Source organism: Solanum stenotomum, chromosome 9 (genome assembly GCF_019186545.1).
Source record: "Solanum stenotomum isolate F172 chromosome 9, ASM1918654v1, whole genome shotgun sequence".
NCBI lineage: Eukaryota > Viridiplantae > Streptophyta > Magnoliopsida > Solanales > Solanaceae > Solanum > Solanum stenotomum.
The window spans coordinates 18734555-18806643 of NC_064290.1; the positions used below are offsets into that span (position 1 = coordinate 18734555).

Below are 72089 nucleotides of genomic sequence, written 5' to 3' on the forward strand. Positions count from 1 at the left end.
TTGTAGGTATTTTCCAAAGGTCACCTAGCTAGGTCAACCATATGTCTTTTGAGCTTGTAGTAGTGGTAGAGGTCGCCCACAAGATGGGCGTGGTGCTTATCAATCGTGTAGAAGTGATAACTATGCTAGTTGTAGAGGTGGTTATACATGTCGAGGAGGTACCTAACTCGGTAGGGGCAACACTTAGACATGCAACTAGGCATAATATGATGCTTTTTAGGCAGGCTTGAGATCAGAAGTGATCATTCCAAATACCATTCTTGTGTGTAACTAAATGACCACCGTTTTATTTGATCATGGATCTAATTTTTCATATGTGTCTACTAGATTTTCTATGGGGATAAACATGTTTTCTGATTCCCTTAATACCTCTGTTAATGTACTTGCCATCATTGGTGATTCTATTATTGTATATAAAGTGTACCGTTCTTGCTTTGTGAAGTTTATGTGGTACATGACTTAGTCAGAATTAGTGATCCCTGATATGGTGTATTTTGACATCATCTAGGGGATGAGTTGTTATCTTTACCATGAGATTTTGGATTGTCATGCAAAGACAGTGACTGTAGCGATGCCCGAAATAGCTAGGCTTTAGTGGAAGGGTGATTATTTTTGCATTCTTATGAAGCTCATCTCCTTCATTCATTCTAAGAGGTTAATTGGGAGGGGTATTTGACTTTTTGATCCCATTTTCGGAACACTGGCATAGAGGCTCACCTATAAAGTTAGTTTTTATGGTATGTGAATTCCTAGATGTCTTTGATATATGCTTGACATGATGCCAGAACATGATATATATATATATATATATATATATATATATATATATATATATATTTAAAGTCATCCACCCATTTTATTTTTATTCGTTCTTATATAATGACACCAAGCGAGCTAAGAGATCTAAAATCTTAGTTGTAGGAATATCTAAGCAAGGAATTCATTCTCCGTAGTTCTTCTCCATGGGGTACTCCTATATTGTTTGTTAAAAATAAGGATGGTAGTTTGTGCATGTGCTTAGACCACTAATAATTGAATAAGGTTATGATTCGTAACAAGTACCTTTTGCCAGGATATATAGTTCTTTTGACCAGTAACAAGGTGATTCAGTATTCTCTAAGATTGACTTGAGGTTTGGGTACCATTATTTAAAAATCAAGGCTAAAGATATTTCTAAGATTGTTTTATGGACTCGATATAAGTTTTATGGACTTGATATAAGCACTCTGAGTCCACCGGAAACAGCCTCTCTACCTCCATGAGGTAGTGGTAAGGTCTGCGTACATTTTACCCTCCCCAGACCCCACTTTGTGGGATTTCATTGGGTATGTTGTTGTTGTTGTTGTTGATATAAGCACTATGAGTTCTTGATGATGTACTTCAGGATGACCAACACCTCGTGTGCCTTCATTGGTTAAATCAATTGGGTGTTTAATCCCTATATGTACTCTTTTATGATCATCTTTATTTATAATATCCTAGTTTATTCTAAGAGTAAAGAGGACATGGGGGCTATTTGAGGATTGTTTTGGGTTCACTAATGGAGAAACAATTGTATGCTAAATATTCTAAGTGTGACTTCTGTCCATCTTCATTGTCTTTTTCTTAGGTCATGTAGTTTTAAAAAAAAGAGTTATGGTAGATTCACAAAAGATAGAGGAAGTTAATAATTGGACTTGACCTACTTCTATGATAGAGATTTGTAGCTTTATGGGGTTAGCTAGTTACTACTACAAGTTCATGAAGGGATTTGCCTCCATTTCTTCACATATGACTCATTTATTTTGGTCTAAAAAATGTGAGGATAGCTTCCAATGAATCAAGAATTTATTGACCATCGCTCCTATTCTTTCCTTGCTAGTGGAGGATAAAAACTTTATTGTTTATTACATGCCTCACATTCTATGTTAGGTTCTATTTTGATGTATGCAAAAAATGTTATTGCTTATGCTTCTAGAAAGTTGAAAGTGCACAATAAGAACTATCTTACTCATGATTTAGAGTTGGCTGATGCCATATTTGCACTTAATATATGTTACTTGTAAGGAATTTGTTGCAAATTATTTACCGACCACCATAGTATGCAGCATATCTTTATGAAGAAAGAGTTTAATTTGAGGAATCGTAGATGGATGAAGCTATAGAAACATTATGGTGTGACTATTCTCTACTATCCGAATAAGGTTAATGTAGTGATGCATTAAGCAAAAAGATGAGAACACGGGTAGTTTGGCTTATCTAAAGGTTACGAGACGTCCATTGACTAAGGAGGTGTAAAATTTGGCTAACAATTTGATGCAACTTAAGATATCTAAAGATGGTGGATTATAGAAAACATAGAAGCAAATCTTTGTGGATCAAATTAAGCTAGAAATTTGAAGATGGCCAGTTAGGAAATATTTGTAATAAGGTGGTGAAAGGTGAGGCCAAGGAATCCATTCTTGATGGTGAGGGTGTTCTGTGTATTAAAATCTGAGTCTATGTGACCCACATTTGTGATTCCATTCATACTCTCCTTGCAAAGACTCATAGATCAAAGTACTTTGTACATCATGGTGCAACCAAGTTTCTCGTTACCTGATTTAACTCTACTGGTGGGGTTGAATGAAGTGGAGCATAGTAGATTTTATGGCTAAATGTCAAAACTACTAGGAAGTGAAGTATGCACATCAAAAGTCGGGAAGTACTCTTCAACGGGCACCCATTCCTGAATGGAAGTGAGAAAGAATAGGTATGGATTAAGTCCCCAAGACCTTTGGGGAAGTTTGATTCAATTTGGGTTATTAGGGATAGTCTGGTTAATCCCGTTTATTAAAAGGTGACCGACGTCAAGCCTTTGTCAAACTTTTCCAATATCTCGCCTAATGGCTCAAACTCACACCAAAAGTTTTAGGACCCAAACCTTCAATGCTTCTAATCGTAAATGGACCTTTTGGATCCGGTGGACCTTAAATAAATCTTACATGATGATTGTTTCTCCATATGTTGACCAAAGTCAACTCTTTCAACATAAAAGCTCTAGAAATGGGGAAACTCACGAAAAACTCTTTTGACCACCTCAGGAAGTATGCCACCCATTCCAACACATTAAATACACAAAAGTCAAGCTATGGAAAGGTGCAAAACAAGAAATAAACACAAAAGAAAGTAAATGACTGCTACAGTCATTATATATTTATAGGTTATTGATAATGTCCACCAATTGTACTATTTATAGACCCTTGATTATTCTCATTTGTTCTATTATATTTATAGGCCCTTGACAATTCCTATTTGTTGTATTATTTATGGGTATTTTATGATCCTTGTATAAATATGTTCTTACTTCCGAATCCTTGACAATTCACATTTATTACATTATTCCTCCGAGATTCTAACGATGCTTGCAGAACAAAGAGGCTTTCATCAAACTAGTAGTAATTATGTGTCTGAGGTTTAGTGGGACTCTTCAATTTTAAGTTTTATACACCCGATGTGATATTCAGGTTTCAAGTTACCTTTTATACTTGTCTTTTGTTGAGTGTATATTTACTCATGCATTATATACTAGTATATTTTATTTTTACTAATACCCCATTGTTGCAGACGATATATTTCATACTACAAGTTATGGTTAAGGCTCAAATAGGCCTCTACAGTAAATAATTGTCTAGTTATACATTTTATTAAGAGGTTTATCTCCTTATGGAGATCTTGAGTCTATGGATTAAAGCCGTGGTTGAATATGTATAATAGCATGTCGTTTGGGGCCCTATCCTGGCCATACGATTAATATGATACTCTTAGAGGCTTGTAGACCTATGATATGTGTTAGTATGTTTTGAGTGGCCTTGTTGACATGATTGTTAGCTGACATTCTAGTGTTTGTCCTGGCCAACCTCATGTACATATTTGCATTGGGCTTGTTTTCATGTAGGATGCCACATATACAGACCTTGTTGGTTTGTTTAGTTTTTGCTACTAGTTGAGAATATGTGTTTACATGGAGATCTTGTCATCTTAAGAGATTTGAAGAATTGACTATAAGAGTTATGTTTGATTAACTGTAATGACCCGGTCAGTCATTTTTGGAAAAAAAAAATGAATTTACTATTTTACCCTCCCGAGATTGATCACGATTCTTCTATGATTAAGTTTTGAAATGTTGATTTTGAACTTTGAGTTAAAATTTGAGAATTTGGTAAGTTTTGAGTTTGAAAGGCTAAGTTGTTAAGAAAGTGGTTTTCGATGTCTTTTGGAGTTTCAAGTGTCGGAATGAAATTTCGTCGATTCCATCAGTCCTGGCATATGGAATCTAAATTGTGAGAGTTGTCAGTTTTGAATTCGAGTCTTTTTGAGGATTTGAGGTTTGAAGTTATGAAATTATGAAATTTTAGCCGTTGGATTGATTTTGTCAACATTCAGGGTTCAGATACTTGGATCAGAATTTTGAGAGTTTTCTTAGATTCAGAGGATGCTTTTAGGCCTAAGTAAGGTCTTTGTTCATTTTTGAGAGGTTCCGAGCTTATTTTAGTCTTTTTAGGCATTGAGTTAATTTATTTTGGTTTTCACAAATGTCAAGTCAAGGAGACCTCAAATTCGTGTTTTGAGGGTTGCATTGAGTTTGGAACATCTAGTATAATTGAATTGCATATGTGGTTTATATTTACGGGGTTACGAATGAATCCCAAGAGTCTTTTCGATGTTTTGAGAGTTGGTTGTCTTTTTTGGTGCTGTAGGCCACGCTTTTGCAAATGTCTCATCACTTAATCGAACTCCGCTTAAGCAAAGGACTTGTCGCTTAAGGGATCTTCACTTAAGCGAAGGCCGTTCACTTTTGCGATGCCCGAGATTTTTGCGGTGTTTGTTTAGGCAAACCTCTGGTCTCTTTTGCGACATCTGAAAGGGGTTTTTACCTGCCATTTTTGGGGTTTAAACCCCATTTTCCATCTTTGAGCTTAGGGAACCCTTGGTGGCAATTTTGGAAAGGTTTTATTGTGCTAAATCATTTGGGTAAGCTTCTATCATCATAAACCTTCATTTCCCTTTGATTATTCATGGGTTTAAACACTAAAATATGCGATTTTGATTGGTGAATGATGAGGTTTTTAAAAAAACTCAAGTTCTTAGCTAAAATGGAGATTTTTAATTGATTTTAAGTCATTTTTTGAAATGATTTTCCCTGATGAGTTCCTAAAGCCTTAGTAATATTTTCAAGTATTAAATTTTGGATTCAAACCTTACTTTCAGAATTGGGTTTTGTGTTGATTAACCTACTTTTTAAGAGATTTGATTTGGGTATTATTGTTTCCAGAAATTTATTGTGAATACTTGCTTGTGTATAGATTGTGTGGCTTTAGAAGTGATTTGAAAGGGGAAGACTGAACACTTGGAGTGAATATTGATTGATTTAAGACAAGTGATCTCCTAAACCTTGTATTCTAGTAGGATTTGTGTACTTCCTTCATTTCTTATGTGTTGGGAGTAATTGGGATGAGATGAACAGTTTAATTGTCCACTTGATACACTAAATGAATAAAAAAGGGTTGAAATGAAAAAGTCTATGTGATGAATATGATGATGTGAATTGCCTTATTGTGACTCTTGTTGATTGATTGATGAAATGCTTGAAAGCATTAATTTGGACTTTAATGGTGTGAATTGTTATCTCTTCCATGTGGTGTGATATGTTGTGTGTGCATTTATTGTGAACAGTGTAATGAAACATGTGATGATTTATGATACCAACGTCTTTGCCGTTGAGTGCTATGATGTTGTGGTCATTTTCAACAAGTGTTTATAAAGCCGATGGGAAATGGTTGCGGCTAGTGATTTGATATAAAGCTAATGAGAAATGGTTCCGTCTAGTGAGATGATATAAAGACGATGGGAAATAATTTCAGCTAGTGAGATTGTGTTGATGGGAAATAATTTCGGCAAGAGATTGATTATTGTGACTTGATGCATTCGATGCTTATGCTAACTTGCTTGTTACTTGAGATTGATAATGACTTACTTGATTCATTTGATTGTTGATTGTGACTATTAAACTATGGACATTGGGTCTTGTGAGTCGTGTATTGTATAATTTCTAGGTTGGGTTGATTTTTGTGCAGGTTGATGAGGTTTGGTTGGAGTGTAAAGGGTATTCAATTTCTAGCTAGATGCTTATTTATTATGGTGTTTGTTGTGTACCGCATTGTTGGTAGTCACTACTTGCTTCTACAAATGTGAAGGTACCGAGCCCAATTTAGCGTGATCACTCTTCTTCTCTTTTATTAGGCTCGTGAAGGACTTGAGAGTAGCTCCTTGTCATAGTGGAGGTCCTTTTTTCCTTTTTTTCATGCTTTGTTCTACTTGAGAAGCAAAGACATTTAAGATTTTATTTATCTTTCCAATTCTTGCTTTATTATTTTCTGCATTTCTTTCATTTTTGTTGGGTTGAGGTTGCCTTGTCTTGGAGGTAATAGACAAGTGCCATCAATTCCCATTTTAGGTTTTCACAAATGGTATCAGAACCTCAGGTTCATAAGTCTCACGTGTGTACAAGCTAAGTCTAAATAGAGTCCTTAGAATCAGTACTAAAATGTCAGTATTTATCTTCAAGAGGCTATAAAGATTTTTAGGAAACTTCCTTTTATTCATCATTTCTTGTCCTGCGTGGTTACATTCACTAATGTTGAGTTACCACATGTTATTTTGGAAGATGCCGAGGACTAGAGCTTATGTTTCTAGTGGTAGAGGGAAGGCAGTCCTTGAGGCTGTTGTTGAGACCCTAGTTAGGGATAGAGGTAGGGCCTGAGCTAAAGGTCATGCTCATGGAGTAGCATAGGATAGAGGTCGTGCCCGTGTAGCAGTACGAGCTAGAGGTCGAGCTAGACAGGCTTCTCCTGAGCCATATGTTGAGATTGTTGAGGACCAGATTCCTCTAGAGTTTGAAACTCGTTTGTTTCAGGATACTTTTTTTAGGATGCTAGGTGTGTTAGAGAACCTCTCTCAAGGTAGTGCGATAGGTACACCACAGAGTGCTCAGAAGAGGGTAGTAGCGCATACCCCAGGTATTCATGTATAGGTGGGTCAGCCACCAGTGGTTCCTGCACCAATTGTTGGAACATAGATTGCTCACAAGGTTATTTTGACAGCGGCTGATTAGAAGTGTTATAAGAACTTTCAGAAGATGAAACCACCCCAGTGTCAGGGTGGAAAGAGCGAGGATGCTCATGGGTTCTTAACTATTTTCCATGAGATGCTTGAGGCAGTTGGTATGGTGGATGCTCGTGGTGTTTGATTTGTTGCACTCCAACTTCGTGGTCGGGCCAGAGAGTAGTGGAGGACTTTTGTCAGTCTAGGCCAGTTGGATCTCCACCGATAAAGTGGGATGTGTTCTCTAGTTCTTTCCAGGACCACTTCATTCATTGGAGCATGAGAGAGGAGATTCATATGAGGTTCGAGAGCTTCACTCAGGGCAGTTTGTCAATGACCGAGTATGAGGCCCATTTTTGTGAGCTTTCAGGTATGCTATGACTATTGTTCCCGATGAGGCAGAGAGAGTTTACAGGTTTGTGAGAGGGTTAACTTTTTTTGTCAGATCTTACGTGATCAGAGAGGGGGCTTTCTTCAAGTCCATTGTGAGAACCACCAAGAAGGTGGATTTGATGGTTTTAGAGTTGTTTGGGGAGCCTAAGAGAGCCCATTTTTTTAGTCAATTTTCTGGTGCCTTGTGTGGAGGCAGAGGTTCACACAGAGGTAGTATGTCCTTTCAACGATGTGGACTGATTCATGCTTTTATGTCAATGACTGAGAGTGGGTAGTTAACTTGATGATATTATGGTTCTGGCTAAGGTGGCCATGGTAGTTTGTTGGATTTCAAACAATAGTTATCTATGCCAAGATCTTACTTTACTTATGGGGATCCAAGTCATATGATGTGACAATGTCCTTTTCAGACTCATTCAGGGTCCTAACATTCTTATTCAGCTTCTCCAGCTAAAGATTCAGCGCCTCCGACCAGGGGTCGAGGCAAATTTTAGTCTGGTAGAGGTGGCAGGACTTTAAGTAGGGTTACTCCAGCTCTGCAGGGTGGAGGTAGAGGTTCTACTCAGACTGGAGGAGGCCGTGAGGGTCGGTGTATGCTTTTCTAAGGAGGTTTGAGGCTAATATTTTTGATGTTGTGATCACAGGTATCGTCGTTATTTACCATCAACATGCATCTGTATTGTTTGATCTGGGTCTACTTTCTTGTTTGTGTCTACCTATTTTGTTGTTGGATTTGATATGTTGTCTGATTTCATGCCTATGCCTATTCATATTTCTACACCAGTGGGTGGATCCTTAGAGGTAGATCAAGTGTATCAATCCTGCCTTTTTCCTTTAGCTAAGTATGACACTTAGGTGGACTTGATCATTTTGGGGATGGTAGACTTTGATATTATCTTGGGTAAGGTTTGTCTCTCTCCACACCATGATATTCTTGATTTTTATGTTATGACTGAGACCTTTGCATTACAGGGTTTACTGAGAGTTGAGTGGACGGGTGCACATGGTTCTTACTCTTGCAAAGTTATATCCTTCATTAGAGCTCAGAGCTTGGTTGATAGACGATGTTTGTCCTACTTGGTTTTCATTCAGGATACTAGCGTTGAGCCATCTCTCATGGATTATGTGCCCATCATTCAAGAGTTTGTACATGTATTTCCTACGGATCTTCTAGGTGTTCCTCCGGACAGGGATATTGATTTTGACATTGACTTAGAGCCGGGCACCAAGATCATCTTTATTCCTCCTTATCGTATGGCTCCAACTGAGTTGAAGGAATTGAAGGACCAGTTACAAGATTTCTTCAGTGAGAGGTTTATTTGCCCTAATGTTTCTCTATGGGGTGCTCATGTGTTGTTTGTGGAAAGAAGGATAGATCTATGAGAATGTGCATTGATTACCGACAGTTGAACAAAGTGACAATGAAGAACAAGTATCATATTCCTTGTATTGATGATTTGTTTGATCAGCTTTAGGGTGCATCTCTGTTCTCTAAGATTGATTTGAGGTCCGGTTATCACTAGCTGAAGATTAGGGAATTAGATATCCCTAAGATAACATTTAAGACCCGCTATGGGCACTATGAGTTTCTTGTGATGTCTTTCGGTTTGACTAACGCCCTTGCATCATTCATGGAGTTGATGAACGTGATGCTCCAACCATATCTTAATTCCTTTATGATAGTGTTCATTGATGATATCTTGGTGTACTCCAAGACCTAGGCGGATCACGATCGACATTTGACGATTGTACTTCAGAGATTGATGGAACAGAAGCTTTTTGCCAAGTTATCAAAGTGTGAGTTTTGGCTTGATTTTGTGGCATTTTTGAGTCACGTTATGTCCGAGGAGGGTATTCAGATAGATCCAGCCAAGATTGAGGCAGTGAGAGGTTAGACCAGGCCTATATCAGTTACTGAGATCTGGAGTTTTGTGGGTCTTGCGGACTTTTACCAATGATTTGTTTAGAGAGACCTTATTGGCGTCGACTCTTATTTTGAATTTACCTAAGGAGAGTGTGTACTTCACTATTTATTGTGATGCTTTTGGCCGGATTAGGTGGCATTCTTATGCAGAAAGGCAAGGTGATTCCTATTCCTCTAGACGGTTGAATACCAACAAGAGGAATTACCCAACCCATGATTTGGAGTTAGCAGTCGTAGTATTTGTCTTAAGCTATGGCGACATTATCTATATAGGGTTCATTGTGAGGTTTTCACGAACCATCGAAGTGTTCAGTATAGCTTCATTCAGAGAGATCTGAACTTGAGGTAGCGCTGATGGCTTGAGCTACTGAAAGAGTATGACATCACCATCTTGTATCATCTAGGGAAGGCTAATATGGTGGTTGATGCTTTTAGTAGGAAGACTTCTAGTATGAGAAGTCTTCCCGACATTAGTGTGGAGGAGAAACCATTGGTTAGAGATGTTCAGAGGTTGACCAAGAGTCTCATCCATTTATGGATTTCTGAAGAGACGGGTGGTTTGATTGCTTTTATTGAGGCTCGTTCTTCCCTAGTTGAATGGATTTGTGAGCACCAATTTGATGACGCTAAGTTGTGTCTCATTCAAGACAAGGTGATGAGAGGGGAAGCTAAGAAGGCTTCCCTTGATTCTAATGGTGTCTTGCGTATTGGAGGTAGGAATTTTGTGCCCAAGGTGGATGAGTTGATTAGACTGATTCTTAAGGAGGCCAATTATTCCTGATATTCCATCCATTTGGATGTGGCAAAGATATGTCATGACCTGATCCAACATTATTGGTGGTGTTGTATGAAAAATTATATTGCAGACTTTCTTTCGAGGTGTTAAACTTGTCATCATGTTAAGTGTGAGCACCAACGGCTTGGAGGTATATCTTAGAGAATGTCTATTCCTACTTGGAAGTGGGAGCGGATCAATATGGACTTTTTTGTGGGAGTACCTACCACTATGGGTGGTTATGACTCCATTTGGATAGTTGTTTATAGTTGACCAAGGTCGCCCATTTAATCCCGGTTCAGGTGTAGTATATGGCGGAAAAGTTAGCTAACCTTTATATCAGTTAGATTGTGCGATTGCATGGAGTCCTGATCTCTATTGTTTATGATCGAGGTTCGTTGTTCGCATCCCATTTCTTGAAGGCTTTGCAGCATGGTTTAGGTAATCGATTAGATATGAGTACAACCTTCCATCATCAAACAGATGTGTAGCGACCCTAAAAATAGATAGGTGAAACTATAGCCTAACGTATGAATTTTTAAAGTTTAAGCATAAATTGGAAGTAGTCACTTTTGGAAAAAAAAACAGTTCAGAATCTAGAAATTGGCTAGGTTCAAAATCTGGAAATTCTGCCAAGTGTGGAAATCAATGAGTTTTTGGTCAACTTTGAGCAGTCATAACTCCTAGCTCAGGATGATCCAGGAGTAGTTCCAGTTATGTTTGGAAAGCCCTTGGAACGATCTTTCCAACGCCACCGAGTTTGCTCGATTCCGAGTTCGTATGAGCGAGTTATGCCCTTTGAAAGTTAGGCAGTTGGCAAGGAGTCCGTCCGGAAAATTTAAGGGCATTTTGGTCTTTTCACAAATCTTTTCTTTTGAGGTTATATTATTGTGTTAGGCTGATTGTGGATCATTTTGTTCCATTTTAAAAGAGTAAGGAAGGGTTCTCTTTGGAACACCATTGAAGGCCAAGGTGAAGTTGGAGCTAGGGTTGAAGGTTTTGAGTGCTTTCTTCTTCAATTTTTCGTGGGTTTCAACTTAGAGGTATGGTGACCCTTGATCCTTGATCAATCTTTCTTTCAAGGAGTCCAATCAAAAGTGTTTCAAAGAACAAAATCTCAAATTCTAATCTAAGCATGGGTTCATTGGCAAAACGTTTTCTAAGCCATTATATTGATGAATTAATGTTTGATTAATGTTTTTAAGATGATTTCATATGGAATTCCTTGAAGAACCCATGTTTTCCCTAAATTCCTAAATTTGCTTATGAAGTGGGTCTTTTGCTTATGATTCAAAGTTTATGAGATTGTGTTTGGATTGGATTGTATTAGTGACTCTTATGATTTTCTACATCTATCTATGATGAATTGATGATGTATGGATGAATTGAAAGTTGTGGCCTTATGGGCAAGTTATGATGAATTCTCTTGTGGTAAGTAAAATGGTTGGGACTTGAGTGTTGTTGATTATGGCTTTGGAGGATGGTAAGTTGGCTTAATCTCTTATTATGGATAAAATTGTTCTTGCTTAGTTTGATCCACTTATGGTGGAGGTGTTTAATTATGGAATGTATTATGAACATGGACTTGAAGGCATTATCTATTGAATTAAAGTGTTATCAAGTTATGAAATGTTATTGTACTATGTGAAGGTATTCTTATGGTTATAAGGTGATCTTGTACAAAGTGTTATTGTATTGTATATTATATATATAAATGAGGCTATATGTAAAGTCCTATATGAAGCTATATGTAAAGTTTTATGTGAAGCTTTATGTGTGAAGGTATGATGTGAATGAGTTTATGTGATCTTGTGATGATCCTATGTAAAGTGGATAGCATTGTGATTTAAAGTATGATTTTTCTCATGATGTATATATGAAATGATGTTGGATTATGAAGTATCCTTAGATGATAATGTTGTGACTTGGTTGGTAGACTAAAGTGTCCCTCCTTGTTACTTAAAGTCTTGAATGCATGAATGTGTGAAGTGGGCTAGAACTAAGAAATGGTGCCCTTTCTATAAATGCTAAAAGAGGAATTCTAGGCCAAGACTTGAATCGGCAAAACTAAGAAATGGTGCCCTTTCATAAGTCTAGCTTTCCTAAGTAAATGTATAACCTTGAAGGATGGGCCTTAGGGCGAAGTTCCCTTCTTGAGTGAGATGATAGACTTAGAGATGGATGGAGCCGGAACGGCATGAAAATCCTTATCTAAGAAAGTCAAATGAGCTATCCTTATGAACCTTGATTGGCCATGACTAAGAAATGGGGCCTTTCTTGGGAAGAGGTACTATGAGTTGGTTGAACTAGAAAAGGAACCCTCTCTAAGTACATATGTGATTGAATACTCTATGGGAAACAAGGCTAGCACCGAGTGGATGTGGTTAGGAAGGTGGCCTAGTTGAGTATGAGATTAGGCACAATGAACTTCCTTGGACATCTCCTAAACCATGTGCCTACATGGGTTGCTTATTAGTTCTACCTTTGGCAAGTAGAACAACCTCCACGGAGTAGGATAGACTCCGGATTCCATACCTAGCTAGTATGGTCTATGTCGGTTATGCCTATTCCCATCATGTGGGATGTGCACTCTAGTTATTGGATAGGTTCTACAACGTGTAGGTAGTAGTATGGGATGCTATCTACACATGGCACGAGTAGGCTTTGAAGATACTAAAGTGAGTTCCCTAAGTCTAACGACTATTATGTGAAAGTCCCCTTATGTGCTTAAATGTCTCCTAAAGTGGTTCATTAAAGAATTTTGACTTAGCATGTTATATTGTAATGGTACATTCCTTATATATGGTAACCCTTAGGAACACTTAGGTGTATATAAAGAGATTGTATGGGCGGTCACTTCATGTTTCACTTAAGTGTGGCTTTGGGTAACTTGAGATAGAGGTCATAAAATGATGAAAAGGCTTACTTGTCAATTATATTCATGTATTGTACATTGGTACTAGTTGAGTATGTCTATTATGTGGGTATTGTCTTATATGTGGATGATGACTTGAAATGTGTCTCTTATAATTGTGATATGAAGGTTTTATCAAAAATGGCATGAAAACACATGTTTCAAATAAATGTCCTTTTTTTAGCATGTTTTTGCATGGTCATCATACTTAGTACTTAATTGTGCTAATTCCATATTTCTCTATTTTCTACAAGTGTAGGTTCCGGCAAGTGAGCGGGTTTTGTAGTAAACTTGGGATTTGAAGTTTTTCCTAGATTTTGTGGTATGTCCTCATATGTCGAGGGCAGGACTTTTCTATTCTAGTTTTATGATAAGGTTCTTGTAATAGACGTAATAGACTTCTTTTCATTGTAAAGGGCCGTGTCCCTAGTATGTTTTCACGTTTATGTCTAAGATGGCTAAGAGACTTAGTATTCCGCTTGTGTACTTTTGAATGATGTTTTTAAAAGTGACCTTTGAGTCTTATGAGATTTTATTTAAAGAGTTTTTAATTCCGCACTATTTTTCATATATAATGTGATGAATGCTAAGGGCTTGTATGAGACCTCCGAGAGGTTGAATACGCATGTTACGACTTGGGGATACTCCCGGGTCGTGACAAGATGGTCAGTCAAAGCGGACGATGCAAGTATTGGAGGACATGCTCCAAGCTTGTGTGATTGATTTCAGTGCTAGATGGGATCGACATTTTCCCTTAGCTGAGTTTCCAATAATAACAGTTATTGTCATGACCCAAGGTAAACCCTAGATGTAGCATGACATTTAAGACCCCGAGAGGCCTCATACAAGCCACTTAGCATACATCATACAAGATATTAGAAATCAATATATTTAAGACACAATTTCAAAACATAAGAGTTTTATATAATGAAATGGAAGTCTAACAACATCTCAAAAGCCATCTAGTACAAAGGAGTGATCGGGACGTAACCCGTACATCAAGTTCAAAACTTAAATATAAAGAAAATATGAAATAAAGGCTTAGTCCTCAGAACATTATGACTCACCAATATTCAAACTTCAACTAAGAGATCTCTAGCCACGGAGATGGGAATCTGGAGTGTCGGACCCTTCATTTGGGAGAATGTAGGCAAGAGTATGTGTTAGAAAAAAAATGTACCAAGAATGATAGCAATGCATATAGTATGAAAGTCATGCTAAATGGACCTTTTCAAGATATGCAATGACCAAGATAAAACATGAGATAAAAGAGTTAGAAAACATAAGTCATAAAACCATAGTCAATGCAATCTAACATCTTTAAAACATTCGTGAGATACTCCTTGAAATAATCTTGATTCATTATTGTGGGAGATTTACCTTTGACCAACATGTAAGACCATGTGAGTTATTAACATAGAATCTGGTGTCTACCCCACGCCGAAAAGAAGTCTTCTCATTTATCAAGGTAAGAACTATGAACTTCTAGCTTACGTTGATTTACTAGCTAATGTCTGTCTAGACAACCTATGATGGCACATAGTTTATGGGACATGGGTAATTTCCACTTGTCTACTCGATACTAAGCATAACTCCCATGAAATATTGATTATTCTTAACTTTCTTTAACATTCATGAGACATACGTAGTCGCCCCCTTGTCTTGTCATTCGTAATTTTTTTTAACATCTTTGTAGCTTTAATACAAGAAACAAACTGACCCTTAGGCATAGAATTTCCCCTTTCCACTCTTGGATGGGTTTATTTGGAAACTGAAACTTGACTACACGGGTTCTACAATCAATAGAAAATAACATGAATGCAGTCAATCCATACCAAGAATAACATCAAAAGCTCTACAAGATCAACATGAGTGACTCTATGGGACAATGAGACGAGACACTTTCTATAGACCCTTTTAGCTACAATAAAATCACAAACTAGAATAAAGACAGAAAAAGGATCTAACAACACATCCAGAAGAATATCAAACCTCATAGCCACATATGGTGTCAAAAAATACAAGGTAGAACCGAGGTCAAGTAAAGCATAAACTTCAAGTTGGAGGACTTTCAACATATCTGTAACCACATCGGGAGAACCATCTTGCTCACGACGAGTCTTAAGTGCATAGAATCTATTTTGTTTTTGACTCCCACTAGAACCGGGTGAAGGATTCAGTTGAGCCCATTGGTGATTATCTCCCTCATTCTTAGCAACTGTGGGACAATCTATTATCTTCTGATCCATCTTATCGCAACCAAAGAATCTACACTTAGCAAAAGTAGGCAATGAAGATCCACTACCATTTACTCCTTGGGGACTAGGGTTAGACACCCTATCTTTGTTGAAGTTAGGAGGGGCATTGGAGGAACCTTGACCGGAAAAACTTTATCAGAATGTGGAACAACCATGTCCATCGGACCTTGAGTGGGAGAAGTTACCATCACCAGTTTTGGCCCTCTTTAACTCCCTATACCTTTCCTTAAGTTTCTCCTCTTCAATTTATTGAGCATGAACCATGAGATGAGAAATGTCCATATCATTGATAAGAATTTCGGTATGACATTACTTGACCACCATTTCAAACACACCCGAAACAAACTTACTCATTCTTACCCTAGGATCGACAATCATAGTAGGAGCATATCGAGACAAATGTGTGAACCTAAAAGCATATTCCTTTCACTCATGCTTCCTTGATGAAGGTTGATGAACTCAAGTACCTTTGCCTCCGTCATCTCAAAGGGAAAGAACCTATCAAGGAAAACAACTTTAAACTTTTCCCAATCGAGGGGACCTGCATCAACTACCCTCCTTTCTTTCCATTAGTAAAACCAAACTTGAGCAACACCCTTAAGTTGTTAAGCGGCCAACTCCACCTTTCGCACCGGCGTTACTCCCATGATCATCAAAACCCTATACACTTCATCGATGCTTTCTTGAAGGTCTTCCTCGACCTTAGAACCATGAAACTCCGGAGGATTCATTCTAGTGAAATCTCTCACTCTAGTTGATGTCAAACCCACATTTGGGTTCACGGGGACCACAACTTCCCTATTGGCTTGAGCCGTCATGGCTAAATCCAACACTTGAAAAACAACCCTAAACTCCGCATTAGTCACTTGTTCGGCCAAAAGGTCAACCAAATCTTGAGGAGCTTGAAGAGGATCTTCTCTTTCCATATTCTCTCTCGCATTCCTTCTAGCTTATGCCCTTCGAGTGGCCATATCTTGTAGAGCATCAGATAAGGATTAGGGGAGAGATATTATATAGTCAAAATCTATCGCACGACTTAAGACTAATGAAATAAGAGGAATTTCCTAAACATTTTATAGCCTCTCATTCATAAATGTGGTGCATTTCACACTCATTAACAAGAATCTATTCGACATGGCTTATGAGACTTCCTAGGACCTTTCTAAACCTTGTGCTTTGATTACCAAGTTTGTAATGACCCAAGGTAGACCCTAGGTGTAATATGGTGTATAAGACCCCGAGAGGCCTCATACAAGCCACTTAGCATACATCATACAATATAATAGAAATCAAGAGACTTAAGAGACAATTTCAAAACATACGAGTTTAATCTAATAAAGCGTAAGTATAACAACGTATCAAAAGACATCTAGTACAAAGTAGTGATGGGGACATTACCCGTACATCAAGTTCAAAAAAGAAATATAAAGACAATATGAAATAAAGGTTCGGTCCTCGGAACATGAGGACTCACCAATCTTCAAACTTCTATTAAGAGATCCATAGCCACAGAAATGTGAATCTGAAGCGTCAGACCCTACATTTTGGAGAATGTAGATAAGAGTATGCGTTGGTACAAAAATGTACCAAGTATGATAGAGATGCATAAAGTATGAAAATCATGCTAAAGGGAACTTTTCATGATATGCAATGACCAAGCTAAAACATGAGATAAAAGAGTTAGAAAACATAAGTCATAAAAATATGGTCAAGGCAATCTAACATCTTTAAAACATTCGTGAGATACTCCTTGAAATAACCTTGATTCATTAGTGTGGGAGATTTACCTTTGACAGACATGTAAGACCACGTGAGCTATAGAGGTGTCCACTTACCAAGGTAAGAACCATGAACTTCTAACTTACGTGGATCCACTAGTTAATGTCTATTGGGAGATGGGTAATCACCCCTTGTCCACTCGGTACTAAGCATAACTCCCATGAAATATTGATGATTCTGAACTTTTCTTAACTTTCATGAGACATGGGTAGGCACCACTTTTCTTATCATTGGACGTCATGGGAAATCGTTGCTTGTCTCATTCTTAGAATAGCTCCTTAACTTTGATTCATTTTAGGTGAGAAAAACTTTCAACCTTAGAATCTGTTATGTGAGAAAATCTTTCACATTCATATATTGAGTAATTATTTGAGAAATCCGCTCATAACAATCTACCAACAACATAATCATTTATACTTTACTCTCAAAGCAACTTATATCATATATCATCAATTTCATAAGAACATGCATATTTCCATAATTCACCTTTCATGTTTCAAAACTCACTATCAATCATCAAAACCTAGAAAACATGGATTAAGCAAGGGTTCATGGGGATTCATCTTAAAAACATGGAATTACCTCAATTCATGCATAATAGTTCATAAAACAATCAAATAAATCAACATTGAATGAAACCCATGACATAGAAGAAAACCCTAACTTCAATTGGGAATTTCTAACTTCAAAATTAGGGAATTTAGGAACTCTATGGAGGAAATGGCTACATAGATGAAGACTATCATACCTTTTTGCCAAAAGCTTAACTTCAATGGAGGAATAGGAGACTTGACTTGAAACTCTAGGCTTCTTCTTCAACCTTCTCTAGAGAGAAATATTTGAGAGGATGACTTTTTCTTCTTTTGAGAATTTGAGAGAATGAATTGATTTGGAAGACTTTGGGGTTAACAATGTTTATACAGGGCTTCTAATAGAGGGCAAAAACGACATAGTATTGGGCTAGAATAATTAGGAAAAGACACAAAAACTCTTTTAAAAAGTAACTATCGACCCCGTTGAAGGTGGGGACCTACGATCCGTGGGTCCACCTACAGGCCATCCTGTTCGACCGTCGATGGGTTCAAAGACTATGATTTTCAGACCCCAACGACGGACCCATGTGCGGTTCATGGGTCCACCTACATGTCGTACATGCCTAGTCGTGGGTCTCATATTTGACCCTAAAATTTCACTAAGGTTGGGACTCACCTATGGGACCTAACTACGACTTGTTCATTGGACAACAGACCGTCCTGGTGAACCATTGGAAATATGGAAACTTTACACATTTTAGGAATCTGGACTATCCAACCATGAGCCAACCTACAGACCGTGTGTCAGTCCACGGTTTATGAGTGGCATCATCGGTACTAGAACAAGATCCTACAAAAACGGTAATTTTTACCCTTTTTTAATCCAAGGTGTTATAGTTATCATTCTAATATTTAGATGGACCCTTTTGAGATGTTGTATGACAGGCAATGTAGATCTCTGATTAAATGGTTTTATTTAGCTGAGATGGATTCATTAGATACAAACTTTATTAAAGATGTTATGGAGCAAATTCATATGATCCAGGGTAGGCTCTTGACAGTCCATAGTCGATAGAAGAGTTATGCGGATCAGAGAGTTCAAGCCCTAGTGTTCATAGAGGGTAATCATGATTGGCTCTGAGTGTCACCCATGAAGGGTGTGATGAGGTTCGGAAAGTAGGACATGCTTAGCTCTAGATTCATTGGACCCTTTGAGAATTTGAGTCCTATTGGAGAGGTGGCCTATAAGTTGGTCTTACCGCCTAGTTTGTCAGTTGTGCATCCTGTTTTTCATGTTTCCATGCTTTGAAAGTACATGTTGGATGAGTCTCATGTACTTTCCTTTGATTCCGTTTAGTTGGGTCAAGATTTTTCTTTTGAGAAGGACCCAAAAACAATTTTGGATAGGTATGTTCGGAAGCTTAGGACCAAAGAGATTGCTTCACTGAGGGTGCAATAGAAGCATCGTTCAGTCGGTGAGGCAACTTGGGAGACACGGTCTAATATGTGTTCCACATATCCTCAACTTTTTGAAGCTCCAAGTACTTTCTTTTACTTTATGTTCGAGGACGAACATGGATTTTACTGGTGGATAATGTAATGACTCGGTTAGTCATTTTTAGAAAATTCTTGAATTTACTAGTTTGCCCTCCTATGATTGACCCCAAGTCTTCTATGATTGAGTTTTGAAAAGTTGATTTTGAACTTTGACTTAAAATTGAGAATTTGGTAAGTTTTGAGTTTGAAAGGCTAAGTTGTTAAGAAAGTGGTTTTTGGTATCTTTTGGAGTTTTTGAGTGTCGGAATGGAATTCAGTTGATTCCATTAGTCTTGGTTGTGTTTTCGGGTGTTGTGGGCCTCGTTTTTGCAAAGGTCTTGTTGCTTAAGTGACCTCCTCTTAAGCGAAGGACCTTCTGCATTAGTAAAGGTCGTTCGCTTTTGTGATGCACGAGATTTTTGCGGGGTTCCCTTGCTTTGGCAATATCTGAGAGGGATTTTGACCTTCCATTTTTGAGCTTGAGGAACCTTTGGTGGCGATTTTGGGAAGGTTTTCTTGTTCTTAATCATTTGGGGTAAGCTTTTATAATCCTAAACCTTCATTTCCCATTGATTATTTATGGATTTAAACATCTAAACATGAGATTTTGATTGATGAATGATGAGTTTTTTCAAGAACTCAAGTTCTTAGCTAAAATTGAGATTTTGAACTGATTTTAAGTCCTTTCTGGAAATGATTTTCTCTAACGAGTTCCTAAAGCCGTGACAAATGTTTTCAAGTATTAAATTTCATATTGAAACCTTACTTTCGGAATTGGGTTTTGTTTTGATTGATTCACTTTTCAAGAGATTTGATGTGGGTATTTTTGTTTCCAGAAACTTATTGTGAATATTTGCTTGTGTATAGATTGTGTGGCTTAGAAAGTGATTCAGAAGGGGAAGACTCAACTCTTAGAGTGAATATTGATTGATTTAAGGCAAATGATCTCCTAAAACTTGTATTCTAATATTATTTGTGTACTTCTTACGGTTCTTGTGTGTTGAGAGTAATGTGGATGAGGTGAAGGGTTTAATTATCCACCTGATACATCTAATTGAATAAAAAGGATTTGAAATGAAAAAGGCTATGTGATGAATATGACGATGTGAATTTCCTTATTGTGACCCTTGTTGATTGATTGATGAAATGCTTGAAAGCGTGAATGTGGACTTGAATGGTATAAATTGTTGTCTCTTCCGTGTGACGTGATATTGCTTGTCAACATTGATTGTAAACACCGTGATGAGACATGTGATGATTTATGATGTTGAGGTCTTTACCGGCGAGTGTTGTGATGCCAAGGTCATTTTCGACAAGTGTTTATAAAGCCAATGTCTCTTGGAAACAGCCTCTCTACCTCCACGAGGTAGTGGCAAGGTCTGCGTACTATTTACCCTCCCCAGACCCCACCTAGTGGGATTTCACTGGGTTGTTGTTGTTGTTGTTGTTTATAAAGCCAATGGGAAATGGTTTCGGCTAGTGATTTGATATAAAGTCGATGGTAAATGGTTTTGACTAGTGATTTGATATAAAGTCTATGGTAAATGGTTCCATATAGTAAGATTGTGCTGACGCGAAATGTTTTCGACAAGAGATTGATTATTGTGATTTGATTCATTCGATACTTATGTTTGACTTGCTTGTTACCTGAGATTGATGTACTTGTTGTGTGTGACTGAACTACTTGACTTTGAGAATGACTTGATTCATTTGATTGTTGATTGTGAATCTTGAACTATGGATATTGGGCCTTATGATCTGTGCATTGCAGAATTGCTAGGTTGAGCTGATTTCTGTGCATGTTGTAGTTTGAGGAGGTTCAACTGAAGTGTAAGGGGTATTCGATTTCTAGTTAGACGGCTTGTTTATTAGGTTGATTGTTGGGTACTGTGTTGGTACTCACTCATTTCTTCTACACTTGTGTTGGTACTGAGCCTGTTTAGCATAATCGCTCTTCTTCTCTTTTTTTGAGGCTTGTGAAGGACTTGAGAGGCAGCTGTTTGTCATCTCGGTGGGACCTCTTCTCCTTTTTTCATGCTTTGTTCTACTTGAGAAGAAAAGACATTTAAGACTTGTATTTATCTTTCGAATTCTATATTTTTATTAATGGCTTGTACATTTTAATGGAATGTATAAGTTTTTCGACTTTGTGTTGTTCTTGATTTATTGTTTTTCGTATTTTATTTTATTTTATTGGATTAAGGCTAACTTGTCTTGGTGGGAATATACAAGTGTCATCACGTCCGTTTTTGGTTCGTAACATTCACTTGGTCTGGTGAGGCACCTGATGCTTATCACACCTCCTAGGTTTGGAGTGTGGCATTGTGTTATTAAAAAGGTTCAGATCCTAGTTTGGGGTTTTGATACTGTTACCACTTCTCATTCAATATTTTATTATCATATGGGTAGCGGTTAGATAGTGATTGTCCAATCATTGCATATTCTCCCTTTGACTAAATCACACTCTTTAAGTTTACATTTTGCATTACAGTTAATGAAGATAGAATTTTGTGCTTTCTTAAAAGAAAATTAAGCTTCCTAAAGGGGTGCTAGTTCAATATAAACAACTATATAAAAAAAATACATCTCCATTTGCTAATACAGTTTTAATTAATTTACGAATTAAAAGGGTGTTGATTGTACTTCAAAAATAAGATGGGTGAATAAAGAACATAATTAACTCCATATCTAAATATTTGGTGTATAATAGACACATATTATATATTTATTAGTTTGAGAGTAAAACAGTTTGTGTTCGATAACTACAAGTGAAATTATAGGAAAAGAACATTAAATGTTATTTGCATGTCATAATAATAGTAAGACTCGAAGTTTGGACTCTTAAAAATAATTTAAGTGAAGTCAGTCAACTTTCTTCTACATTCGTTATAACACAAATTGTCTTAGATACGTCTAAAAATTTTAAAGTGTTATAATTTGATTATTATTTTTCAGTTACTTTCGCTATTTGATTCATATAATATGTATTTTCTATGGTTAAACAAGAAGACTTCACTAGTTTTGTAATCAAACTTTAGATTCTACATCTTATTTCTTATGTCAAGATATGCATAATTTTTTAAATTTTTAATTGTGTCTAATTAATTTAAATTTTATTAAAAAAATAGTTATATAATAAAAATTTACTTGTTTACTCTATTTAGTTTCTTATTAAATGCAATAAGATAGTAATATCTATGAATTGTTGAATAGATTTACATATTTTCTGAACATACACTAGAGGCTCAAAGATTAGATAATATTTAGGCCAATTCCAACATAAATTTTGGTGGAACTTTTTATGATTTTTTCCTCTGTAATATCTAAAGAATATAAAACGATCTCAAGGAAAAACAGACAAATTAAAAGAAACTTCTAAATCGTTTTCATAATAAAAGCATTTATTACATATGAAATTTAGGTCCTCAATTGGACTGCAAGAACTAAAAACTTAAACATGATAACTCTTACTCCATTCTCAGAATGGTACACATATATCAAAGAACTAAATAGTTTTAGGCAAGCTTTTAGCAAGAATCTATGGTATGAATGAGTTCCCTTTTTTGGGGACAAACTTTCGCATCCACACATGCTTCCCATGGATATTAAATTTAGCTTTGGAATCATCTTTGAGAATAAACTCAATAATTTCAGGCATAACAAACACGATTCGAGCATAAAGAGCCTGTTCATGAGACTTCACCTCCTGCATTAGAATGTAGTCAATGCAGTCTCCAAAATATGGTTTAAAGAATTCCCTGATTTCCCATTCAGCAACAGGGTAGCCTTTGGAGAAAGTAACAAACATGGTCCGTTCTTCATCTGGTACATTGTGTCCCTTCATCCTTATATAAGACATGTCACATCCATTTCCTAACTGAGAAAATCTTTCAATTAAAGATGAATCACCGGGAGGCGGCACCATTGACATATTTCTTTCCATCAAGGTTTGTTCAAAACTTATTTTCAAAGCTTTTTCCATAATATCTAACAATGCATTGAAACAAACCTCATTTACAATCTTTCTTATCCCACTTGTTGCACTGTCCCTATTTTGATGGAAAAATAGGAGAGATAATCCCTTTTTAGTGAGATTTTGAGTTAGAAAAATATCACTTGCATAAGTTGAAGACAGAAATCGATTGTTCTCAATGCATTTGAGACATGTTGCACCTTCATCAGCAAGTTGATTAATTAAAAAATGAGGTAAGGATAATATCTTGTTGATAACATCCTTGCAACGACATGTTCTCTCCAACCAAATCCACAATGCCAATGTTTGCATTGATTCAAAAGGATCACGTAGGAGGTCAATAACTAAGACATAATAAAGTGTTCTGTCAATCTTATGAAAAAGTTTGAATTCCTCCTTAGTGATTTGAAAAGTTGTATCAGCCATACCAACTCACATTTTTAGTGAAAAAACCTGATAATATCACAAATTTAATTAGAAAATATTGAGATGAAAAATACATCCCTAATTATACTCGACGTATAATTATACAATTGAAAACAAAAGAAGGTAAATCGACTAACAAGATTATAGTATGAATAAGACAATTGTGATCCGATTAAAGATTCAACTCTTGTGTTGTAAGGTAACGAACAAAAATCTTGCGATAAAATCAAGGAAGAATGAAAATAAACTAAGGGCAAAATTTATACGAGGATTAAAAAGGATCATTCTTGGAACCTATAACTCAATCAAAGAGGGGATTCCAAGAACATGTCGAGGATTGCACATTTTCACCTATTTAGAGATTTAACCAGATCTAAAATCAAGTAAAGTTTAGGCTACATAAAAGGATAAAAGAACAAACCAAATGGTAACGTCAAGAGAAGATTGATCTCAAGAACTCAACTTGATATATAACTTGACAACCCAATCCAACCTATTTATAGATGAAAAATATTTACTGGGCAACGGTCTAATGAAGTTGGTATTATTTCTATTCAACCAAAATAAAGGGAAGTAATTACAATTTTGAAAGCATTTACAAAAAAGTCTTGAGCAATAATTACAACTTTGGAAGTATTTACAGGAAAAGTCTAGAGTAGTAACTACAACATTGAAATCATTTATGAAAAAAACTCTTGTATGACAAATTGTAATTAATGCACCTTTATAGAAATCATATTGAGAGAACTTCACACATGTCCTGTACAAGAAATGGTGAGAACATAAAATATCAAGACTACCTAGACTTGCTTACGTAATCTCAAAATGCAAAAAGACGTAACACTTTCTCTTCTACTTATGAACGAACTTTGTTTGGTTAACATAGAGAGAAATCATTATAATGAATACAAGTATTTAGAACAACTTGATATATTAGTAAATAACTTGATATGATGAATATACTTCACATTCTACGATAGTCACCTTAATGAATCATGTATTTTTTTTTAAAAAAATGGTTAGATAAAATGAATTTTGTCAACTCTAGTATAAATTGAGGTAGAACCACTATGGTCGAGTATTCAAAATCATAGTTCAAAAGAGACTACTTCTAATTATTTTAATAAAACGGATCATCCATTGTATCACAAACTTCTAGAATTATGTTCTATGATTACTCATACATGTCGAAAGACAACAAACATGCAATATATTTTTGTGATTTATCAAAAATTCAACATATTTTATGAATCATGACATATTTGCTCTTAGGAAATACATTATTTGTTGTGAAATTACTATGTGCGCAAATGTTAAAACTGTTTGTCCTTGACATAATTTGTTCAGTGGTGAAATTCAAAGCTTGTGTATTTACTACTCTTTCAAAATGGGAAAGACAGTAGTTCAACACGTCTGTATTATTCCTTAGATAATTATTAATGTTCCTCCATAGAAGAAGTTATCAACTTTAGTTATGTTATTACTTAACTCATCTAATAGAAAGTATGTCATTTAGTTCATATGGTTCAACCCTCAAGTTTATATCCTTGATTAAAAAAACCTTATAATTAGGTTTTGTAAGATATTTCATTATCCAAATTTTAATATACGACGTGGTTTTCTTGCAATGATGGTAACACCTCGCAAAATTCTGCGCTTAAGATCTGAATCATTCATGGTAAGTATATCATCTTGGGTCGGGTGATGTCTCAATAGATCATGTGTTTTAAGGTACATTTTCAAGTGTATGAAATGTATCATATGTGGTTTAGGATCATAGCAGGACTGTAGCACTAAGTCAAGTTTATATTTATGTCGGCTAAAATTTTGCATGTGTTCATGCATGGGTTAATTTCAAACAATCATATCTCCCATATTAAGAGTTAGAGTTAGTGGTCCATGACCTATCAAATTAAAGGTCTATGATTCTTATTTTTAACTCTCCTAAATTTGCATCAATTGGAGTTCGGAATAGAAAGTTATGGTTGTTTTGGTGATGACACCTGTCAATTTGGCAAATCAACAAGTAGTTCAGCATATCGCCAAATTGGCCCCATAACCTTCAAAAACTTTCATTTTAGCAATCTGAAGCCCCCTTTTGATGATCTGCTGAATATTTTAGCGGTGAGACCTCTAGATCACCGATTTAGGTGATAAAGCTCATTAAAAAGTCATTTTAATTGATTTTTCAAGTCTTCTTATGTCCCAAGATGGGTATTCTTGACCTTTTACCCTCAATTAACTACACTAAGTCTATCTTATAACCTAATAACCTCCCCCATTCACGCCCAACGCTCAAAAAATTAAATTCAATATCTTCTAAGTTCTCTGAAGCAAGAAACTGGGGTTCTTCACCTTCAACCTTCAGTTCAGGAATTTCAACAACTGTGTTCATTCCAGGTATGTGGGATTTCATCAATGGGTGTCCTTTCACCCATTAAATACCAAACTAAAATCAGTTCTTAAGTATCTCACTACTATGAATATCTCAGATTTTATGAAAACATGAATGTCCTTTTATTTCAGTTTATTCTCATGAATACATGTTTTTACACATGGTTTAGTGTATTTACTAGAAATATGTTTTATAAACCCTGCTAATATTGATTTTTCATGTTTCTCTATATTATGTTATTTGAATTTCATGTTTTCTTCAAAATACATAAATTGTTATGTTTAACTTTATACTCAGTTTATCAGTCCTGCATATTTTAAGATGGTTTTAGATATAATATCTTTCATTCAATCTCAGAGTTTGTTGGTTTCAATGTTATTAGTTAAGAAGACCATCAGGGTGATTTTCGATGAAGTATACTTTTAATAGTATTTTTAGATAGTATATGTATATTGTTAGACTTAGTATTTTTATGATTCAAGATTTAGAATTTAGGTCCAAGCTTCTATAATCCTTTTAAAATATCAGTCCTGATACATTTTTATGCATTTTATTCTAGCCATATCATATATTATGTATACTCATAAGTCTCACGCTTCAAAATACATGACTTTTATATATGTGTACTATTATCATAATTAAGAGTGTCAACTCATAATAGTAAGATACATGACAAATATGTGATGAGTTGAGGATTTCGACTCATTTAGAGCTAAATATTCAGAGTTTTAGTATCTTTAAAGCCTATTTTATGGTCTAAACTGATGTTAAACTGCTAATTTGCAGCAATGAAGGCAAAAGAGCAAGGCAAGTAAATTACAGGGCAAAAAGGAGAGAAAAAGCTAAAAAAAAACTAAAGAAAAGCAAGGCTGATGCTCGCCAAAGCCACCCGGCGAGTTGCCGAGTGGCTCTTCAGCTCACCAAAAGTCACAGCAGGCCAGCCCTTGGACAAAGCCAACTCAACGAGCAGATTGATGTTTTGCCAAAACGTCGAATGGATTAGCGATGGAGGTTTTGATCTCCTAAATCACAGAAGGGATGTAGTGAAAAGCTAAGACAAGAAGGCGATGGAAAGGATCACTCGGCGCATCACCAACCTGGTCGGCGAAGCGCGACTTATTTCGCCAAGTGGATCTGAAGTTGAAAATCTGAGAACGTATAAATGCAATTTTCGAAAGAGGAAAAATAAGTTCTGGAGTTCTGTAGTTTTTGAGAGTTCCCACATTGTCCAGTTCTGGATTCTTGATCCCTAACATTGTTCTTTAACTTTTTGAGTATAGAATTAGGTTTTATTTGATTTGAAATTAAATCTAAGCATTTTGAAGACTTGTGGATTGTTACCCAAGTTGACGGAAAACATAGTTGGTAACTATTTGTTGCTCTTTATTATGTGGGGCTAAAATCCCCATTCCTGGGGGTGTGATTATGTGATTGAATGCTTCAATTAGATTATGAGTGTTAGTATATACTGATTTGATTGTTGATTTGAAGTGGGTTCAATTGATAGTTGAGTTTTAATTGATGAATTGTAGTTGAAAACACAATTCTAGCCAAGAATTCTAATCTTGCTTGAGAAAGAAGTCTTAGAGTTAAAACTATAGATTGATGATTATAGTGATTGGGTTATTGTAGACTTAGCTTGAGAAAGTGGGTCTTAATACAATCCTACTAATCTAGCTTGAAAAAGTAGATTGTTTGAGGTATTGGGATGTTTATATGTGTTATGCTTGTATAGCTTGATTCATGATAGTTGATTGAGAAATAACTATTACACCTAAAGCCTAGCCTACCCACTTAGATTCAATGGTGTCTAGTAAATAATAATCACCCATTATGCGAAATTGGCATTCAATTGATCATACTCCCAAGGACCCATCTCTATTTGTTTATTTCCGATTGTTCGTAGTTGTTAATTGTTCACTCAAATCCCTCCATTTGACATTAATTGTCAACCCCTTACCGTTTACTTTTTGGTTTCGAAAATGTCCACCTACAAACGATTAGAACAACATTTCACTTCATAATTGAACTTTTTACTGTATTACTTCATGTGGGATCGAAAATGTCTACACCTACTTGATTGGGACCGCCTACACTTAGAATCGGATGAAGTGTAGTTGAGCGTTATTAATTTACCATCAATGCTTTTGAACATTTTTCCCAAAATAAATTTCCCAATTAATATGGTATTCAGAATTTCATCAATGATCATGGATACATGTGTTTTTTTATAAAAGAAAGGTCCACAAGTAATATGGCAGTTAGGTATGACATCTATGATTATAAATAAAATTTGCAGGAGCTATCAGTTATGTTGAGTAGGGATGAGTACTTAGCACCGAATTGAACTAAGGTCAATATACCTAAGTCCTATAACTATGTGTCACTGTAGGTCTATGTAGCCTCTAGCGGACATATGCTTTCAGTTTACTAGTTCCACATCATATTAGATCAGATCAGTCTCTACACATTGACAAGCTATATTGAACTCTTTTTTATGGGAATTATACATCAAACTCTACGTTTATCTCACATGATTATATGTCAATTAATAGTATCTCCCATACTCTAGTCTTTCAGATACTGCGTGATCATATATTTACTAATTTCAGTTGTACCACTTATCAATTGCATGCCAATTTGCTTGGTCATTGTATAATTTCATGTTATTCAGCTTAGTAAAGTTTTTTCATGTTTAGTTATTAGTTTTATCATGCATTTCTCATATACTCAGTTCATGTAAAGTACTAGCCGCAAACTTTTTGTGTTATGTTATTTTATAATATAGATTTAGACGTTCAGTATCCAGCTCGTAGTTAGTACGATTTTTTGTCAGCATAGAAGAAGTGTTGGTAAGTCCTCATCATTCGAGGATAACCTTTATTTTATGTCCTTTGATTTGTCTTCTAATTTTCTGACAGCTAGAGTTTGTCGGGGATTTGTCCCAGCAACTCATCATAGTAGAGGCTTTCAGACATACAAACAATTGGTAGTTCCCAACTTTATGTTATGTTCAGATGAACTCCCTTTTTGAGTATTATGTTTAGTAATTCAGACATTATATATTTTTCAATATATGATTTCCTGCCTGGAGGGATATGGAAACATTGAATTCGCCAATTTGTGAACTTTTCTTTGATTCTTGACACATGTCATGCTGGATTTGAAGAAATAGAAATGAAAGTCTAATTCCACTAGAGAAAGTTGAATATGAATTAAATCAAAGAGAAATTTTTGACTAAAAAAAACTCAGCTTTCACATTATTTATTTTTTTTAGTTTTCATTTATATAAATCTTAGTGCCATACCATACCATGGGTTAGCTTGGGATCACTTCTGACTCTAAGCATTGTGTTACGAATAGGGTAGTCTCAGATTGTGATAACGATGCAGGTACAAGTTACAACTGAGGTAAGAGCAGATACATGCTTTCCATGCAACATGCATCGAAACTTCAAAACATGTCGTATATTATCCATTTTTCCTCAAACAAGTGTTCGGGTTAATACACGTAAAAATAATAATTCTTTCTTAATCCAATTTAGAAAAAATCTTAAAACCCCTCCAAGCTATTTATGTTCAATATTTTTGTAACTATTAGGAAAGACTCCTTTTGGGATGAATACTTCCACCTAGATGGTGAAATATGAATGGGTTTCATAAGTGAGGTTACTCTCAACTTAAAATATGTGTTTGTTTATTTCACAAACTATGTTCTTGTTGGCATCTAACCTACTTCTTGGTAATTTTTACCTTATCAGAAAGAATTTTTGACATTTCATGACACCTATGCCATGCCAAATCATTTTGACAGATTTGTTAAGATAATAAAATAATGCTATACATTCAACATGCATGCCCAGAGACAATTTAGGAAAGTCATACATTACAAGGATGGTAAGAAACAATTGGTGATTTTCTATTATGGTGGGTAAACATTTTCGTTTTAACTGTCTATAAATTTATTTTCCAATATCCTTAAAAATTAATATAAGAAGATCTATGGTAAGTGGTAAATCTTACGTTTACATGTGGCATAAGAGCTTGGATATTTGAACAGTCAATCCTATCAAAAGATTAGTTATTATATATTATATGTTGGTACCATAGTTATGATTTCTACCTTTGCATGCTGATGAAGAGAATGAAAATCTTTAGATTTTTCCTTATCCTAGTGACTTGGGGCTAAAACCTAAATTCATATGTGCATGTTGGAAAAATATTTAAAAGAACTTGAACTTAGTAGCAAGAAAGCCTACTATTATTGTTATTTGGGATAAGGCACAATTACCCCCTAGACTATGATCAAAATCTCAGAGACACACCTTAACTAAACTAAGGTCCTATTACCTCCTGAACTCATTTTTTGGTAATTTTGTACACCTTTTGGCCTACGCGGCACACCCCGTGACTCCAAATAGTTGAGGTGCATGGGAGATATTTGGATGCCACGCAAGCCAAAAAGGTGTACAAAATTACAAAAAAAATGGGTTCAGATGGGTAATAGGACCTTAGTTTAGTTAAAGCGTGTCTCTGAGATTGTGGTCATAGTCTAGTGGTACTTGTACTTTATCACTTGTTATTTTCTAAAAGGAAGTCTATGAATTTGTCAAAATACTTTCAAGATTATTTTGAGTTGTCCTTGTACATCCACCAAGCCAAACACATCTAGTTGTTGTTGGGTGACTTATGTCTATATTTGTATATTGTATACCATTTTTATGAGTGACAAATAATTTATGAGACTCAAGTTCACTCATAGCGCATATTAGTGTAAATGGTATCACATGTGAACCAGGCTCATGCATCACATTATTTATGTTAAGTAAGGATGTAGCGAATCTTTATACAATTAAGTAGGAAATAATATTATGAGGAGACCTTCTCTTAAGGAAATGTTACTCTATTGAGATATATTTCCTTACCAAATAATTCTAAGTTGTTGATAAATGATTGAATTATTCTGCTCATTCTCTATTTATATAAAAATATTACGACTATCATAATTTAAATCGTTATTGCACCCATTATAATGGATTTCTCTAACTAAAAATAGTCATCAAATAAAGGAGCAGTTAGTTGAATCAAATGATGAAAGTGAAAAACTAGATCAAATAAGTTTTCTGTCTATTTTGAGTTTGTAAGTTGAGATTCAAGTTGTTACTTACTTTACTAGTCTTATTTCTAATTGCGTACTAGTAGTGGTGTAGGTAAGACTTGTATGTTTAATAGATTAGAGTTTATAGTCTTTGAAGAGATATATTTAAGTAAAGTATTTAGTTGAGGTACAGTGAGTTAGTCCCCTAGATTAATCAATTGTAATCTGAAATTGTTCTTTGAAGTCTGGTGAACATTTGTTGAAAATACTACTCAGAGTAGGTTGTGATTTTTACTTCCTTGAGTCAGGATGTTTTTCACAATAAATACTCTTATATCCTTATTATTATTGTTGTTGTTACGTTTCTCTTACTTGAGGAACCAAAATCCTTAAGTTAGTAATACTCTTCAGCTATATCAAGAGTATTAGATTGGTTTAATGGTGTTTGTTTCTTTGTCAATTACATATAAAAATAGAAATCATGTTTAAATCTATAAAGGTGTTTGGTTCAACTTTATGTTTGGACCATTATGATCACAGTTATATGATAAAGCAATCTGTTGAAACAATTGGTCATTAAAGTTTTGTAACATAAGTGAAAGTAAAGAAGGGGGTGAATTAAAATTCCTTCAGTCGATTTCCTGTGATAGCCAGTCGACTCACCTGCAAGTTAGTACAGAGATAAACAGTAATAATAATTTGCAATAAGTAAATGACACAGAGAGTTTAATACTGGTTTGGATCATCAATGTGGTGCCTAGTCCAGTCCCCTTGGGTTTCAAAGGTTTCCTTAAGAGCTTTGAAGTGAGCTTGGTGGTACAACTTTTCTTGTGACTTGATCCTGTCTGATATGCAAATCAGATTTCTATCTTGACACTGCCTCTACTTGTAAACCTACACTCAAATTCTTTCTTTTTCTTTTATTTTCAATTGTATCACTCACGTGTATACAAAGCTTTATGAAAGATAAAAGAAAGTTGTTTGATAAGCTCAACTGAAGTTGCACACTTCATACTATAGTCTAGGGTAGATTATATAGTCATCGACTCATGCTCTTGTAAGGAAAATCCCAAGGGATTTATCTCAATCAAGGATGATTAAGAGATTCCTTGATTGAGGCGATTTTGCTGATCCATGTCCATATTAGATATGTGCATGGTAAATCGCTTTCTCTACTCTTCTTGGCTGGCTAGCTCAATTCTTTCCTTGTATGATCAGTAGACTTCTAATCCTTGGCTTGACTCACGATTCTTCCCTTTCTTGATAACTTGATTCTGTTTGAGGATTTGATTTGATAATCTGCTTGATTTCTTCTTGTCAATCAAGGTGTGCCTTGATTGAGTTGGTTGTTGGATTTAGGCTATCTCTAAGGATATTCTAATTCCTTAGATTGAGGTTTTCCTTTCTATCTATTTTTGTGATGATCAATCAATTACATCTTTCCATCTTGAGGTCTTCTGCACAGATCATTTCCTTTTTGATTTCGTGGCCTGCGAGAATTGGGATCAATATGTTAAATGTCTATTTTCAAAATCAACTAACTCTAAGGAGTTGACAATCTCCCCCTTTTTGATATTGACAACTTGATCACAATTTAATAAGCAGTATGTAGAGTCAAGTATACTTCCCTGATAGAGACTATATGTGAACTCTGTAGCTCCCCCTGTTTCTGAGGCGCCAATGTACATTGTAGCTCCCCCTATCTTAGAGAATAATATGGAAGACAAGCTTTCTCCCCCTTTATCACAATAAAAAAGAACATAGAAACGCACACTAGATATAAATGAGCAAAAGAAAACATAAGATATTAGAGGTCAGAGAGACCTATATCAATAGTCTAAGAGAGAGGGGGGGACAGACCCCATTGAAAGTTAAGCCAAAAAAATAGTTAAAAGACAATAAGTCTGAAACGCATGAATCAACGATCACCCAAAAAGTACTTGAAGGTGTTGATTACTTTTCCACAAAATGTGTTGTAAGAGCGTTCCACATTGCGAGAGAGACTGGAGTATGAAGTCTGGACGATAACTGGAAGATCATTATTAGACAAGCTGACTCCATTCTTAAGAGAGTCAACTTGTTTAATTAATCGGTTGACAGTGGAGATTGCTTCCTATTTGATTCCTGTCATAGCAATACACAGTTTACCTACATCAGTACTTGTGTCTTTCTATAGACGAAAGACTTTTTCCACAACATCGTGGAGAGTCTCCAAGCCACGTTCTACTACTAAAAGTCGAGTTTTGACTTCATCATTGTCCTGCAACAGAATAGCGGCAGAATCTGCAGAAATTTTTTAAGGCTTGGGAGTCTCAGTCTGTGCCTTAACCGAGTCCTTTTTGACCCACTTGTCACCAACCTGCACATACCCCATACTAGAAAAAGTGCGAGAATCATAAGTAGCATTTATAACAATGGGAGTAAACATAAAGAGATCCACAAGGCGATCCACCAAAATCCACGAAATGAGTAGACCATACGGCAAACTTGCAGAGGCATTCGTATCTTCAGCACTTTCCCACATGTATTCCTTGAACCATTCCGCCCAATTTATGCGGTATTTCCTAAGCAAACAGTAGAGAACAAACACGTCTCGAGTAGAGATATTACTCAAAGAGCCTTTCCTGGGAATAAGAGTTGTGCCCACAATATGCTCTAGTATATGATTTTCAAAACAAAGAGACAATGCCCCAAAGTGAGAGATATCAGAGTCCGGTTCAGCCACGACTCTCTTCGCACCTTCTAGAGAGACCTCAAAGCCATCATGCCAAGTTTCGTTCATATACGGAATCACCCCAGAGAACTTAGTACCAAAAATATCTTTGAAAAGTAGGTCATTTATAATAATGCGATTTCCCAAGACTAAAGTCTCTAACTCACCACTGTCAGGAGATATGTGAAGATTCGCATAGAAGATTCGAACAGCCTCTTCGAAAAGTTCAAGACCACACAAGGTGAAAAACAGGGATAATTTCTGAACTTTGAGATATGAGCTTACCGGGCAGAGAGAGTCCTTTAGCTGACTAAGCTTGACAACACGGCCAAGAACAATGGGACGAGATTTGAAGATGTCATACCTGTGCTTCTGTGCGATACCCCAGAATCGTTGCATGTTTGCTTGCGAGAGAGATCCCGTCACCAGAGGACGAGGCTTCTTTGAAGCTTTCTGTTTTGATGTAGATGCTCGCTTCTTTGAGGAGACAGACGGAGAAGCCATAGATCATGTGGAGGAATCAGAGGAAAGAGACAAGATGTCCACTTCGAAAGAGCTCGAAGGGGCGGAGGGTTTTTGAGAGGTCATGGAGCAAGTTCTAGTCATGGTAGGGTAAAGAGAGAAGAGAAAAGAGGGATGAATAAATAGAACAGAGAAGGGGAAGGAGAAAAATCTAAGAGAAGGAAGACAGGGGACAAAAAGGAAAGGATTTGACAGGAGATATAAAGAAGTGGAAAAGATGGTACCAGATCATAATTACAAAACATCAAAAACAAGGAAAGACATTAAATGCATAAGGAAAATAAATAATTAAGGTAAAACATGGAAAAAGCAAAACACATTTAAAAAGGAAAAAAAATAATTAATGCATATAATACCAAGGCGATTTATGAGAAAACATAATATTTCTTCAAGAAGCGGTTTAGTAAAGATATCAAATAATTGATTTTCAGAATCTACAAATTCTAAAGAAAAATCGCCATTTTCAACATGCACGAATAAAATGATGCTTGATGTCAATATGTTTAGCCCTGGAATGATGCACAATATATTTAGAAAGGCTAATAGCACTAGTATTATCACAAAAAATTGGAGCAGCTTCATAAGAGAGATCATAATCAAGTAATTGATGCATCATCTATAAGATTTGAGTACCATAGCTTCCAACGGCTAAATATTTAGATTCCGTGGTGGATAGAGCAACCGAGGCTTATTTCTTATTGTGCCATGAGACTAGAGATTGTCCCAAAATTGGCACGTTCCGCTAGTACTTTTTCGGTCATTTTTGTCACCTGCAAAGTCAGCATCGCCAATTAAATCAAAATAAGATGAGTGAGGGTACCATAGTCCTAATTCGGTAGTGCCAATCAAGTAGCGAATAATTCATTTTACTACAGTAAGATGAGATTCCTTTGGGGCAGCTTGAAATCTTGCGCACTTACATACGCTATACATGATGTATGGTCGACTAGCGGTGAGATATAGTAGTGAGCCAACCATTTCTCTATACATTTTTTCATCCACATCTTTTCCAGGTGCATCTGTTTCGAGGCACGTGAAAGGACTCATGGGGGTACCAAATGCTTTTGCTTTTTCGAGGCCAAACTTCTTTACTAGCTCCTTGGTGTACTTGGTTTGACTAATGAAAGTTCCATTAGTTGACCGCTTAGACTCATTTCGAATTCACCTTTCATCAAATTTGCAAAATTCTCACACAAAGAAGGGTTAGAACTTCCAAAAATAATATCATCAACATAAATTTGAACTATAAGAATGTACAAGCCAGATCTTTTAATAAAGAGAGTTGTATCAATTTTCCCCCTTTGGAAATTATTTTGAAGTAAAAAAGAGCTTAATCTTTCATACCAAGCATTTGGAGCTTGTTTGAGTCCATAAAGAACTTTGGATAATTTATAAACAACATCAGGACAAGAAGGATTTTCAAAATTGGGGGGTTGTTTGACAAAGGCTTCTTCTTTTATAAAACCGTTTAAGAAAGCACTTTTTGCATCCATTTGAAAATGTTTGAAGCGTTTGAAGGATGCAAACGCGAGAAGAATTCGAATAGATTCTAACCTTGTGAGCAAAAGTTTCATAGTAATCAATACCTTATTGTTGTGAATAGCCTTGAGCGACTAGCCTTGCTTTGTTTTGAGTAACTTCGCCATGTTCGTCTAGTTTGTTTCAAAATACCCACTTGGTTCCGATAACTGAGCAATTCTTTGGTCTTTTTATGAGAGTCCATACTTGATTTCTTTCGAATTGATCAAGTTCTTCTTTCATCGCTTGTACCCATGACTCGTCTTCCATAGCTTCATTTATTCGCTTGGGTTCCATTTGAGATATTAGGGCAACATAAGCTTGTTTTCTGAGGGAAGATCACGTCTGAAGTTTTATCATCAAGTTTCTCGAGAATAAAATTTTCGTGATAGCTAGCATTGTGTCTCCATTCTCTTGGAATATTTGTTTTGAGGATACAAAAGATTCTGAATTTGTCTTTCCAGTGAGAGTAATGTTGTCCATTGAAGTATGGTGGTCGATGTGAAGAGTGTTCATCTTGAAGTAAAGCTCCGGGGATCTTATAGTGTGCCATTTTAGATTTTTGCTCACGTGTGGTTAAACACTGAATTAGTGAGACTTGCTCTGATACCAATTGAAAGTGCACCGGGGGTGAATTAAAATTCCTTCAGTCAAATTCCTGTGATAGCCAGTCGACTCACCTGCAAGTTAGTATAGAGATAAATAGTAATAATAATTTGTAAAAAGTAAATGACACAGAGAGTTTTATACTGGTTCGGATAACCAATGTGGTGCCTAGTCTAGTCCCCTTGGGTTTCAAGGGTTTCCTTAAGAGCTTTGAAGTGAGCTTGGTGGTACAACTTTTCTTATGACTTGATCCTGTCTGATATGCAAATCAAATTTCTATATTGACACTGCCTCTACTTGTAAACCTACACTCAAATTCTTTATTTTTCTTTTCTTTTCAATTGTATCACTCACGTGTTTACAAAGCTCTATGAAAGATAACTGATAAGCTCAAGTGAAGTTGCGCACTTCACACTAAAGTCTGGGCTAGATTATATAGTCATCGACCCGTGCTCTTGTAAGGAAAAACGTAAGGGATTTATCTCAATCAAGGATTATTAAGAGATTCTTTGATTGAGGCGATTTTGCTGATCCATGTCCATATTAGATATGTGCATGGTAAATCATTTTCTCTACTCTTCTTGGCTGGCTGGCTCAATTCTTTCCTTGTATGAACAACAGACTTCTAATCCTTGGCTTGACTCACGATTCTTCCCTTTTTTGATAACTTAATTCTGTTTGAGGATTTGATTTGATAATATGCTTGATTTCATCTTGTCAATCAAGGTGTGCCTTGATTGAGTTGGTTGCTGGATTTAGGCCATCTGTAAGAATATTCTAATTCCTTAGATTAGGGTTTTCCTTTCTATCAGTTTTTGTGATGATCAATCAATTATATCTTTCCATCTTGAGGTCTTCTGCACAGATGATTTCCTTTTTTATTTCATGGCCTACGAGAATTGGGATCAATGTGTTAAATGTCTGTTTTCAAAACCAACTAACTCTAAGGTGTTAACATTAATTGTGAATATTATATAATTATTGCACTAATGTATGCATTTAAGGTTATATAATTTGTTTGTTATAATAATGAACAAACAGGACAATTTATGGATTACACAAACAAAATGTTTATACTTATTTTATGGATGTATGAAAATTTATAGTATGTCAATCATTAATCTTAGGGATGAAAAACTGGGTGGGGTGAAATGGGGCGGGGTGGGTCAAACCCATATAAAACCACAAAGGTTTTACCTTGCTTAACTATAAGGACCTTCCCGTCATTTTCACCTTTCTACAATCTTCTTAGCATTTAGAGCATTCCTTTAATTACCCCAAGTCATTTATGACTCGGTGGGACTAACAGTTCAGTCCCCCGGTCGTTCGTTTGGTTTGTACAAGTTTCTATGTTTTGGAACTTTTAAAACTTGAACGGTTGACTTCAATCAAAAGTTAAGATAGACGGTCGCATAAGGCAATTCTAACAATTGTGTTAGCTCTAGAACATTGAGTTTGATCTAAAAAGACATCCATGTGGAAGTTAGCTTAAAATGGAGTTTGAGTGTAGGTCTCATTGTTCATCAATACAACCTTGGTTGAAACTTATGACATATCAATTTAGTCTAAAATATCAAATTTGATGGGTTAGTATATCTCATTTGCATGTATAGGGTTCCGAACCAATCTTGAGCACCCGAGAAGAGTCCATTGGGATTTGGCTAAATTTTTTGAGTGACTCGCACTCGTGCAACCTCTTTTGTAGACCGATTATTGCTAAAGAGGTCTCTGTTTTGCCGACTAGGGGTGTGCTTTAGCTGGCCAGTCATTTTAGCAGTCCTGACTTTGCTTAACTGGTCCCTGCTTTAGTGAGCACAACTTGTTATAAGGTAGTCGGCCTATGTCTAGATAGCTTTAGTGGGAGGTGCCACTTTTTTTATGCCTCTTAAGCAGCCAATGTGATCGCTTTAGTGGTACTTGCAGGTAGTTATACCCATTTTGTTGGGCTTTTTCTCTTATGTTCAAATCGATTATAAGATCTTTAGACCTTCAAATTGAATGTTTTCTATTGCTTCTTGCGGGGAATTGGTAGAGCTTCATTTTGGGACCTTCGGAAAGTGTTGTAGGTCCATTTCAAAGGTAAATTCTTGCTCCTAGGACCTTTTCTTGCCCTTTAATGGTATTCTTGGTGCCTTTTTTGTGAAATTGTTGCATGAGCTGATTTCTTTATTTTCTAAGCATGAATTGTGTCCCACTTTGGGAGATAAGTTTAGTAAGGTTATTAGGACCTTTTGATGAATTTAATTTCAAGATTCACGACGTACATCCTGCATTCTCATTTTGACTTAATTTTTTGGTCCATTCTAATTGTTGTATTTTTGGTGCAAAAATATTCATTTTGACATTGTGACCTTATTTTTTATAGCATGGCAGTGATTAGAGGCATTTCAAAAATGTCCATTTTTACGTTGTGATACTATTTTGACAGCATGGCAGCAATTGGAGACCTTTCAGAAGGGGATAGATCCAAAATCGTGATTTAGAAATGTATATGATTTACATTATGGAAGGTTGTGGCATCCTAGTCTTTGATTGAGCTTACAAATGTAAATTCATGTTGAATTGCTCGAATTGGGGTTAGGTTTGTAGTTGATCATGCTCATTTATTTGAAAATATGCCTTAGGTGTTTCTCGAGATATTTTGGGAGTGCTGGTATGTTTATGTTTGTTTTATAATCATGCCTTGCCTTGTGGTTATCATTCGTTATTGTTATTAGCTTGTTGTTGGCCTTAGTCTAGGCTTAGGCTAGAGATTGTGTTAGACACGTGCGTTAGAGTCTGTAGTCCGTACAATTGTTCCCATGCTACTTCGGATAACTTAGCTCCCTATAGAATGATATATCAGGCTTGAGCCTGGTAGTGTGATCCTTAGCTAGGCAACCACTAAACTATTATGACCTTTTCGTCCATATTTATGTTTTCATGGGCTATTTCAAGCTTTGATGGGCTATTTGGGGTTAATTCTTTGTATTTGGAGCTCAAATGGGTCCTTGGAAACTCTAGATGTGGTTCTTCTCCATGGTATAGATTGGTAGGGGATTAACAAAGAAATTTAGACTTTTGGATTTATTTTCCACATTTTGAGATCTGTGTACTTTTTTATTACCTTAGTTTCGAGGCCCCTATGTACCTTTTTATAGTCAGGTTCGAGGCCCTAGCGTAACTTGTATTAGTAGGGTTTGACACCCTGGTGGTATGTATCCTTGGTCATGGTTTGATGTCCTAACTCACCTTTTAGCCTTGGTTCGAGTCTAGGCAAACCTCAATTAATAGCGTTATAGTTCTAACTTGATAATTCTTTGGACTCTTGGGTTGCCTTTACCGCGATTTGGGTCTGTGAATGACCGTGGAAAATCTGGAGGTGATCTAAAACTTACATAGTAGTCCCTTAGCTCTTATGTGTATCCATTGAGCTTATGAGGGTCCGTTTGGGTGATTTTCTTTAAGTTGTGCATGATTGTACCCTTTTGGCTTATGGGGTCCAGTTAGGTACAAGTAAGATATTTACTTTCTATTTATACTCTCTGTGGCTCATGTGTTTCTTATGATTTTTGGTGCTATTTTTCTTCCATGGTTTCTAATTATTTCCCTTTCCAATTTTCAATATTGCTTTTACTCTCCAAATTCAGTAAACCTATGATGCATATTGGGTACTTTGTTTAGGTACTCATACTACACTCTAAATTTGTTTTCACGATACAGGTCTAATCACTTGTTGCCAATGGTTGTATCGAGCCAATTGTGGGGACTTTCTGAGATGAGGGTAAGCTTATTACATCTTTCCTCAATCTGTCTTTTTCTATTATAGTGTTTGACTAATCCTTTGATTTTAGACAAGTTTGTATTTATTTTGCTCCACTTTTGGGACTTGTACTATTTTTGGTTGTATATATATATTTGTTTTGTTCTTATATTGCACTATTTCCTTTAATGTAAATCATGTATCTCTTATTATTTGATGTTTCTACCATGTATGTTTGTTGCTTGTCATTTCGGGTTACAGGTTGGCTTACCTACCGTTAGGTAATAGTAGGTTTCATCATGACTCGAGTTCTTGGGTTGTCAAAAGTTGGTATCAAAGCCAGGTTGGCAATTGTCACTTGTAAAGAGATAATGTCTAGTATAGTCCAGTAGATCATTGCGGAGATATCTGTATCCAATCTTTGAGAGGTTACTGTACATATTTAGGAAGATTATCTCTTTTGTATCATTGTTGTGCATCATCTATCTTATTGGTTTCTTGGAAGCTCAATTGTTCCACTCTTTCACATGATGGCTCACATACAAGGCTTAGCAAACAGAGGTGATGCACCCGAGCCATATGGTAAAGGCTTATCTAGGGGTGGAGGAAAACCTTAAAGTTAAGCGAGGGCTGCAACACCAACCCAAAGAAAATAGAGGACTCTGCAGCCGGTGGAGCCAGGACCAACACAACTACCTTCCAGACCAGTTCTAGGTCTAGACTTGCAAATCGTTATCATTTAATTATTAGTTGTACTGGGGGAATGCAATAAACCTCATCTCTAGTTAGGCCAGCACCACAAGATCAGCCTGTGGCAATGGCTCCACAAGTAGAGGTGCCCCTAGAATCCACTCATGCCCAACCAATTATTGTAGTCGGGGCTATGCCACTAGAGGAGAAAAAGATGATCGAAGTGTTCTTGAGATTGTCACTTTTGAGGTTTTCTGGGAGGATTCTCATGAGTTTTTGACTACTTGTAGTGAATGACTTTACACTGTAGGACTAGTGGATTCGAGAAGAGTTTACTTCACAACTTAGTAGCATAATAGGCTATCCAGGCTTCGGTGGTGTATTCATTGAGTGTAGACTAGATGGGTCACCTTCGGTATCATGGATAGAGTTTTCTAAGGCATTTCTGTCTAGATTCAAACCATAGTGTGTCTGAGATCGACTCTGAGAATAGTTCTCTAGACTAAAGCAAGGCTTTATGACTACATCTGAGTATGAGGCTCGGTTTCAAGAGCTCTCTAGGCATGCTACGATGATATTACCTACTGACTAGGAAAAGGTTTGTTGTTTTGTGTCTAGTTTTAGTCTAAAACTGCTGATTGAGACTGGGTCTATGGCTTCGGGGAGGTCATTTTTGTCCTACTCTAGGTCCAGGGACTCTTATGATAGGCCTCACTAGCTAGCGATTTTAACAGGGTCAGTTAGACTGGCTTATTCAGGTGGAACTTCAGGCTTCTGAGGGGGAGTAGTACAGCCTAGGTGGTTGGCCTACTTAGGGTTGTTTTTAGTGAGGCATTGTTGATCATTGGTCCATAGAATGTCCTTGGTATCGAACGATTACACTTGATCCGTATTCATCTCATCCAATGTCAGCAGTTGCACCCCAACTAGAGGCAATGCCTAGGGTTAGGATTGGTAGGGTGGTCACCAAGAAGCTTGAGAAGGATCCCGATAAGGACAGGGCCACCTATATGTAGCTCCAACTATGGTTAAGGCTAAGGCATCAAAATCTTTCATCACAACTATGATTCTTATATGCCATCGGCCTACCTCGGCTTTATTTGATCCAGTTTCTACTTTTTCATTTGTATTTGTATATCATGCTTCACGATTGGGTATGTATTCTAAGCCTTTATCAGTTCCATCACGTGATTCGACCCTTGTGGGCGATTATGTAGTAGTGGATCAAGTGTACAAATATTGTTTGGTGACTATGCAAGGGTGTGACACTCGGGCTGATCTTACAGTATTGGATATATTAGATTTTGATGTTATCCTTACATAGACGGGTTATCTCCCTATTTTAGGGTCTTAGATTTTTCTTCTAAGATTGTTACCTTAACCATGCATGGTGTCCCTCCGGTGGTGTTGCAAGGTTATTTTATTCACACATTAACCAAGGTTATCTCTTTTGTTCGAGGTTAGAGGTTGGTTGCTAGCTGTGTCTATCTTATTTGGCTTATGTGCAATATGTTAATAGAGAGATCCCTACAGTTGATTTAGTACCCTTTGTGCGAGATTTCATTGATGTCTTCCCTACTGATCTACCTTGACTTCACCCAAAGCTAGTTATTGAGTTTGTTATTGACCTCGATTCAAACACTTATCATATTTCTATTCCATTTGTATCGTATGGCCCCTACAGAGCTCAAGAAGCTGAGTGTTCAGCTTCAGGATCACTTAGGTAAGGGATTCATTCGACCGAGTGTGTCTCCTTGGCTTCCCTAGTTATGTTAGTGAAGAAGAAAGACGATTCTATGAGGATTTGTATTGATTACAGGCACCTGGTGAAGAAAAGTATCTCATGCCTCACATTGATGATTTCTCTAACCAATTTCAGGGTACCGTGGTGTTTTCTAAGATTGACTTAAAATTTGGTTACCATCAACTGAAGATAAGGGCAACAAACATCCCTGAGACCATATTTAGGACTTGTTAGGATCATTATGAGTTTCTAGTGATGCCTTTTGGGTTGACTAATGCCTCGACGACATTCATGGACTTGATGACGTATGTGTTTAGGCCATATATTGATTCATTCATCATCTTTTACATTAATTACTTTTTTGTATACTCGCGCAGCGGGAGAAGCACGAATAGCATTTAAAGACTGTGCTCCAAACTTTGAGATATCAACGACTTTATGCCAAGTTCTCAAATTATGAGTTTTGGCTTTATTCTGTAGATTTCTTGGGGCACTTTGTGTCCAAAGATGTCATTATGATGGATCCGGTGAAGATTACATTTATTCATGATTAAGTTAGGCCCGCCTTAGTGACTGAGATTCAGAGCCTCATCGAATTAGTGGGCTACTATAGATGATCTGTGTAGGGCTTCTCAACTATCGCAACACAATTGACTAGGTTGACTCGCCTTGATGTTCCTTTTGAGTGGTCTGAGGAGTGTGAGTTAAGCTTTCAAAAGCTCAAGGAGTTGCTTACTATTACTCCAAATTTTCACTCTGCCAGCTATGGGCAAGGGCTTCAAAGTATATTTTGATACGTCCTGTGTTGACTTGGGGTTTTTATCAATGTACTAAGGTCGTGTGATTTCATATGTGTCGAGGAAGTTTAGAGTGCACAAGTGCAACTACCCCGCTCATGATTTGGATTTGGCGATGATAGTTTTGCGTTGATGATTTGAAGGCATTACATGTATGGGGTCTAATGTGAGATCTACAATGATTATAGGACTCTATAGTATATTATGAGCCAGAAGCCAAAAGGTCCTAAATTTGAGGCAGCGTAGGTGAATTGAGTTTTTAAAGGACTAGGACCTCTATATTCTATACCATTCGATCAAGGCAAATGTGGTAGATGATGCCTTGAGTCCAAAGATGGTGAGTATGGGTATTCTATCTTTTTTTCAGCTTTAGACCAATCTCTGGCTTTAGATATCTAGTATGTATCCAATAGGATGATTTGACTCAATGTTTTAGATTCTAGGTGGGTATTAGCCTACTCGGGAGTTTAGTCATATTTGTTGGAGTAGATCTTTGGTCAACAATTTGATAATAAGGCCTTTGTGGATATTCGAGATTGGGTTTTGTGAGGTGACGTCGAGTAGGATACCTCACATTATAATAGGGTGCTGATGTTTCACCGGTATTTGTGTTCCGAGAGTTGGGAGTTTGGTTTTGTTGATTCTTCATAAGGCCTGTGATTCTAAACATACTATTCATCCAGGTTATACAGCGATTTTAGTGATTTGAGGCAGCATTACTGGTGGAGCAAGATGAGGAGAGATATTATAAAGTGTATGTTTTGTTGCTTGTGTTTACAATAGGTGAAGGCCGATCATTTAATGTCTGGTGGTTAGTTTTAAAGATTGTCCATTCCGTAGTAGAAGTGGGAGCGCATCACCATGGACTTTGTTATGGAATTGCCTCAGACTTCTTGAGGTGTTGGAAACATATAGATCATCATAGATCGATGGAACAAGTTAGCATACTTCCTTCTTGTTCAGTCTTCCTTTGGTTCCTAGAGGTTAGTTTGTGTCTACATTCGGGAGGTAGTTCTTCTTTATGGGATGCCAATATCCATTATTTTAGATAGGGGTTCTCAGTTCTCTTCTAACTTTTGAAAGACCTTTTAAAGAAGTTGGGTACCCATGTTGATCTTAGCATAACTTTTCTTTCATAGATCGATGGGCAGTTTAGAGCATACTATTCAAGTTTTGGAGGATATGTTGCGGGCTTGTGTTTTGGTCTTGGGAGGTTAGTGGGACCAGTTTTTGGCGTTAGGGAATTTTCATGTAACAACAGCTACCACTCGAGTTGTTGCTCTCCAGTTGGTCAGTTTAAATCTTCATAGCCTAGGTCGTGTAATACCAATTTGCTTCAGAAGGCCTTAGATCATGTGCAGGTAATTCAAGATAGGCTTAGTTTAGTTTAGAGTAGGCATAAGAATTATGTTGAACCTAGGCACCAACCTTTGAGATTTGGAGTTAGTGACCAGGTATTCCTTCAATTAACCCATGAAGGGAGTGATGTGGTTTAGGAGGCAGAGCAAGCTTAGCCCCAAGTATATAGGTCCATTTGAGATTTTGTAGATGGTTGAAGATGTCACTTACGAGTTGGCCCAACCTTCTGCATTTTCAGATATTCACTTGATTTTCCATATTTCTATGCTTCGTCGGTATGTTCCTAATGATTCTTAATGACTATTGTATGATTCAGTTGAGTTGGATGAATGTTTGAACTTTGTGGAGGATCCAATTGCTATTTTTGAATAAAAGATGTGCAATGGTTGCATTAGAGAGTCATTCATGTTGTTAAGGTTCATTGGAGGCATCATCCACTGAAGGAGAGTACCTCGGAAACCGAGCATGAGATGCGACAACATTTTTCCCGCTTCTTTGAGCCTTTTTTAGGTACTTCTTGACTCTTTATTTTCGACAAAAGTCCTTTCTAGTAGTGGATGTTGTAATGACTTTAGGTCATTTTCTCCTTTCTACATTTTTTTTCGCATTTAGATCATTCCAATAGTGACCATGACTTGTTGGGACTAATAGTTTGGTCACCTAGACATTTATTTGTGTATTATGCAAGTTTTGTATTTTAGAGCTTTTAAAACTTGAACGGTTGACTTTGATCAAAACTCTAGGTAGAGAGCCTTAGATACCAACTATAATGGTTGCGTTAATTTAGGAATGCCGAATTTGGTCTAGAAGGCTTCCGGGCTCAAGCCAAGGCTTCTGAGCTCATTCTTAGCTCCCATATAGATGTTGGCTTAAAATGGAATTTGGGTGTTGGACCAACTTTTCATTCAGACGACCTTGGTTGGAAAATTTTACACTCCATTAAGTCTGAAATACTGAATTTAGTGGGGTAGCATATCTCATTTGTGTGCATAGGGTTCATAACAAATCCCGAGCACCTAAGTAAGTCCGTTGGGACATGGCTAAATTTCCTAGTGCCTTTTGATGGTGCAACCTATTTTCCGGCCCTGGTATCGCTTAAGAGTTAAGAGGTGTCTGCTTTAGGAGAAGGGTCTACTTTAGCCGACCAGGCTAGCGAAGGGCCATCTGCTGTAGTGGCACTGGCTTAGCTTAAGAAGACATGGGCTCGCTTTAGTGGGAGCCAGACTATGTGTCTAGTCCATTTTAGAAGCCAAGCGCTTCTTTTGTTGTGTCGTTCAAGCAAAAAAAGTGACCGCTTTAGTGGTACATGCATGTTACACTCCGGAAATTGAAAAGACAAAAAGGAAATAAAAATGCAAAAAATTTGACTGAAGTAAGTTTCTAAGAGTCCAACCTACGACCATAGGAAGGAAGTTGTAGACCCAGAGTTGAATTTTGGAAATTTTAGTTTTTTGAAGATTGGACCTATGCCTTAACATGACAAAACATAGTAAGTTTGATGGGTCGTAAGACTGACTCGTAACACTGATGTAGAGATTTGATTTAGGACCTCAAGTCTACGAATAGTTTTGACGAGTCATAGCTGGTTCTACAGACCGTAGCAAGGTTCAATAGAAAGGTTCCAGACTTAGAGAAATTTTGTAGTGAAAGTTGAGTTCTACAAATAGGGCCTACGAACCGTAAGAAGTTTGACGAACCATAGAATGGTCTCGTGGGAAATGATTGAATATTTGGATTTCTGAAGTTGGTTCTATGTCTTACCAGGACACGCCGTATGAATTTCTATGAACCGTAAGTCACAACGGTAGGATTGTCCGACATTTATTTTTAAAGAGTATTTGGGTCTTTTCCTATGAACTTAATGCCTATAATACATCGTTTTGACCCTAATTCTAAGCCTATAACTACCGTTCACGCATAGAAATTTCCCTAACTCTTTCATTCCCTCAAATTTCCAAATTTTTCTCCAAGGTTCTCTTCAGAATTCTATCTCTAGATCAAGGAAGAAGAAATTAGGGTTCTTCAAGTTCAAGTCTCCATTCTTTATCATTTCTTAGGTCTTCAATAAAGGAATGTAGGGAGTTCATCAATGGGTTACATTCACCCAATAAGTCCCCAATTCTTCAATTATCCACTTCAATTCCAATTCAATTGGTTAGGTTTTCATTTAATTCATCGTAGGTTCTATTTGTATGGATTTAAACTTTTGATTTTGATAATATTATGACTGACATGTTTCCCAATCAATTACATATGAACGCATCCATGATATATGATTTTTGACTATGAACCTTAATTTTCATGAATTTGAAGAAAAGCCAAGAATCAATGAATGATGTTTTATGAACTTATGCATGATTTATGAAAAAAGGGTCGATTATGATATAGGTTACATTAAGATAAGCATCGATTAATTGTGAAAGAATTTTATCATTTATGTATGAATTTTGAAAGGTTTTCTCACATTAAGGAATCATGGTTTGGCAAAAGGTTTTCTCACTCATGTATGATTCGAGATTTAAGGAGCTATACTATGATGTTTCTAACTTGGATCAGTAATAAATTATGTTTTTTCATGGATGATGATATACTTCTGTTTATAACTATTTAGTTGGGATTTTACTTTGCACTGAGAGGATATTGAAATAGAGTCTCTCCATTAGTAGAGGCCAGCTCTCTAGTAGCAATCTCCTTGTCCTTAACTACATCCCCCCATAGGTTATCTTAAGTGACATAGCTAGTGGATCCACCTAATCTAGAAGCTTAAGGTTGTTGCTTTGGCAAGCCACGACATCTTTTTTCAGTGTGGGAGCAAGATATTGAATTCCATGTTATAACTCACATGGTTTATGTCAGCAAATAGTAAATATCCCACATAACAAACTAAGTTATTGTCAAATTTTTTATGAAGCTTTTCTCATTTTTTAGATGCATTGATCATGTTCAGATATTGTATATGGTGTACGGGTTACGTCTCGACCACTCATTTGATGTAATAGATGGCTTGTCAAGACTTTACTACACTTCCGCATATATGTCAAACTCTATACTTCTTATGATATTTCTCTATTATGTTGTATATATGTATGTAAAGTGGCTTATGTAGGACCTCACGGAATTATATGCGCCATGTCACATCTAGAGTGTACTCTAGGTAGTGACACTGAAGGTCATACCCATTTTGTTGAACTTTTGTCTTATGTTGAAATCGATTTTGAGAGTTATAGACCTTCAAATTGAGTGTTTTTTGTTGCTTCTTGTTGGGAATTGGTAGAGCTTTGTTTGGGACATTCGGGAAAGTGTTGTATGTCTGTTTCAGAGGAAAATTCTTTCTCCCTGGACCTCTTCTTGTCCTATAATGGTGGTCTTGGTGCCTTTTTGTGAGAATTTGTTGCTTGAGTTGATTTACTTCTTTTATGATCCTCAATTATGTCCCATTTTGGGATACAAATTCAATAAACTTATTAGGACTTATTGACAGAGTCAATTTTGGAATTCTAGTGTGGGATCCACATTTTTACTCAATTTTTGGGTTTGTCTCTAATTATTGTGTTTTTGTGTCAAAACATCTATTTTGACGTTGTGATCCTATTTTTTATTGTGTGGTAGTAATCAGAGGCTATTCAAAAGGAGAAAGTACTGAAATCATGATTTTGGAGTGTGCACTATCTACATTGTGGTAGTCTACGGCTTACTGATCTTTAAATTGAGGTTACAAATTTAAATTCATGTTGAATTTCTGGAGTTGGGTTGGGTTTGTTGTTGATAACGCTCATTTAATTGAACCATGCTTAGGTGTTTTTCAAGATATTTCAGGAGTGCTAGTATAATTACACTTATTTTGTGATTGTTCCTTACCTTGTGGTTATCTTTCATTGTTATTATTAGTTTGTTGTTGGCCTTAGCCTAGACATAGTCTATTTATTGTGTTAGAATTCTGTGTTTGAGTTGATAGGCCTAGTATTTCAATGTTTCTTTGGACAACTTAGCTCCCAATAACCTGATATAGCAGACTTATAGTCTTTGTACTCATATTCTCTTATATGTTGAGCTTGGCCTTTGAGATTTATGATATGCTTATCTCATTATGTTATTTATGTTGTTATCTTAGTTTCATGATATGCCATGTAGTTTGTTTAGAGTCTCTAGGGATTATATTCATCACATCATGTCTAGGGGTAGTCTTGGGTCCTGACATGTAGTTATAAAGTTCTCCCAATCCAGTCCCCCTACATGAACATCTTTGTCCTCTTTCCACTGCTTGTACCAAATCTGGGCCATTTTTTCAAATGGTAAGCCGCTAAGTTGGCACTCTCAACTAGGTTACGCCAATGATCTGAGTGATCTTCCAAACTCCATCTATAAAATCTTATGATCCTCCTCCACCTTTGAACCATAAAACTAAGGAGGATTCATCCAAGTGAAGTCTTGAACCCTTGCTTCTACATTATTCCCATTTGGGTTAGCCTAAAAAACAAACCTTCTGATTGATTGAGTGGTCATGGCCTGAGCTAGCACCTGAAAATCAGCCCTGAACTCAGTATAAGACACTTGTTCATTCAAAGGATTTGTTGTAGACGGTGGTGTTTGCTGGTCCTCTTCATGTTTCTTATAATGTAAGCTCTTCTAGAAGTCATGATTTTGTAAATACATAGAGCATGAGTTAGAATAGAAGGAGGTTAAATAGAGTAAAACATAGATAAGTGTAACGCGCCTCACACCCATGAATAAGACTCTACTTAACACGATTTTAGACACCCTAGGATACTTGAACTTGATGCTCTGATTCCAAGTTTATCACGATACAAGACTACCTTCTACTGATAATACATTGCTAAAAGCCACAAGTGACTACAAGCTAACCCATAGTCTGGCATTATACTAAGACAAACAAAGATAGTAATGGAAAGTACTGATGCAGAAACTAAAATTGGGATAAATAAGCAGTTCTAAAATATAAAACTTAATACTTAAATAATTTCATATGATCATGACATAAATTTGAAATACTAATATCTAACTAACTATCTGAAAGCCTCTACTAAGATGAGTTGTTAGGACAAGACCCCAACTAACTCTAACTATATGACAATTGAAATAACAAATACCGAAAGAAATTTAAAGGTTGTCCTAAAAAGATGAGTGTCACAACCTAAAGTATACTCTACGCATAACATGGTGTATAGAATCCAGGGAGACCCTACATAAGTCACTTCACATACATCATACAAGATAATAGAAATAAAGAGTTCAAAAGAAACAAACTTATATCATAAAAGCAATAAAAGAATCTTGGTCTTGAATCATGAGGACTCACTAATCTTCAAAAGCCCAAAAGAATCAGCTAGCCACGAGTATGAGAAATAGGAGTGTTGGACTCTACATTACTGAAACAATGTAAACACAAGTATGCATGAGTACATGTAAGGTACCAAGTATGATAGCAATACATAAGAGTTATGAATTCATGCTAAAAATGACTTTACATGACATGCAATGACCAAGCTAAATCATAAGATAAAAGATTAGAAAATATAAGTCATAATCATGGTCAATTCAAGTTTAACATCTTTAAAACACTTTCTAAGATACTTGGATAATAACCATAGCTCATTTTTGTGGAATGTTTATTATTTAACAAACATAGACCATGTGAGCTATAACATCGAATTTGGTGTCTATTTCACACCGAAAAGAGATGTCTTTACTTGCCAAGGTAAGAACCATGAATCAGAGCTAAAGTGGATCCACTATCTAATGTCAATCTAAGACAACATCCTATGATGGCACATAGTTTATGGGACTTGGATAATAGTTGCTAGTCTACTCATAGTCATATTATCATCCATGAAAATACCCAATTAAGCAACCAATCCAAGCTAGAGTTCATTTAGAATAGCTCCTAAACATGATTCAACTTCAATGAGAAAACCTTTCAACCTTATAAATCCTTTATGTGAGAAAATCTTTCACAATTATGATCATAGTAGTAGCATCCTTAAATCATTTTCATCTCTTTCATAAAAGCATGCATATCCTTATAAAAGTCATATTTCATAGATCATAAACTGCGTCATGTGTTCATATTCTAAAATCATGGATCATACATGGGTTCATATAAATTCAACTCAAAAACATGTAATTACTTCAAGTCATGAATTAATAGATGAAAACAATTTATTGAATAATAGTTGAAAAGAACCATGAAGATTGAATAAAACCCTAACTTTGAATTGAGAATTTAACTTGTAAAATTGGAAGATCTTTGAGGAACCCTATGGAGGAAAGGACTCCATAGGTGAATACTAACATACCTTAGTGATCAAGATGCTAAAATGTACATGAAACTGAAATACATATAAAATCTAAGATGCTAAAATGAATATGAAACTTAAATACATGATATGATACAATGACCAAGTAATAAAACATGACAAATGAATGTTGAAAAACTCAGATAACTAACAAATAGGCGATGCAACATCTGAAATTAGACTGTGAGAGCTACTAATAACCGATATATAACCATGTGAGCTAACATGGATTTTGATGTATATTCCTTATTAAAAAGGGCTCAATATACCTTGTAAGGGTATAGAGGTTGATCAGAGTTAATGTGGTACAACTAAGCTAATGTCCATAAAGGACTAAGGAGTCAGTCTTGATCTGACGGGTGACCCTAATAATCCTACAATGGCATGTAGTTTTGGGACTTAGAAAATTCTACTAAATCCTGACTAACGGGTGAGTCTTCATTCGTAAATCTACTCGGTGTTGAATAATTCTCTCAACTGACTGTAAACTGATAAACTGAATAATGTTTGTTTATATATTGAATATAACTTATGAGTGAATAGCTCATACAAGGGAAGAATGATACCAAACTGGTACGCACTTTATTTGAAAGCATTTGAACCATGAAACTGATAATTTGATACATTCATTCTAATACAACATGGTTTTGTGTCATGAAATAACTATATTCTTAGGGTTCATGAATATTATTTAGAAGTACTTAATTTATGGATGGAATTACGTATTTAAACTATACATGAAGAAGACTGGAAAAATATATTGAAAATCATGATTTCATAAGAACCCTAACTTCTATAGAAATCATGAAATGAAAACTATATTTACTTTGGGACTCATTGGGTGAAGGGATATCCATTGATGAAACCTCACATACATGGAAATAAAACACTAGCTTGGGTCTTGAATTGAAGCTTTAAGATGAAGAACCCTAGTTCTTTCTTCAGTAGAAACTTGAGCATAATTAATTTGATTTTTGGGTGTTAGGTGTGAATGGGAGGGTTAGGTCGACTAAATTCTCCTTAATCCCACTTAGAATAGGTTAAAACCATATAGTGTAGGAATCAAAATAGTGGGAATATTCCAAAATGAACTTGATAGAAAATTGAGTTTGCCAGCTTCCATGAGACTATCAATGATCGGTGAATTTATCTCCTATCATACATACCTATCGTCAAATTCAGGCCAATTTTGGAGTTTTTAAAGATCGATTCACGAGACCCATCTATGACCTGTGAAAGTTTTACTGCCCTTGGTTGGGTTCATGAAACTTAGGTTTATTTTCCCAATCGTTGAACTTGATTTACAAACCTGTTAGTGAACTTAATCTACGAGCCTCATCTGCAGTCCGTAGATGCTGCTCGTGGATTCCACTTTTCTGCACAAATTTTCAACTTCTCCTAATCTAATTTGGACTTAAAATTTATGAGGTGTTACAATATATTGTATCACTCTAATGGTTGTATCAACATACTATCTTGTATCAATATTTATTTCTATTTCGCAAATGAATACACGTGATACAAGAGAGAATGAATATAAACTATAAAACTATCAGTATGTATGTACCATCATGTATATATCGAATATAACATGTATCAGGCCGTACCAATATTTATTTATGTATCACAAATGAATACAACTAATACAAGAGAGAATGAATACAAGTGATACATCTGGTATCAACATGCATGTATCGGATACAACTTGGATTTTTGTATCGCGAATGAATACAAGTTATACGTATGTATCAACTTATTTGTATCCATTTGTATGTGTTGAATACAACATGTATCAGCCTGTATTTTTGTTTCATGAATGAATACAAGTGTATTAGATTGTATATATTAGACTGTATTTTGTTGATCCAATCTATATCTACCGAATATAGTCTATGTCTAGAATCTCTCCTCTCTTTCCAAAATCTTGCTCGCATCTCTTCTCTCGCCCAATATCGCTTTCATATCTCCTCTTTCTATGGATGGTACTCAAACTATAGTTATAGATTTCTGATGAAAAAACTACCTAGTTAGACAAACATATCTACCATATCTATAGAATCCCACTATACTTTAAAATAATTATATAATATTCACGCATCTCTCATCCCTCTCTCTCTATCACTCTCTCTCTCTTCCTCTTTTATGCTCTCCCCCCTCGTTCTCTCTCCTATTTATGATCTCCCCTCTTGCTCTCTCCATCTCCCTCCCCCTCTCATTTTTCTCGATGGTGATGGTATTTAAAGGTAATTGATGAATATATCACTGCATATTTTATGCCAGATACGTATTTCTACACACAGATAAACTAGATGCATTGTCCATTTGGATAGACGTACACATGAAATTGATACTAGACACACATATTCATGAAAATATGAAATATAGATACAAAGAAGAAGTTGGACGAGAAAGGCGAGCAAGAGAGATAATGTATCCTAGATACATTTGAATCACACTTTGGAGATAGTGTATCCAAAACAAGTTACAACTAATATGACTCGCGTGTATTTGAGATGCATGTATGCGGAACAACAAACATACAAAAATGTAATTTTGAAAACTATTATTTTAGCGAGTAACTAGCACTAATAATAATAATAATATGTTTCATGTTGTTTTCTCAATTCTGATTAGTCCTACACACTGGTCAGTAGTCATGTCTGAAAATTTCTTAAAGTATTATAGTATAAGGTCCAACATTAAACACATTATTATGTTTTGGGTGAAGTGTTGGGTTTCAGGTCTCAAGTCAGGTGTTAGGTGTCGGGTCTCAAGTCGAGTGTTGGATTGAGGTGAAGGTTGGGTCTTGGGATCTGGGCCGGGTCTCGAGTCGGATGTCAAATGTTGGGTTGATTCTTGATTCAAGGTTAAGGTTAGGTCTCGAGGTCGGGTCTCGGGTCGGGTCTCGTATAAAGTGTCGGGGTTGGGGTTTTTTCGATTCTCGAGTCGTGGATAGGTCTTGGGTTAGGTGTCAGTTCTCGGGTTAGGGTCAAGTCTTGGGTCACGTGTCAAGGTTGGGGTCGGGTCTCTAGTTAGTTCCTAGGTAGGTGTCACACCCGGAGCCCACACCCTGGACGTAACTGGACCTCGAGAACCATTATTGGTCCCAAGCGAATATAACACCAGGAATTCGAAAGAGGGAAGCCTAGCAAAATTCAGAACTTATAGGTGCACTCATGCAGGCCAGCTATGACCCGTGGGTTGAACCACGGACCGTAGATAGGTCTATGGAAGAGGCCACCAAAAGTTGTCCAGGCCAAGGACCACAACTAGACCTACGGACCATAGGTGGGTCCACGATCCGTGGTCTAGGATTCACGATTCATGGGTCAAGGCAAAACTCTTTGACCACCAACCACAAGTGTGCAGGACAGACTGTTGGTCCATCCACAGTCTGTCAGTGGTGGGTCGTGGTTCACTACTGTCAGTTAATTTTCAGGGGAAGTTTCCTCATTAATTAGTTCCTAATCTATGTCGTTTTGCCTATGTTTAGGACCCCCTATATAAGTCTTTTTACCCCCAAATTCACCCCCATTTAATTCATTCTTTTAAATTCACAAAAGAATCCCAAATCTCCTCTCAAATATTCTCTCTCTAGAAAGTTGAAGAAGAAGATGAGGATTCAACCTACGGTTTCAAGCTAAGGTTCCAATTTCTCCATTGAAGGCTAGCATTTGGATTCAAGGTATGATAGTTGTCATCCATGGATTCCTTTCATCCATGGAGTTCCCGAATTTCTCAATATCAAAAGGTATAATTCCCCAATTGAGTTAGGGTTTTCTTCAATTGTCATGAGTTCTTATCATTATTGATTTATATGATTTAATTATGATCTTTTAAGCATGAATTGATGAATTGCTATGGTTTTTATGCGTTTTCCCCTCTGACCCATGTAATCCCCATGTTTTTAAGTTATGAACTATATGTTGTGGGATTTTGTACTTCAAGGAAGAGTTTTATGAAATTGACCACGTATTACTAGTTTTACATGAATTTATGATGAAATCCATATCTAACCCATGTTTCTAAGAGTTTATGATTGAAAGTGGGTTTTGACCTCTAGAGGTAAATTATGGACTAATGCATTGTTTTATGAAATTTATGGAATTGTTTAAGGGTGCTTTGAGAATAAAGTACTAATGATCATGATGTGTTATTGAAAAGTTTTCTCATGTACACATAAGAACAAGATGTGAAGGTTTTTCTCACATAGAAATGATTTTTAGGTTGAACGGCTTTCTCACCTAATATAATCAAAGACAAGGAGCTATCTTAATGAAACTAGCTTGAATTGGTTGTCCATGGGCACCATTTCATGAGTAATGAAGTCAAGTAAGAAATAACTATTCCATGGGAATTTATTCTTAGAACCGAGTGGATATTAATAGTGAAATGGAAGCTCTGTCGTAGTAGGGCCAGGTTTCCAAAGCATTCTCATGATATGGAAGCTCTCCCGCAGTAGAGGTTGGGTTTCTAGTAGCAATATTTGTATCCCATAACTATGTGCCCCATACGTTGATTAACTAGTGGATCCACTTAAGCTAGAAGTTCATGGTTCTAGCTTAGGCAAGTAGAACAACCATTTTTGGTGTTGGAGACACCGGGGGATCATGTTATAGCTCACATGGTCTCTCTGTCGGTTAAGGCTAATTCCCAACATTAATAATGAACTAAGGTTACTCAAGGAATATCTCCTATGTGTCCAAAGGCTTTGAAGATGAAGTTAGCTTGCATTGACCTTGTTTTATGAAGTATGTTTTCAAACTCTTTTATATCATGTTTTAGCTTGGTCAATTGCATGTCATGAAATGAAATGTCCCTTTTTAGAATGATTTAAATGTTTTATGCATGGCTATCATACTTGGTACATTTTTTTGTACTAGCGCATACTTTTGCCTACATTTTCCCAAATGTAAGGTTCGATATTCTGGGTGCTCGATTTCGTGGCTAGTAGGTGATTTATTGAATCCCGAGCTTTGGTGAGTCCACATGTTTCTAGGACAGAGTTATTGTTTTCACTTTCTTTCCATGTGTTTTCTCTTTTGAACATGATTTATGGGCTAGGCCCAATTTTATTATATTGTATTAGATGGCTATGATGAGACAATAGTCTTAGACTTTCGCTTTTCGTTTATAAAACTATTTTACACATAGACTATTGTTTTACTCTTATTGTTCTATTTATTATCTTATGAGGACTAAGTGGCTTGTACGGAGTCCTTCGTGGTTCTATACGCCATGTTACATCTAGAGGGTACCCATGGGTTGTGACAAAGTTGGTAATTAGAGCACAAGGTCTAGAATAGTCCTAGGATGTCTCATAAGCCATGTCTAGTAGAGTCTTGTTCATGAGTGTGAAGTGTGCCACATTTATGAATGAGAGGCTATAAGATGATTAGGAAACTCCACTTCTTTCATTACTCTTATATCAAACGATAGAGTGTAACTCTATAAAGTCTCTATACTAATCCTTATCCTATGTTCTTTAGGATATGGCTACCCGAAGAGCTTATGCTAGAAAGAATGCGAGAGGGAATGCGGAACAAGAAGCTCCTCCCCAAGCTCCTCAAGTTCCGGTCGATCCTTTGGCCGAACAAGTGTCTAATGCGGAATTTAGGGCTGTTTTTCAAGTGTTGGCTCAGGACGTGATGACTCAAGTCAATAGAGAGGTTGCAGTTCCCATAATCTCGAATGTGAGTACGGCGTCTTCAAGAGTGAGGGACTTCACATAGATGAACCCTCTAGAGTTCCATGGTTCTAAAGTTGAGGAAGATCCTCAAGACTTTATCAATGAGGTCTACAAGATTTTGATGATTATGGGAGTGACACTGGTGGAGAAGGCGGAGTTGGCCGCTTATCAATTGAAAGGTGCTGCTCAAATTTGGTTTAACCAATGGAAAGAAGGTAGACTAGAAGATGTTTGTCCTTTGGATTGGGAGAAATTTAAGAGTGATTTTCTTGATAGGTTATTTCCCCTTGAGATTAGGGGAGCAAAGGTTCTTGAGTTCATCAACCTTCGTCAAGGAAGTATGAGTGTGAGGAAATATGCTCTAAAGTTCACAAAACTGTCTAGATATGCTACAGCAATGGTTGCGGATTCAAGGGCTAAGATGAGTAAGTTTATTTCGGGTGTGTCTGAAATATTGGTTAATAAGTGTCAAACCACTATGTTCATTCATGATATGGACATCTCTCATCTCATGGTACATGCACAACAAATTGATGAGGAGAAACTCAAGGAAAAGTTGAAGGAGGTAAAAAGGGATAAGATCGGTGATGGAAATTTCTCTAATGCAAGGTCTGCTGGGCAAGGTCATCCTAGATTTCGGTAAAGGTTTTCTGGTCAAAGTCCTCCAATACTCCTCCTAAGTTCAAAAAAAATAGGGTATCTAACCTTAAGCCTCAAGGAAGGAATGATAGTGGATCTTCATTGCCTATGTCTAATTGTACTAAGTGTGGGAGGAAGCACAAGGGTAAGTACCTACTTGACACGGATGGTTGTGGTAAAAGTGGTCATAAAATGAGGGATTGCTCGATTCTTACGGATAGAGGAAGAAAGGGCAAGCAAGCTCCTCGTAGTGGTTCGAATTCCAATGCTCCTAAGCAAAATCGCTTCTATGCTCTGCAAACCTGAGATGAACAAAAGAGTTCTCCGGACGTGGTCACCGGTATGTTAAAAGTTTTCCAAAGAGATGTATATGCTTTGCGTGATCCCGGTGCTACTTTGTCCTTTGTGATGCCATATGTGAATATGAGGTTTAATGTGGTTCCCGATGTGTTGTTAGAACCTTCTTCTATCTCTACCCCTATTGGTGATTCTGTTGTGGCAAAGAGAGTCTATAGAAGATGTCTTGTTTCCTTGTCCCATAGAGTTACTCATGTTGACTTCGTAGAACTTGATAGGATAGAATTTGATGTTATCCTTGGTATAGATTGGTTGCATTCTTGTTATTCTTCTATTGATTGTAGGACCCGAGTAGTCAAATTTCAGTTTCCAAATGAGCCTATCCTAGAGTGGAAGGGGGGAAATTCTATGCCTAAGGGTCAATTTGCCTCCTGTCTAAAAGCTAGGAAGATGATTTCTAAGGGTTGCATTTATCATCTAGTTAGGGTGAGGGATGTTGATTCTGAAACCCCTACTCTCGAGTTGGTCCCCGTTTTTAATGAGTTTTCGAAAGTGTTCCCAGATGATTTGCCTGGTATTCCTCCCGAAAGGGAAATAAACTTCGGTATTGACCTTCTCCCATATATGCAACCTATTTCTATTTCTTCTTATAGAATGGCTCTGGTAGAACTTAAGGAGTTAAAACAAAAATTGAAGGATTAGTTAGATAAGGATTTCATCCGACCGAGTATCTCTCCATGGGGTGCTCCAGTATTTTTTTGTTCAAAATAAAGATGACGCTCTTCGTATGTGTATTGACTATCAACAGTTGAACAAGGTGACCATTAAGAATAAGTATCATCTTCCAAGGATAGATGACTTGTTTGACCAACTTCAAGGAGCAAGTTATTTCTCTAACATTGATCTTCGATCGGGTTATCACCAATTAAGGGTGGCAGACGATGATATTCTAAAAACGGCTTTTAGAAATCGGTATAGTCATTATGAGTTTTTGGTAATGTCATTTGGGTTGACTAATGCTCCGACTCCATTTATGGATTTGATGAATTGGGTGTTTAGACAATACCTTGATATGTTTGTAATTGTGTTCATTAATGATATATTGATTTATTCAAGGAGTGAGAATGAGCATATTGATCATTTGAGGATTGTCTTGCAAATTCTCAAGGACCAACAACCCTTTGTAAAGTTTAGCAAATGTGAATTTTCGTTAAGGTCCATAGCTTTTGTTAGTCATATTGTGTCAAGCAAGGGGTATTGAGGTAGATCCTAAGAAGATGGATGCGGTCAAGAGACGATGATATTCTGAAAACGGCTTTTAGAACTTGGTATAGTCATTATGAGTTTTTGGTAATGTCATTTGGGTTGACTAATGCTCCGACTCCGTTTATGCATTTGATGAATTGGGTGTTTAGACAATACCTTGATATGTTTGTAATTGTGTTCATTAATGATATATTGATTTCTTCGAAGAGTAAAAATGAGCATAATGATCATTTGAGGATTGTGTTGCAAATTCTCAAGGACCAACAACTCTTTGCAAAGTTTAGCAAATGTGAATTTTGGTTAAGGTCCGTAGCTTTTCTTGGTCATATTGTGTCAAGCAAGGGTATTGAGGTAGATCCTAAGAAGACGGATGCGGTCAAGAGTTGGTCGGTTACTATAGAAGGTCTGTTGATGGGTTTTCTTCCATTCCCTCTCATTTGACTCAAAATAAGGCTAATTTTATATGGTCCAAAGCTTGTGAGAAGAGTTGAAAGATAGACTTACTTCCACTCTGGTGTTGACCTTACCGTAGGGGATAGATGGTTTTGTGTTTTATTGTGACGCCTCAAAAATTGGGTTAGGGTGTGTGCTTATGCAAAATGGGAAAGTTATTGACTATGTCTCAAGGAAACTTAAGATTCATGAGAAGAATTATCCTACCCGTGACCTTGAGTTAGCGGAGGTTGTGTTTGCCTTAAAGATTTGGAGGCATTACTTGTATGGTGTTCATGTTGATGTATTTAACGATTATAAGAGTTTTCAATATGTGTTTAACCAAAAGGATTTGAATCTTCGCCAAAGAAGGTGGCTTGATTTATTGAAAGATTATGACATGAGTGTTCTTTATCACCCCGGTAAGGCAAATGTGGTGGCGGATGTTGTTAGTCGATTATCTATGGGTAGTGTTGCCCATACTGAGGAAGAAAAGAAAGAGTTGATTTGAGATGTTAATAGATTGGCTCGATTAGGTGTTCAATTAGTGGATTCCACCAAGGGTGGTGTTATGGTTCACAACGGTTCAGAATCGCTTTTTGTGGCGGATGTGAAATCCCAGCAAGGTCTTGATCCAATTTTGGTAGAATTGAAAGAAGCGGTGCTTAAGAAATCCGTTGAGGCTTTATCCCAAAGGGGAGATGGTGTACTTAAATATCAAGGTTGTTTATGTGTTCCAAATGTTGATGACTTGAGGGAACAGATCTTGTTGGAATCCCATAGTTCTTGGTATTCCATTGACCCCGGAGCCACCAAGATGTACCGTGATTTGCAGGAAGTCTATTGGTGGAATGGGATGAAGAAGAATATTGCGCAATTCGGGTCTAAGTGTCCTAATTGTCAACAAGTGAAAGTTGAGCATCAAAGACCGGGAGGTTTCTCCCAGGACATTGCTATTCCTACTTGGAAGTGGGAAGACTTAAATATGGACTTCATAGTAGGCTTGCCACGTACACAGTGACAACATGACTTGATTTGGGTTATAGTAGATCGGATGAAAAAGTCGAATCATTTTATTCCCGTCAAGGTTTCCTATTCGGTGGAATATTATACTAAGTTGTACTTGAGAGAAATGGTAAGGTTGCATGGAGTGCCCTTGTCCATTATTTCCGATTGTGGTACTCAATTCACTTCTCAGTTTTGGAAGTCATTCCAAAAGGGTCTTGGCACTAAGGTTAAGCTTAGTACGACTTTTCATTCCCAAACCGATGGGCAAGCAGAGCGTACGATCCAAAATTTGGAAGACATGTTCAGAGCTTGTGTGATTGATTTTAAGGTTAATTGGATGACTATTTGTCGTTGATTGAATTTGCTTATAATAATAGTTATCACTCGAGTATTGGTATGGCTCCATTTGAGGCTTTTTATGGTAGGAGGTGTAGATCTCCTATAGGTTGGTTTCAGGTGGGTGAAGTTGCCCTAATAGGTCCCGAGTTGGTACATGAGGCCACTAAGAAAGTTCGACTTATAAGAGAAAGGTTGAAAACGGCTCAAAGTCGGCAAAAGTCATATGCCGATGTGAGAAGAAGGAATCTTGAGTTTGATGTTCATGATTGGGTTTTACTTGAAAATTTCACCTATGAAGGGTGTAATGAGGTTTGGTAAGAAAGGGATGCTTAGTCCCCGATATAAAGGCCCATATGATATTTTGAGACGTGTTGGTAAGGTTGCTTATGAACTTGATTTGCCTAATGAGCTGGCATCAGTGTATCTGGTTTTCCATGTCTCCATGTTGAATAAATGTGTTGGTGATCCGACATCCATAGTTCCTTTAGAAGGGGTGGGAGTTGATGAAAGCCTTTCTTTGAGGAAGTTTCGGTTGAGATTTTAGACCGGCAAGTCAAGAAGTTGAGAAATAAGGAAGTTGTTTCTGTAAAAGTGTTGTGGAGGAATCATTTTGTTGAGGGTTCTTCTTGGGAGGCCGAGGCCGATATAATGTCCCGATATCCTTATTTCTTTCCCTCTACTCCTATTCTAGCTTGAGGTAATGAGTTCCTCATTGTTTGATTTTGTTTTGGAGTCATGTGTTTTCATGATTTCCATATTTATGCATGTTCATGAAAAAGCTTATGTTTGAAAGAAATGACTTATATGATATATTTTGCTCATGTTGTTGTGCATTTAGTATGAGTTGTCTAAAGACTTCATGAGATGAATTGATGAACATGCTTTAGATATGCTTTTTGAGAGTGAATTGCTTAAGAGCTCCTTGAGATTGTGTTGAGCATGCTTTTAGCTTAGAGAAGGTAGTTCCTCCTTGAACATGAAAATTTTTGAAATTTCATGCATATTGGGTTGATAGATGTAGTTCCTACTTCCTTATGATGCACTAAGTATGTTTAGCTTGGAGGTGATGTTTCCTCCTTAATTTTTGTGCATTGCATGCATGATGGGATGTTAGACTTAGTTTAGCCCCTTTTATAATGTTTTGAGAACGTCCTAGCTTGGAGTCGATAGTTCCTCCTTGGTTGTATGCATTGCATTGTTAGGTTGGGTTGTTAGTTCCTATCCTACTCTTTTAGAACCAGTTTAAATCTCATTCTTGGACGAATGATCCCAAGGGGGAGATATTGAAACACCCCAGATTCGAAATAGGGAAGCCTAGCAAAATTCAGAACTTATAGGTGCCATCCACACAGGATAGCTACGGCCTGTGGGTTGAACCACGGACCGTAGGTAGGTCCATGGAAGAGGCCACCAAAAGTTATCTAGGCCAAGGACAACGACTGGACCTACAGAATGTAGGTGGGTCCACGGTTCGTGGTCCAGGGGCCATGGGTCCAGGCAAAACTCTCTGACCACCAACCACAAGTGTGCAGGACGGATCGTTGGTCCATCCACGGTCCGTCAGTGGTGGGTCGTGGTTAACTACTGTCAGTTAATTTTCAGGGGCGGTTGGGTCTTTTCCTAATTAATTAGTTCCTATACTATGTCGTTTTGACTATGTCTAGGACCCCTATGTAAGTCTTTTTACCCCCAAATTCACCCCATTTAATTCATTCTTTTAAATTCACAAAAGAATCCCAAATCTCCTCTCAAATATTCTCTCTCTAGAAAGTTGAAGAAGAAGAAGAGGATTCAACCTACGGTTTCAAGCTAAGGTTCTAATTTCTCCAATGAAGGCTAGCATTTAGATTCAAGGTATGATAGTTTTCATCCATGGATTCCTTTCATCCATGGAGTTTCCAAATTTCTCTATTTCAAAATGTAGAATTCCCCAATTGAGTTAGGGTTTTCTTCAATTGTCATGGGTTGTTATCATTATTGATTTTTATGATTTCATTATGATTTTCTAAGCATGAATTTATGAATTGCTATGGTTTTTATGATGTTTTTCCCTATGAACCCATGCAATCCCCATGTTTTTAAGTTATGAACTATATGTTGTAGGATTTTGATCTTCAAGGAAGAGTTATATGAAATTGAGCATGTATTACTAGTTTTACATGAATTTATGATAAAATACATACCTAAACCATGTTTCTAAGAGTTTATAATTGAAAGTGGGTTTTGACCTCAAGAGGTAAATTATGGACCTATGCATTGTTTAACGTAATCTATGCAATTTTTTTAAGGGTGCTTTGAGAGTAAAGTACCTATGATCATGATTTGTTATTGAAAGGTTTTCGCATGTACACATAAGAACAAGATGTGAAGGGTTTTCTCACATAGAAATGATTCTTAGGTTTAAAGGCTTTCTCAACTAATTGAATCAAAGACATGGAGCTATCTTAATGAAACTAGCTTGAATTGGTTGTCCAAAGGCACCTTTTCATGAGTAATGAAGTCAAGTAAGAAATGACTATTCTGTAGGAATTTATGCTTAGCACCGAGCAGATATTGATAGTAAGATGAAAGCTCTCCCATAGTAGAGGTCGGGTTTCCAAATCAATTTCATGAGATGGAAGCTCTCCCGTAGTAAAGGTCGGGTTTCTAGTAGCAATCTCCTTATCCCATAATTATGTGCCCCCATATGTTGATTTGCTAGTGGATCCACTTAAGCTAGAAATTCATGGTTATACCTTTTGCAAGCAGAATAACCCTTTTCGATATGGGAGACATTGGGTATCATGTTATAGCTCACATGGTCTCTATGCCGGTTAAGGCTAATTCCCCACATTAATAATGAACTAAGGTTACTCAAGGAGTATCTCCTATGTGTTCAAAGGCTTTAAAGATGAAGTTAGCTTGCATTGACCTTGTTTTATGAAGTATGTTTTCTAACTCTTTTATACTATGTTTTAGCATGGTCAATTGCATGTCATAAAATGAAATATCCCTTTTTAGCATGATTTAAATGTTTTATGCATAGCTATCATACTTGGTACATTGTTTTGTACAAACGCGTACTCTTGCCTACATTTCCCAAATATAGGGTCTGATATTCAGGGTGCTCAGTTTCGTGGCTTATAGGTGATTTAATTGATTCCTGAGCTTTGGTGAGTCCTTATGCTTCGAGGATGGAGTTATTGTGTTCACTTCCTTTCCATGTATTTCTATTTTGAACATGATGTATGGGCTAGGCCCAATTTCATTATATTGTATTAGATGGCTATGATGAGACAAGAGTCATAGACTTCCGCTTTTCGTATATAAAATTGTTTTGGACTTGCACTATTGTTTTACTCTTATTGTTCTATTTCTTATGTTATGAGGACTAAGTGGCTTGTATGGAGTCCTTTAGGGTTTTATAGGACATGTTACATCTAGGCGGTACCTATGGGTTGTGACAGCGAACCCTTGGCTTGGCTCATTACTTAGCGGAAGACTTACACAATAATAGAAATCTATAAACAAGCTCAACTCATAAGATATTATAAATAAAATAGTTTACTCAGTACTCAAATGAACAAAAGTGTTCAAATCACAGTCTTTAAAACATCAACAAGGAAATGAGAAAAGCACTCTTCAACTACTACTGTCTATGAAGCATCTAACATAATACGATGGAAATCGGGACAAGACCCATGACATTCTAATAAATATTGAAAAATGTAATTGGAATCCTCCGAAAGCAAGGAGGCTCATCAAAGCTAACTCGAACAGCAATTGGTATCAACGAAACATCTAATAATGACCCTGGTTACATGCATCTGCATCATCAAAGATGCATGCCAAATGACATCAGTACATGGAATGTACAAGCATGCAAGGGGAACTCTAAAGCACCGACATAAGCTTGAAGTGATAAAAAGGAAGAACATACTCACCTCATCTCAACTCAACTCAAGGATACTCAAAAAAAAAATCAAAGATGATCAACTCAGAAATACTCAACTCAGTTCAATATAAAAGCAAACATAAGGATACATTATAAAGAAAGCTTTTAAAACAGTAGATAATAACTCTGTATTTAAAAATACAATAATAACTCGTTTACTCTTATTTAGGATATTCTCTAACCGATAACCATTACTATGAGATATGTGATGATACAACATCTCATCCACATTCCCAGAACTGTCCTATACCTTGCCGGAGTATAAGACATCCTCAACTAAGTGGATCCACTAAGCTATGCTTAAAAATCAATAAGGAATCATCTAAAAAGTATGACATATTCTACCCACATTTGCATACATGGCTTATGAGGACATTGAGTTTTCTGAACTCCTCCCCATATCGGTGCTCAATACTACTCCCAATAATATATCTCATGCTCATATTTTAAAAAACATTTCCTCATCCTCAAACTTTGAGATTATTACTCAAAAGAGTTCTCTTAAAAGAAATAGTACTCAAAACATCCTAATAAAGTCATTTGGAAATTAAAGTTTCCTCTCATTTTAAATGTAAAAATATTTACTTTTGGGATTAGTTAGTTCTCATATATTGATTTAAAAAAATAAAACTCACCTCTCATCATCCTCATACTCAAGTACTCAAATCTTAAAACAAGTTTTAAAGGTTTGCAAAAGACTTCTCAAATGACTCAAAAGAACTTCCTCGAACTTTACTCTTAACTCTATCTTGATTTTGAATTATGAATTCAAGAGTTATGACTTAGATATGCATGATATCTCAAGGATTAATGAAGATTTTAAATGTGGATATCAAGTAGAGAACATGGGTGGCACAGCACCCCACCCCTATACCCAGGTTTTTGAAGAATTTTCTTGCTTCAATTTCATGTCTAACTCCCCTAGAATTGAATGATTTCCCTCAAACTTTTTTGGATTTGTAGACCTGACATAACTACAACGAAATCCACTCTAAATTACTCAAGAATAATACTCAAACACAAAATCCTGATCACAAGAACTCAACAAAACCTCATATTAAAGAATAAAATACAAACTTTAAGAAACTTATCAAAAACTCAATATATCCAATCCTATAGATGGAATTCATAAAAGAAACTTATGAATGGTGTGTGGCTAAATGAATCCATCACTATGTAAACTTACTTACCTCGTTAGGATCAAATCCTTGGCAAAATCCTTTGACAATTGCAAGAAAATCTTGAACACTTGAATCTCTTCTCCCTTTTTCTCTTCTTGAACTTCTCTCTAAAACCCTTAATCGTATTTTAAAATTGTGAAAAGTGATCAAAGTCAATTTAGACCCCTAAAACATTACTAAATGAGTTAGGCTAGTGGGGTAAGGAAAAAACCAAAATGCCCCTTTTTAATTCGGATGAACTTTCCTCAATCCAACAGGCTGAATTCAAACAGGCATATATCCCTCATTCGAACTCTAATTTTGGCAAACTTGATGGCACAGGAAAGAGGACTAAGGTACCTATCATTTGACACATTATGGGCCACATAACTCATCTTGTACCAAAATTTATGGTCGTTTGAAGTTGACCCAAAACTCACAATTTAAAAGTAACTTGCAAAATTTACAATTTAGCTCTTTCCAATTTAGTTCTTTCTAAAATTAGTTCTTTCTAAGACCGAGGTGTTACAATATCTCTCCCTTGGGAACATTCATCCTCGGATGAGATTACTCTAAATAGACTAAGGGTGGCAACATCTAACACCTAGCTCAAACACCTAATCATGCAAATTAACACAACATAGCATATCAATTTAAAGAGTGTTTTACAAAAGTCATTATCTTGGTCTGGAATTTCTCTACAATTAAAGAGATGTCGGTATATCTTTTTCATATTCTCCCCAGCCTCCCAAATAACTTCCTCAACAAATTGATTCCTCCATAAGACCTTGAATGATGCTACATCATTGGTTCTCAACTTGCGAACCCGACGATCAAGTATTTCAACGGGTACCTCCCCATTAGATAGGTTGTACTTAATACCAATATTTTTAGTAGGTATAAATGCCCATACACTTCATCAACACTGAAATGTGGAATACCGGATGGACTGCTGCTAATTCTGACGGTAGCTCCAACTCATAGGCTACATTGTAAATCCTCTTGGATATCCTATAAGGACCAATATACCGGGGACTAAGCTTCCCCTTCTTGCCAAACCTTATAACACCCTTTATGGGTGAAACCTTCAAATAAACCCAATCGTCCACCTCAAACTCCAAGTTTTTCTCCTAACATCGGTATAGGATTTCTGACAACTTTGCGCTGTTTTTAACCTCTCCAAAATTATCATTATTTTCTCCATAGCTTGATGAACCAAGTCTGGCCCTATCAACCCAGCTTCACCAACTTCAAACCATCCAATAGGATATCTACATATTCTCCCATAAATAGCCTCATAAGGAGCCATCTGGATGCTAGAGTGATAATTGTTATTGTAAGCAAACTCAATGAGAGGTAAGTGATCATCAAAATTACCCTTGAAATCAATCACACATGCCCTCAACATATCCTCTAAAGTCTTAATTGTGCGCTCTGCTTGACCATCAGTTTGAGGATGTAAAGTAGTACTCAAATTTACTTTCAAACCCAAACCTTTTTAGAAAGACTTCCAGAATTATGCTGTGAATTTTGTACCTCTATCTACAATGATAGACACTGGAACTCCATGAATTCTAACTACCTCTTGAATATATAATCTGGCATAATCTTTTTCCGAATAGGTAGTCTTTATCGGCAAAAAGTGGGTTGATTTAGTCATCTGATTTACAATCACCCAAATTGAATCATGCTGCCTGCGATAACGCGGTAAACCAGAAATGAAATCCATATTAATCATCTCTCACTTCTATTTTGGAAGATCTATGTTCTGAGCCATACCATCGGACCACTTCATACTACTTCATCAATAGACTTCCCTCAATTCGATACATCTTTGTGGAACCTGGATGGATAGAGTATCTGGAGCTATGAGCTTCCTCCATGATCCTCTCTTGGAGTTCATCCACCTTTGGTACGCACACGATCCACCTTGATACCTCAATATACCGTCTCCCCCTTGTTCAAAAGCCATCACTTTCTACTTATGAACATTTGCCTTTAATTCAAGCAAAACAGGGTCTTAGTCTTGTTTCTTATTTACTTTGGACACTAATGATGATTCAGCCCCATTCATCACCACTACTCCTCCTTCATTGGAATCTATTAACCGAACTCCCAATTGTGCAAGTCTGTGCACATCTCTTGCTAACTATTTCTTGCCTTCCTTAACATGGGAAATACTACCATAGACAACCTACTCAAGGCATCAGCAACAACATTAGCCTTACCTAGGTTATAGAGAATACTCATATCATAATCATTGATTAACTCTAACCACCTCATCTGTCTGAGATTAAGCTCTTTCTGACTAAATATATACTGAAGACTCTTGTGATCGGTGAACACATCTACATGAACAACATAGAGATAGTGACGCTATATTTTTAAATAAAATAGTACAACAACCAACTTTAGATCATTGGTTAGGTATTTCTTCTAGTGAATCTTAAGTTGTGTGGAGGCATAAGCTATAACTTTGTCATTCTGCATCCATACACAACCCAGTCGAACTCTAGACGCATCATAATACAAAACAAATCCTTGTGTACCCTCCGGTAAGGTCAACACTAGGGCAATAGTCAACCGCATTTTCAATTCTTGAAAGCTTTTCTCACAAGCTTCAGACCATTGAACTTTGTGATCTTCTGACTCAACTTCGTCAATGGGGATGAAATAGATGAAAACCCCTCGATAAACCTTCTATAATAACTAGCCAATCCTAAGAAACTCTTATTATCAATTGGATATATGGGTCTGGGCCAGTTCTGCACTGCCTCAATCTTCTGAGCTTTAACTGGAATTCCTTCACCAGAAACAATGTGGCCTAAGAATGCCACAAACTTAAGCCAAAACTCACACTTAGAAAATTTGGCATACAACTCTCGATCTCTGAGAATTTGAAGAACTACTCTGATATGACTAGCATGATACTCCTCATTCCTCGAATAAAATAAAATGTCATCAATGAACACGATAACAAACATGCCAAGATATAGTTTAAACACTCTATTCGTAAGGTCCATGAACATTGCAGGAGCATTAGTCAAACCAAAATGCATGAAAAGGAACTCATAATGACCATAGTGAGTCCTGAATGCATTCTCTGGAATATCACTCTCTCTTATTCTCAACAGATAATAGCCAGATCTGATGTCTATCTTAGAAAGGCAAGTGGCACCGTGAAGTTAATCGAAAAGATCATCAATTTTTGGAAGGTGATACTTATTATTTATCGTAACCTATTTCAACTTACGGTAATGAATACACATCCTAAGTGAACCATCCTTCTTCCTCCCAAATAAGACCGGAGTGCCCCAAGGTGAGACACTAGGTCAAATGAAACCTTTATCAAGAAGGTATTTCAACTACTTTTTTAACTCTTTCAACTCAGGGAGAGCCATTCTATATGGAGGAATGGAAATAGGTTGAGTATCAGGAAGAATATCTATACCGAAGTCTATTTATCTCTCAAGAGGGACTCCAAGAAGATCATATGGAAAGACCTCAGGAAACTCACTCACAACTAGAACTGATTGAATCGACGGTGTCTCAACACTAGAGTCATTAACTCAGACTAAGTGATAGATACACCCCTTGGAAACAAACTTTCTGGCCTTGAGGTACGAAATAAAAATGACCCTTAGGCACTGTTGAACTACTCCTCCACTCAATAACTGGCTCATTAGGAAACTGGAACTTAACTACTCGAGTTCTACAATCAACTGAGGCATACCAAGAATGAAGTCAGTCCATACCTAGAATAACATCAAATTCCATCCTATCTAACTCGACTAAGTCATCCATGGTGTATTTCTGATTGAGATAAATGATACAATCACGATAAACTCTCTCATCTAGAATAGACTCCCCAACATGTGTGAAAACACTAAAGGGCTCAAGAAGTTGCTCGAGAATAATATCAAAATTCATAGCAATATATGGAGTCACAAAAGGAAGACTCGCACCTAGATCTAGCAATACATATGCATTAAAAGTAAAGACTTCGATCATACCAGTGACAACATCCGGTGAATTCTCTTGCTCTTGGCGGCTGGATAGCATACAGATGGTTTGCTCCTCCTTTTGTCCCTGAAGTAGCTCCTCTAGGTACAAATCTGTCTGACAGAGCCAATAAAGAAGATTGGGCTCTATTGCCCCCATTGCCACTACCCTACCTGTTCTCGGGGCACTCTTTCATGAAGTGACAATTTTGACCACACTTGAAGCAACCAGTGGATCCATCATGACACGCTCAAGGGTGGTTCCTAGAACTCTTAGCACATGAACGGGTCCAATTACCTCATTGTGCAACACTACCTTGAGATTGTGCCGGTCTATCTCTGAAGTTCTAAGAATTTTTATTCTTGAACTCACCTCTGTTATTTGGTGCAGGTGCACTAGCAGATGATGGGTGTAACGACATGTTCGCGTAGTTATGAAAAAGCCAATGGGGAAAGAATTTGGGCCAGAAAACTATTGAGTAATGACTTGGAAATGTCTAGCCTAGTCCAGATTTGGATAAAATCTGAGTCAGGTAAGGTCTAGGGAAATATGGTAACAAATGGGGGATTTAATTATGAATTTTATCACATGAGTGGATATTCAAGACGTTAAGGAGCATGTACGACTTTACGGAATCGAATTCGGACGAGTAGAACTCCCAAAACTAATCTTGGCATGAAAGGGTAGTTTTAGAACGTCCTGGGTTAAAGGTGTGTTGTGAAATAGGAGCTTGGAACTCAAACTCCGAGCTTTTGTCTCTATGCAAGCCGCCAAGGTGGGGCCGCTGTGGCGGGATGGGGTTCGTCATGGCGGGCCAATCGCGAAATTAAGTCAGGAAAAACCCCAAAATTGATATTTTCTGCAAAACGCTATTTTTGAGAGCTAGGAGATGACCCACAGTGATTCTTGACAGTTTTCCATGACTTCTAGTGCTAAAGGTACTAAAATTACTCCCTTAATCAATATTTTGATTCATAGGAATTAGAATCTTGGGTAATTATCGTTGGGGGAGGGTTTTGGCCTGAAGTTAATGGTGGGAAAAGCCCTAGCTGCATATTAGGATCTTGGGTTTGGCCTTGGATTGATAGTTTGATTATTATCCGGGAATATTAAGCCTCATTTATTGATCATTCATTGAAGAGATCAAGGCTAAGCAGTTTGAGGATGAGAGTTTGAATGAGCTCAAAAAGAAGACCGTGGCTGGCACGGCACAAGATGTGACTTTGATGAGGGTAATGTACTCGGTTTTAAGGGAAGAAATGTGTTCCCAGAGTTGATGATTTGATTTAGAAGTTGTTGAAAGAATCCCATGGTTCACGGTAATCCATTCATCCGAGTGTGACCAAGATGTACCAAGACTTGTAACAACTTTATTGGTGGCCTGTCATGAAGAAAATCATAGTTGAATTTGTGGCTAAGAGCCAAAACTGTCAACAGGTAAAGTATGAGCACAAAAGTCCTGCAGGTTTGCTTTAGCGAATGTCAATCCCTGAATAAAAGTGGAAAATGATAGCTATGGATTTTGTGGTTGGTCTTCCCAAGACCTTGGGAAAGTTTGACTCCATTTGGGTGGTAGTTAACAGCCTAACTAAGTCACCCCACTTCATTCCAATTAGTGTAGACTATAATGCTCATCCGTTGGATAAGGTTTTTGTGAAACAGATAATGAGGCCGCATGGGGTACCCCTTTCGGTCATCTCAGACCGTGGTACGCAGTTCACATCCACATTTTGGGGAAACTTGCATGAGGAGTTAGGCACTCAACTCACTTTTAGCATAACTTTCCATCCACAGACGAACGGGCAGTCAGAGAGAACTATTCAAGTGTTAGAGGAAATGTTGAGGGCATGTGTGATTGACCTTGGAGGGCATTGGGATAAGTTTCTACCTTTGTGTGAGTTCTCCTATAATAACAGTTACCACTCCAGCATTGACATGGCACCGTTCGAGGCACTTTATGGGAGGGGATGTAGATCACCCAGAGGGTGGTTTGAGGTAGGAGATATGATACCTTTGGGGGTTGATTTGGTGAAAGATGCTCAGGATAAGGTAAGAAGTATTCGAGTTAAGTTTCTAGCAGCCCAGAGTCAACAGAAAAAGTATGTGGACCATAAGGTAAGGGACATGACATTTCAGGCGGTAAGCATTTTCTTCTTAAGGTGTCACCTATAAAGGAGGTGATGAGATTCGGC

General features: G+C 36.8%; 2 protein-coding genes across 2 annotated transcripts; one reads left to right on the plus strand and one right to left on the minus strand.

Moving 5' to 3' along the window:
- Positions 1 to 22772: 22772 nt before the first annotated feature.
- Positions 22773 to 23633, minus strand: LOC125877331 (uncharacterized). Its single transcript, XM_049558659.1, has one exon. The coding sequence runs from the start codon at positions 23631 to 23633 to the stop codon at positions 22773 to 22775; it is 861 nt and encodes a 286-aa protein (XP_049414616.1).
- Positions 23634 to 57217: 33584 nt separating this feature from the next.
- On the plus strand, positions 57218 to 57765 carry LOC125877332 (uncharacterized). Its single transcript, XM_049558660.1, has 2 exons — positions 57218 to 57429; positions 57516 to 57765. The coding sequence occupies exons 1-2, from the start codon at positions 57218 to 57220 to the stop codon at positions 57763 to 57765; spliced, it is 462 nt and encodes a 153-aa protein (XP_049414617.1).
- Positions 57766 to 72089: the final 14324 nt, after the last annotated feature.

Excerpts from the sequence above, each read along its gene's own strand:
- LOC125877332 (XM_049558660.1), top strand. The coding sequence starts at position 57,218 with ATGGTTGCGGATTCAAGGGCTAAGATGAGTAAGTTTATTTCGGGTGTG. Across the intron at positions 57,430-57,515 it reads GGAAATTTCTCTAATGCAAG|GGTATCTAACCTTAAGCCTC; the intron begins GTCTGCTGGGCA and ends CAAAAAAAATAG.
- LOC125877331 (XM_049558659.1), bottom strand. The coding sequence starts at position 23,633 with ATGGCTGATACAACTTTTCAAATCACTAAGGAGGAATTCAAACTTTTT.